The sequence below is a fragment of the Daktulosphaira vitifoliae genome, unplaced genomic scaffold, assembly GCF_025091365.1.
Source record: "Daktulosphaira vitifoliae isolate Bord-2020 unplaced genomic scaffold, ASM2509136v1 Scaffold_3, whole genome shotgun sequence".
NCBI lineage: Eukaryota > Metazoa > Arthropoda > Insecta > Hemiptera > Phylloxeridae > Daktulosphaira > Daktulosphaira vitifoliae.
Window position 1 is genome coordinate 14,901,872 of NW_026099574.1, and position 72,089 is coordinate 14,973,960.

The 72,089-nt window shown below is 29.5% G+C and overlaps 6 protein-coding genes across 12 annotated transcripts in view; 3 read left to right on the plus strand and 3 right to left on the minus strand.

Moving 5' to 3' along the window:
* Positions 1 to 12,146: 12,146 nt before the first annotated feature.
* On the minus strand, positions 12,147 to 15,967 carry LOC126903222 (uncharacterized). Its single transcript, XM_050681295.1, has 2 exons — positions 15,793 to 15,967; positions 12,147 to 13,810 (listed from the first exon to the last, which is right to left on the minus strand). The coding sequence occupies exons 1-2, from the start codon at positions 15,874 to 15,876 to the stop codon at positions 12,347 to 12,349; spliced, it is 1,548 nt and encodes a 515-aa protein (XP_050537252.1). The 5' UTR covers positions 15,877 to 15,967; the 3' UTR covers positions 12,147 to 12,346.
* A 13,770-nt stretch (positions 15,968 to 29,737) lies between these two features.
* Positions 29,738 to 37,671, plus strand: LOC126903221 (centromere/kinetochore protein zw10 homolog). Of its 2 annotated transcripts, none has more exons than XM_050681294.1 (10): positions 29,738 to 29,954; positions 34,627 to 34,829; positions 35,027 to 35,831; positions 35,897 to 36,042; positions 36,113 to 36,198; positions 36,282 to 36,457; positions 36,514 to 36,690; positions 36,761 to 36,898; positions 36,970 to 37,103; positions 37,175 to 37,671. In XM_050681294.1, exons 2-10 carry the CDS (start codon positions 34,638 to 34,640, stop codon positions 37,403 to 37,405), a joined length of 2,085 nt encoding a protein of 694 aa, XP_050537251.1. In that variant the 5' UTR covers positions 29,738 to 29,954; positions 34,627 to 34,637; the 3' UTR covers positions 37,406 to 37,671. The 2 variants fall into 2 exon arrangements, with proteins under 2 accessions (XP_050537251.1, XP_050537250.1); XM_050681293.1 differs by lacking the exon at positions 29,738 to 29,954 and adding an exon at positions 34,372 to 34,545 and having other exon boundaries at positions 37,175 to 37,669.
* An 832-nt stretch (positions 37,672 to 38,503) lies between these two features.
* Positions 38,504 to 41,547, plus strand: LOC126902934 (mitochondrial-processing peptidase subunit beta). The gene is made up of 8 exons (XM_050680721.1): positions 38,504 to 38,701; positions 38,782 to 38,997; positions 39,055 to 39,226; positions 39,382 to 39,538; positions 40,181 to 40,368; positions 40,443 to 40,726; positions 40,807 to 41,010; positions 41,136 to 41,547. The coding sequence occupies exons 1-8, from the start codon at positions 38,633 to 38,635 to the stop codon at positions 41,274 to 41,276; spliced, it is 1,431 nt and encodes a 476-aa protein (XP_050536678.1). The 5' UTR covers positions 38,504 to 38,632; the 3' UTR covers positions 41,277 to 41,547.
* A 749-nt stretch (positions 41,548 to 42,296) lies between these two features.
* LOC126902936 (probable ATP-dependent RNA helicase DDX47) lies at positions 42,297 to 45,797 on the minus strand. Its single transcript, XM_050680722.1, has 8 exons — positions 45,599 to 45,797; positions 44,994 to 45,252; positions 44,744 to 44,910; positions 43,630 to 43,866; positions 43,335 to 43,558; positions 43,133 to 43,265; positions 42,690 to 42,818; positions 42,297 to 42,543 (listed from the first exon to the last, which is right to left on the minus strand). The coding sequence occupies exons 1-8, from the start codon at positions 45,674 to 45,676 to the stop codon at positions 42,418 to 42,420; spliced, it is 1,353 nt and encodes a 450-aa protein (XP_050536679.1). The 5' UTR covers positions 45,677 to 45,797; the 3' UTR covers positions 42,297 to 42,417.
* Positions 45,798 to 45,946: 149 nt separating this feature from the next.
* LOC126902933 (PHD and RING finger domain-containing protein 1) lies at positions 45,947 to 53,862 on the plus strand. Of its 5 annotated transcripts, none has more exons than XM_050680717.1 (13): positions 45,947 to 46,175; positions 46,231 to 46,276; positions 46,695 to 46,772; positions 46,847 to 47,002; positions 47,085 to 47,234; positions 47,317 to 47,460; positions 48,014 to 48,187; positions 48,251 to 48,352; positions 48,812 to 48,999; positions 49,061 to 52,824; positions 52,912 to 52,991; positions 53,164 to 53,292; positions 53,352 to 53,862. In XM_050680717.1, the coding sequence occupies exons 3-13, from the start codon at positions 46,710 to 46,712 to the stop codon at positions 53,469 to 53,471; spliced, it is 5,070 nt and encodes a 1,689-aa protein (XP_050536674.1). In that variant the 5' UTR covers positions 45,947 to 46,175; positions 46,231 to 46,276; positions 46,695 to 46,709; the 3' UTR covers positions 53,472 to 53,862. The 5 variants fall into 5 exon arrangements, with proteins under 5 accessions (XP_050536674.1, XP_050536677.1, XP_050536673.1 ...); XM_050680720.1 differs by having other exon boundaries at positions 46,698 to 46,772; XM_050680716.1 differs by having other exon boundaries at positions 45,947 to 46,276.
* Positions 53,863 to 60,057: 6,195 nt separating this feature from the next.
* The window catches only part of LOC126900456 (mushroom body large-type Kenyon cell-specific protein 1), a 22,655-nt gene continuing 10,623 nt past the window's right edge, over positions 60,058 to 72,089 (minus strand). The window contains exons 2-4 of one of the 2 annotated variants that reach the window (XM_050676171.1): positions 65,377 to 65,564; positions 63,947 to 64,494; positions 60,058 to 63,784 (exon numbers count right to left, since the gene is read on the minus strand). In XM_050676171.1, the coding sequence (XP_050532128.1) occupies positions 61,597 to 63,784; positions 63,947 to 64,494; positions 65,377 to 65,564 (2,924 nt within the window). In that variant the 3' untranslated portion in view covers positions 60,058 to 61,596. The remainder of the gene's footprint in view (positions 63,785 to 63,946; positions 64,495 to 65,376; positions 65,565 to 72,089) is intronic. The other variant, XM_050676172.1, reaches the window with a different exon arrangement.

Consider the following 72,089-nt stretch of genomic DNA (forward strand, 5'->3'; position numbering starts at 1 on the left):
CAGAAGAAAGTGCCAAACGATTAGTGAAAACATCATACTTATAATGTTATTTAATTTAGAAAGTGATAGCGTATGAAAGTGAAATGATAAAAGTAAAAACATTGAGAATGTTATATTAAACAATACTAATCAAAATTCGAAACGCTTGTTTTTGCAGCCAAAAATGTCAAAATCGATTTTATGATTAAAGTAGAATTTCTTAATTTGGAATTTAGTAACATATGTGTTAAATTGACACATTTAAATTCTTTTTTGAAGATATCGATTCAAAATAATGTACACTCTAAGAAACAGGGAATAACTAAGGAGTAATTACGATATTTTTTTAAAAATGTTTAGTTACTACGATATTATAAAAAATTCTTTAATTTGATAAATACTTAAAATGAATCACTGAAGTTAATTGGCTTTGAATGCCTCAATTATACAAACTAGAGTATCTAACTTAATTAAAACAATTTTTATTAACTTATTTTAAATTATTTTGAATTACTAAAGATGTTATAAAAAAAATAGTTGAATTTACAAATTAACATTCATATTTGATCTAATGAAATTTTCGATCTGTGGTGTATAATGAAATGTGTATGTAAATATACAGTTCATAAGTAATTTTGTAACTTTTAGCGCACTTTTTACAATACATTAGGCTTGATTACGTAAAAAATATATATAACGTGTAAGAAGTTTAAGAATAAAAATAAAAATAATAAAAGTATAAAATTCAAAATATTTCTGATAAATTTAAAAATCAGTGCATGATTTATAATATATTATTTATTAAAAAAAAAACATTTATTATATAGGTAGTTTAATTTTAGAGCAAACAAGTTTCTAATAATTTAAAGTAGAAAATTGATGTCAATTTATTTTATATACAATTGTTTCCTTGAAATGTTAAAAGTACTTAAATACTATACAAGTCACGATGGTTTAAGTTAGTTTTCAAGTACGCACTAAATACATGTACTACTTTAGAAGATTATATTTTAAACGTCACGTGACAAATCTCCTCTATAAGCAAGTGTAGTTTGAATGGCTATATGTGTAAGTATGTTAACAATGTAAAAAATGTCTATGAACCTTGACACTGACCTTGAACGTGACCCAATCAAAGTTAAAAATTATGTCATTCCTGGTAATCAATGCAAGAAGGTCAAGTTTGGTGTACCAAGGGCCAATACTTTGTCTTCCTTTATATTTAGATTCAATTATATACAGTTGTTTTATACAATGTCTTACGTACACAAATACAAAACATTTAGATTGGAGAGGGAAGATAATGTAACCGTGATGTATATAGACAGATGAAAGTAAAAGCTCTTGTAATATATAATATCAGATTTTATCATACTTTCTCCTCATCTGAAATTCCCCCAGCAAAAGAAAGGTGTCCAAGGTGGACTCATTCATCTAGGGCGTTACTGTGTTTATTATATGTACCCAATGTCACTACAATTACATGGGGGGCACTTTTACTTCATTCTGAATAGGTGAAAGGAGTTGTAGGTCAAAATCACTTTCTTTTTACTTGCTTTTGTTTGTTTTCTTTTGACGCAGATTTTTACATTATGAAATTTTTGGCACGTTTTTGTACATTTTTTTTTTTAAATGTATTTTTTTTCGTTAAAAATTTATAAGACATTGTTGAATGTGTAAAGAAACGTAATCAAATTACACATTGAAGGTATGCTGAATAACAGCTTGCAAAATCTATTAAATACTAGTAAGTTTTAAATAAATTTAAAACTAAAATGACTAAAGAAAAGTTTGGTTTTCATTTTTTCTGAAAATTGGCATGAATTTTGAAATAACAATTTTTCTAATAGATTAATTTACAAATAACAATAAATTGGTAGAGATCCCTTTAATAATTGACTCATTAACGAAATCTACTTTCAACAATCACTTTGAAAATGTTCGCCTTTGTTAATAGCTATTACTAAATTTTCATAATAATCATTAATTTACTGGGTTATTTCAGTACGAACAATTGTGACGGGGTTATACGTAGAATTACTAAAAATATAAGTATATTAAAATTAAATTTTATTTATTTTTACTTTTCGCATATTTTCGTATTAGAAAAATGAAGATTGGTATACGTGATGATATTAAAGTACATTGGTAATTGACTTGTCAACAGTAAAATGAAGAATTTCAAAAATCAGGTTTAGACGTCAATTAGATCAAATTGAGTATTGTTGGTCATACATGAATGAATCATAATTCAAAAATATTTCAAAATTTTAGTGTACATATATATTTACACAATGTTATTGTTAATGATAACACCTGTTATAAGAGTTGGGATGTAATGTTTTGATGAAATATTTTTGGATATACATTTTTTAATTACTCATAAATTCCATTGAAATAGTTTACAAAAATATAAATTGATAAACTAATTGTAATTGATGAATTAATTATACCTTTGGGTTAAGAGCATTCAATTGTTTAGTCAGCGAGACCAACAGGTGACCCTCGAGGAACCACGTGAGGACATGAATGTGTCATTGTATGTTTTGATATTTTTCATATTGATTTTTATTATTTTATGTAGGAATAATAAAAAAATTATGAAGAATGGTAACAGAATTTCGTAAAAATTATTATTTGAAAAAATCTGAGATAAATAACATTAAATTTAACTATTATAAAATAATTATGGTATTGTGAATAAAATATACATTTTTTTTCACTAAATTAGTATGTTCAGTAAAATCTTGAATATTTGTTTGCTTTAAACAACTAAAATTTATTTTGATAATGTTTACTTTATAAATTAAGAGATAGTTATCGAAAACTTTGTAAATTATATATATATATATATATATAATAATTTTTGATCTTTTGAGATATAGTCTAGAAAAAAATGACGGTTTGCTAGTTATTATAATTGTGCATATATACTAAATAGTAGATAAGTGATTTAAGAAAATTAATTTAAATTAACACACGATATAGACTACAAACATCAATGAAATTTCCATGAGTTATAAAGGAGCAGAATTTGCTTGATAGACAAAATTTTTATGCTATGATTAAAATAGATTTTATGTTACCTTTCTAAAATATTAACTATTTAAAAAATAGTGCATTTCTTAAAGAAGTATTAATGAAGTTTGCAAAACTTAACCTGCGGGTGTATAAGACAGGTATATCCACTAGAAATCTGTTTAATATAAAATAAATTAATAATGAAAACAATCAATTATTTGTACCAGTAAGAACTTATTCATCTAAACCGGTAATGATCCATAAAAAATTCAGTAGTCTAAACATTAATTAGAAAGTCGACCCAAAAGATGTCACGATTATCATTTAAGTATCTCTCTAACTAGTTGGATTATAAAAGTAAAAGCATTGTACATTCGACACAGACAATCATTTATTTGTTTATTTATTTATCCTTTGCTTTTTTCACATATATTATTTGCATAAGGTAATAGAGCCGTGTAACAACTTTTCCACAATAAAATAACAAGAAGTGAAGACTTATTAACATGTATATAATTTCCATAATTAGCGTATACTCCTCGTATTCAAATCATTTGAATTCGTGAGATTTAAAGGTCATATTGTGAATTCGACAATCAAGTGAAATCAATTAAAAACAATAATAGTCAATCTTTATTCGAGTAGTGACAACACGAAGTAGTGATTATTTAAAAATACATTTTTTTTTCGTTCAGACGTGTAAGTTATAAAACAATTAAAGCGATATGAAATGACATGACTTAAATATTAACTTTTACTGTGAAATTCTGTAAAAATAATCAAGAAAAGTTCTTTTGAGTCGTAAAAAGAATGGCGTGTAAGGTAAACGCAAAGTATAAAACCGAGTTGATATTTAAATATTATTTTTGCATTGGGTAATACGTTATTTTTACATCGATATGAACCAACGAGAATTTAGAACAGAAGACAACTGCATGTGAGGTCATAATCATCTTCCTCACGTGCGGTTATATAGAAGATGCAATGTTTATGCAATGTTATGTTTTTGTAACAGACGATCACTACTTCTGTTTGATTATTTAATACGTGTTACGGAGAGAAAATAAATTTCAAAAAAAAAATGTATTGCATTGGCGTATGGATATCTAAAACAGTTATAACTGAGAACAATTATTTTAGAATAAGTATGACGCATTTTTCAATATTTTAATAGATACATTGTAATTATTATGTTACAAGTGACTGCGATCGATGTACATGTTAACGCATAACAGCGTCCAGCATTTTGAAAACGATGTTCGCAGTAGTCAAATACCGTTCACAGGCGGATTAACCCGACTACGGTCTTCCGCTACGTACCAAGGAAGAGATATTTCGGTAGTGGTCATAAAAAAAAACGGCGGCGGAGATGGAGCGCCGAGAATCGATAAATCGGTCGATATAAAAACGTGCTCGAAGGGTTCAAGGAAGAATATATAGTGCACACGGTCGGCAAATACAATGGGCACACAAAAACCACGGACGGAGGCCAGATGCACATAACTTATCCAAAGGTACGACGAGTGTAACGGTACATGGACAGGTCGGGCGGCCATTTGCCCGTGGGCTGACATGCTGCATCTTCCCTTCTATGTATCTATCTATGTGTTTTCAGTGCATACGTGTCGGTGTGTACATTGTTTTTTTTTTTTTTCGATGACGGTAAATATAAATACGGCAACCAGGAAGTTACATAAGACTGATATTTCGGTATGACATAAATATTCACCGGGGGTGGAAAAAAAAAACAATACTTGCGCATGCATGTACTGAAAAATGCGGCTTTGGCGGGGAAAAGATTATGGTGCGACACGAGAGAAAAAAATTGTATGCCGTCAATAATTTTTTGCCGTTTCTCGGTTCAGGCAAATGGTCGAAAACAAAAAAATGAAAACACTTAGACGCTCTAGGGTTTTGTCGAGCGGCTCACGGTGCTGCGGGATCATAACGTGTTCGACTCAATTGTAAATTATCGAGACAACTTGGCGTTGTTCCGGCGAATCTCGGATTTCCTCGGTCATCGTTTGTCACTCTATTACACACGCCGAGAAGTCATGTGTGCACGAATATTTTTTATTGTGGCCACGATTACGCGGACGCTAATGAGTAATAAAAGCATATGTTTACTTGAGATAATAGCGCAAACCGTCCGATGGGAAATAAGGAGACATATTCCCGTTGTAATTCGTTGACCCCTTCCCCACCCCGCAAACACCCGATACTAATTTGGATGTAATGTACCCGGTGTCCCAGTTGTGCGGCGGTATAGCGAATAGATACAAATATATATACGTATATATTACGTTAAAGAAGTCGAACCTCCGAACGGACTGGGAACTCGTCAGTGCGAATAATCGGATTGTGAATAATTCATCGGAAGAACATGAAATTTGGACCAAAGGTAGACGACCTAAACACACTACAGTGACCAAGTTCGAAGATAGGCCAAGTCCATTAGACGACGAGTTCAACAAACCCTAAGCCGACGATTACCGCACTTACTACTATTATTCATCACAATTTTTTTACTCGATTTTTCTTCTACATAATGGTGTACCTCCACAACTATTAAATCCGATCGTTTTTTTCGACAATTTTTTTCATGCGCGTTGAAAATACTGACGATCAAAAAATTTTGTTAGAGTTTTACAACATAAATTAATCGACTGTGTCAATCACGTATTTTTACCAAATTTATTCTTTTTATAGGAAAGCCTAAAGAATGCGGACAGCGGAATTTTAAGGTTTCGTTAATTTATCGCAAATACATTTTTGGCAAAAACATTTAGATTACACAAATATTTGTGCGATGAACGTACCAGTTCTGATACTTCCAGAATTTGTTGTTTTCAAGTTCATCGTTGTTATTTTTTATAATACATAATAATAGGTTCTTAAAAACACTAATGGATGTTATTTTATGATACGAATAAATAAAAAATTCCAATAATGTGCTTAATTTATTGTGCGTACGATACAGAGACTATATGATGTTATTTCGGCAATAGGTATTATAATTTGGTAAAAAAATAAGTCGACAATAAAAAACGGTTGTAAAATAAAGCAGTTTTACACATAAAAAAAAAAATTGAAACGGAAATTGGCAACAGAAAATAATAACAACATAATCATAGAGACAACGCACAATAGATGAATGTACATGTAGAAAAAGAGGTATAAGTCGATATTGAAATCATAACATATTATGCCAATTATCTTTCCTTAAGAGTTATTATTTTTCAACTTAAACTAATCTACTTATTTTTTTTTTTTAATTAGGATATTAAATAATGTATATTACTTCGAAACTTGAACGCTCGCTAATTCGGAGTTGTATAATTAGTATTTACATTTCGTGCAAAGCACGCGACCATGGCAATTGCCTTCATATTACCATTATAAATATACAAAAAAAACATACTGTTTTAAAATCGTTAACTATTCAATAACATTAAATTATAATTCAGACATACAATTTTGGTCAATGTTAAATATTTTAATCATTTATATTTTTTATTAGGTATTAAATGTCATTGACATCTCTAAAAATCTCAGGTATCGAAATTCAAAGACGGTTGTTTTTTGGACACATGTATTCTATTACAAATTAATTAATAATGAATAGTATGTTATAGTATGTTATAGTAATGAATAACGCCATATAATATAATTATTTCAATTAATTAATGATTTTAGTCCGTAATTACTTGAAAATTGTTCCAGAAACATTTGATAAAATTCTAGACTGGATAATTTTGGTTAAAAATTCTATCTTTAAGTAATATGACACAGCCGAATAATTATAATTAATTGGTGATTTTAATTACGTTTTATTGTGAATTTCAAGTTAATTTTTCGCGAAAAAATGTATACTGACATTTTTCATCTTTAATTGACATAGGTTTAATATTATTTTCTATTGCTATTTAACTAATTATATTTTAAATTGTTTCGATACACAATAATTGTTGACGTTTTGTGATATTATAAACTTATAATCATATTTCATCGCCATTTAAATACATTAAAAATATATTTTAGTTAATTAATTTTGGAAACTCCTGGAGTAGCTGTTGTACACTTAATTTATTGTCCGTAGTAGGTACGTACACGAGGTAAGACCGGACACTGATGTAATATGGTGTAACGAATGAGTAGATCTCTGACGAAAGGAATAAAAAAATCGAAAGGTGAACTACAACAATACAAAACACACACGTTTCGGCTTAGTTAACACTCGATAATATATATTATTTAATTGAAGTTACAGATAAATGTGATACAGATTGTTCATTGTGGAGGACCATGTGTTATAAAAAATGTTTAATACACCGGTCCGATCATTGTCGGTATTATTTTTCAATATGGCTCGGAAATGGTTCAGGACTACGCGATGTATTTATTTGTCTATTTCATAAAAATCGCTATTTTGCACATTTTAGAGTAAAATAATAACATTGCAACTCATCAATGAAAACAGTTTGTTCCAATCGCTCATTGTGTGTACTTTACATTGATGACCACACTCGGACAGGTAGGTAGTTTACACGATAACCGTCTGGACTTCGGGTCGCACCCTAAAGATTGGAAAATGTTTCACGGAAACTTCAATGAGACCGCCAATTCACACTTACAAAACTCCAAAAAAAAGCCAGGCAAAAAATGCGTCGTATGAGATAAAAACACACTTCTAAATTGAAAAAATAAAATAGGCGTTTCTTATAGAGATCATTGCTATTCAAGGCTGTTCATGTTTAGAGATGTTGTGGGCGAAAAATCATTTCGGAGTTCATTGTCCTCGTGTGTATTGTTTAAGAGACCAAATTTAAAACGAAATATATTTTACGGACCATCAAAGGTTAGATTTTGCATAATACAGCAAGATGAAATAACATATACCCACGACATAAGTCATTTATTTACAGCCAATACAATAATGAAGCAGACATATAAAAATCGCAGCAACATCACCAATAGCGACATTCTCAACGATAAAAACAAAATCTCTGCAATATTTATGTTAATACTTTTTTACAAAGTTACGATAAAAAAAGATATAGTAATTTATAAATGCAGATAATTATATTTTTGCGGATATTGAGCATTTAAATTTATTCTACTTCGTAAAAGAAAAGAGATGATCAAGAACAAGAAAACTGTTAGAATATAAAACTAGTCTTTTTATATGTACCTTTAATTTACATCAGATGTCCGGTAGGGCAATGGCTAATTTATCTTTTTATTTCACTTTAAACTTGAGTAGTTCTCATTTAATAATTTATTAAAGGAAAAAAATTATTTAACTTAAAATAAAATGGTTTTAAATTTACTGAGTAAAAGTAATTACACTACCGATATCGATTTCGATCTTCTTAGAAAGAAAAAAAATCATTTATAGCGCTGTGGTAGTCAAAACTTGAATTAATTTATCAAATTAAAATAACTGTTATAAACAAATTTTCAATAAATTTTACCACCATTCGTGTAGCAGTAAAAATACTTTTTTTGGAGTTAATGGCCTTCGAAATTGTCTATATTCTAGGGTTCAGTAATTTTTTTGATTATTCGTTTATTTTTTATCAAAGTTTAAAGTAAATACATTTTAACATCTATTAAGGAAGAATAAAATGATAATTTGAATATTTTATTAAGTTCAAAGAAACTCTCAGCAACTCCTCAAGTATAAAGTAGCTAAATTCATGCAGCTAAAACTTGATACATTTAAGAAAAGCAAAAAAAAGTTATTGAAAAAGAACTTAGCTATGTAATTTATTAGTAGCGCAGAACCTCCAAGTAAGGTTTGTAGTAGAATGCAAGTGTAGTAAATGGTTTTGAGTAATAACTGCATTTTAAATAAAAAAATCGTGGCGAAAGGCGTTCAACATTACTAAATGTAGTTTACACGAAAGTCAGTACAGTTAATGTGTACTTGATATAGTTATGAATTAGCACATTGTTTCGTAATTAGTCAGCATTCAAATTTTGACTCATATTTTAGCTATTTCCGTATTCCTATTGCTATACTCTATTGTAATATTTAAACAGTTTTTTTCCTCGTATAGGTTATATTGCAATCTGGTATCTGAATTTTATAATACATCATGTGTTCTAGTCATTTTTCTAATAAGGCTCTTGTATTAATTATATTTGTCAGTAAAAAATTGAGTCAATTCTTTAGAACAATCTATTCATAATCACATAAGCCATCCATCATTCGTATAACCAGAGGATTGCTCAGTTAATTAAGAACCTTTTTCGACCTCAAACATTTGTTTGCGAGGGAATAATGTTGCATTTTTTTTTTTACTTAGGCTGATAAATAATAAAATAAAAATATTTTTCATAACGATATTTGGTTGAGAGGGTTATTTGTATTTTTGGCATAATATTTATAGCTCAATGATTATATATTTTGTTATCTATAGAATTCGTGTGTCAAAAAAATATTTTAAGGTCAATATTTAGTTTTTATTACTAATACGTCATGAATTCCGCATAATTAGTGCTCATAGTTAACAGTGTGGGACAAAGACGCAAGACGAAGAGTGTGTGTGATTGAGAACATCATAATATTGTATAATAGTAAACGCAACTAAGACGTAAATGAGTACATTAGTGTGTTAAAGTTCAAAAAAAAAAAAAAAACTGATAAATAAATTTATAATATGTCATTTGTTATATAGTATTTTATTTATAAATCTATCAAGTAAGAAATCTTTTTATACACCAACAATGAACAAAGAAATGAAATATGAGAAAAATCAAATGCTCATCTATTATGTGATTATTTTTTCTTAATACCGTTTAAAATAAAACCATTGAATAGAATTGAGAATGGTCAAGGAATCTCACTAAGTGGTGTCGTAGTTTTACAAACACTTTATTACAAATCTATCTCAGTATTAATACCGGACCCCTATCGTGAAAAAACTACCCTCAGGTCGCTTCCCATAACAAACGCTCGATGTCACAGTCACACACTAATATCATTGATTATATACCGTTATGTGTCCGGAGGACGCGGTCATCGGTATGTCCTTCGGAGATCGGTTGCTATAAAAAAAAAAAATGTATGTATAAATAAAAATAACAAACCGACTAATATAGGTCATTTGGACTCTTCCCCTCTCTCTGGGAAACCGGTTGCGCCCGCCCAACTTGGAAAATATAAATACATCAGGTGCAGCTTGTGCTTGGACTTCGGTGACACACCGTACCGGTGATGGACGGGGGATATAATTGCCAAGTCCGTTAGTTACTGCGTTATGAATCGAAAGGAGGGAGGGCCTTAGTTATAAATAATAAGAGGGTAGGGGTAAATTTACCGTTACCCGGTCACTTGCTTTTCCGCTACATCGCTGCTAACAGTGTTTGTGATAATAATATTATAGAAAAAATAAAGTACATGTGGGCGTGTACCGTTAGTCGGTTACGTTAGTTCAGTATTATAGTCATGGTCGTTGAAAAAGAGTTTAGATGGCATAAGAATGAATGCAATAGGAAGAGAGAGAGAAAATATAACTTTTGGTAATAATAAGTTGTAATAGTAATGGTTGTTTAGTAACGAAATAACATCACTTGACTGGTTGTGCTCTACTTATTACTTATTTTAAACGGTATCTAATTTTAGGTGAGTTTTTTTAAAAATAATATGATACAAACCAGTCGAAAACGTTATGTCATAAACCATAATACGTTGCCATATAACATAAAGAGTTTAAGAGGCATGTGTGTAATATATTCGGGCAAGGTGAATAAACTATACATTGTTATATCGATCCGTCTCATTAAAAATACCCTGCAAAAAATTACCATGGTCGTTTTTGGTATTACGAGATTACCGAAGATGAGCATTGTTAAAAAGGATCGATAGACGAGAGTAGATGATGGTCATCAACGTTAAATAACTTTTCTGGATAATGTTACGCGCTGGAACCGGTTTTTGTATAATGATCGACCCAACCTGCAAGTGGTTTTGGATACAGCCCCGAAAAATCAGAGGTCAAGGTCCCGAAAAAGCCACTCTGATGACCATAAAACAAAAGCTATAAACCCTCCTTCCTCTTCGTCTTTATAGCTAACCACTGAGAGCTTAGGAAGAAGTATTTTTGGCTTCAACTGCATGCTTATTATACCGAATATCGAGGAAGGTTTTTAACTCCTTATACCATAAATAAATTAATACAGTTATAAAAACATTGGATCACATCAAGTAAAAAAAATATTAGTGAAATACAAAAACAAGTCTTAACTTTAATAACCACTTTCATTATTTTGAATTTTATATGAAAGGAGACGATGAAAAAGTAATTTTATTTATTTTATGTGCAATCCAAAAATAAAAACACGTTCAAATGACACTCGTTAGGCTAAAGTCTTAATATAATTTACATAGAGGTTTCATCTTTTTAGTAGCATAACTAAACATTATTTTTAAGTGATGCTCTCTGTTCTTTAAATGAAAAAATGACATCGTCGCTGTATAACTTTTTATCTAAGAAATATGTCATTTTCCCAACCTCATAGATATGCAATTGCATCTTTAGTGTATTTGTTAACTTTATTGGGTCTGTCATGATAAAATCAACTACAGTATCATATTACATAACAATATGCTAAAACACCAAAGTATAATATTTAAATTTTAACTGTATTAAATTTAAAAAATAGGTACCACGAAGTTGCGCATTTAAAAAAGTTCATTAGCAAATAAAGTTGAAGTTTCCAGTAATCTCAAAAAAATATAATAATTTTAAAAATATCAAAATCAAAGCATTTTAAAAATCTTTAACTCTTTTTAATTTTTTTTTAAAAATCATATCACTATATATATACATATCAGAGGCGTAATTGAAGGGATAAGGATAATATATTCTCTAATAAACTATTTTATTATTAAGCTGAAATTTTAAAGTTTAGGGGGGTATTGTAAAATATTCTTAATTATATGCCCTTTCAAAAATAAACATTAAATATGTCAGTGCTATTTTTGTTAACATGCTCTAAACAAAAAAAAACCAAATCCATTATTTCATGTGTAGTAGGTCATTTATTTTTTTCTTTAACCATTTCGTACACGATAAATCATTTTATATTTTTAAATATACTTCTATGTGTAGAATTTAATTTAAAAAAATTTGACTACAGTTGAATAAAACAAATTTTATATTACATATTTACAAATAATTTTCTTTATTTCTATAACCTTTACAAACGTTATTGGATTTTATCAAACAACTGAAAAATGTAGACTATAATGTTTTTATGCAATCAAATTATCTTTGAGTTTTGACAGCAAAATGCTAAAATTTTACCGACTTTAAATAATAAATTGTCCGCTGATAACCTAATTAAAGTTTATCCAGTATTTATTATTACTCATTTCAAATGCTTTAATTACATTAAAGTCTAAAGGTTCGACAAATTGTTTTATATAATGAAAATAATCTATTAGTAAATTTGAACATTTGTCAATATTCAAATCGTTAATTTTTTCATGTAAATGTTCTTTTAGATTTTTATTATTTTCGAATGCTTTATACGTGTTGAGTAATTTTTGAAGTTCTAATAACACTTGATCGTTAAATTTATTTATTACATTTTGTTCAACTTTAATTTTTCTATTGAAGAAACTGGTAAAGTTCGAATATAAATTTTCATAGTTAATGTTAAAAAATTTAATTATACTTTGAATTTCTTCTAAAGGACATTCTAAAACCCAATCGAAGTTAATTACATCAATTATTCGGGATTTCTTCGCTTTTTTAGTGGTTATTAGATACCACGAATATAATAGAACAATTTTCATGGCATCGCTTATAATTTTATAGTAATTCACAATTGAAAATGGAACATTATTCCACATAGTTTCAAAATTTTTGTTTATATAATCTAAATCCCTTCTTAAAAAATTCCAGTTAAAAGATTCGATACCAGGCAGAATATTTAAGGTATTTGCCTTTTTGGTCCAAAATGCATCATATATTCCTAACATATTTTCGTATTTAAATAATTGCAAAAAATTTTTTTTACTCTCCGATATCAACTTTAATTTCTTAAGTAGAGAAATCGATGAGATATCGTTTTTATTTTTATATTTTTCATCGATATCAAATACCTTAATATCGCTGAGCTTAAGGTTTTCTAAATAATTGTCCTTAGAACACTTGTCTATCATTTTGTCAGCATATCTAAAATAATTTTGGATTTTTTTCTGATTTATTTTATTTTTATCTATTGAATTGAGATAAAGATATATCATCCACATCCAATTAGACACTGTGCTTTGACTCATTATCATTACAGATATCATTCGACCTATAGCATCTACATACACTTTTAAATGTTCATGATTTAAATTTAAAAATGTATAGTCTTCTTCTGATTCTTTCATTGTATTTATTATGTATATTTGATTAGGGCTCATAAGTTCCGTTATTTCTTTAATATCGTTCGTAAACGTTCCTCTGCTTTCATCCGTTAAATCAAATTTTTCTTTTTTTAACACTTCGCTTATATCGATATCGTATTCTCCATTTAAAAATAGCAATTCAGATTTTTTGCTAAATTTAACTTGTTTTAATTTTTCCTGAGAACTTGTAACTACAGAATGCAGATCCCATAAAATGTGTTTTATCGCATAACCATAAATACATCTTAAGGAGATAAGTTTTTTTTTGTACTTATCACTTAGTAGGGCATTTGTATTGTACAACGATAATTGTTCTAGTTCATATTCTGAAAAATTGATTTTTTCTGACTCCCACGTCGGTATATCATTCAATAGTTTTATAAATATTTCATTGTCTTTCTACAAATAGTAAAAAGTGTATTAATAATTTATATTGCAAATCATACACGTGGTTCAATTAAATATATAAATTTCCAAGTATTATTTTTATGACATTTATTTAAAAAATTAACAAATTATTTGTCTAGGGTCTGATAATGGTTTCTATTGTAAATATATTTAAAAATCTGTTAATTTTGTCCTACAAATTTTACATTAAATTAATTTATAAACTCGTGTATAATTGTCAAAAAAATGAATTGTAATAACTATTTTAAATTTGTAATACTGAGTACCTAAAGGTAAAGATACTTAGGCGGCACCTTGTATGAAAAGGGATTGGTTTTTATTGATTTTTTGAAAAATACTTTTGATACATCGATTTATTGTTATTTTATTTCTGTTAGTCTTTATTGCGTATCAAATACGCTTTACAGAATTTGTCAACACTCCTTTTTTGAATATGTATGCAATCAAAAAAATAAACTTTATTCACGTGATTAATAAAACAGTATATTTCTTTAAATACAGACGTTACTACTGAAGCTAAATTTAGTAATTAATATATTTTTTAAATTAAATCATCTTGTTTTGTTGGCATTCAAATTGTTTTTCGATCATAAGTATTTAAACTACCATAATTAAAACAGTTTATGATAGATCATTAATCCAGATCCTAGTATAATACTCTTAGTAGTTAATTTGCTACTTTAATATCGTAATAACAATAATCAAATTCAGCATGTTATGCAACACTGGGAACAATAAACATAATAGTGTTACTTTTGTAATATTTATATACGTTTTTTAAAATTAAAAATTCTAGTCAATTTTTAAAATTTTATTTACTATAAAATACATTTTATGGACATTAAGAAGCTCTTTATATACATATAAAGTTTTTTTTTTAAATTTAAGAAGTGGTGTAAGGGAATATTTTTCTATGGATCTATATATAATATCTACAAAATTAGATTTCATATGACATGATTATCAAGCCGCCCTTTAAACTCAAAAAATTTAAATTTTTTAAAAAAAATATTTTTAAAGTATTAAAAATAATTAATTGGATTAATAATACAAAAAATACATTTGTTATAAAGTTATGTGACATAATTTTCTTTTACTGTAATAATAATATCAATGTGTGTAGTTATATTAATTTTCGTTTTAATTAATCTATTCAATTTACAAATTCATAGGTACTGTTAGGGACATGGGCATTTTGTCACTTAAAAGATATCTAAATCTATAATCATTGATTGTTTGAAACAATATAAAAAAGTAAGTCAAATTTTTTGGGTAAAATAAATTTCATAATAATACCTCTCGTAATGCTATTATTAAAACCGTCTATTAATTTTACAACTTTTTCGAAAGAATTGTTAACAAATTTTAGCTGTTTAATGATTAACTTTGCTTCTTAGTAAGCAATGGTGTTAACGCACCGAGAAAGATGAATGTGTGAAAAAAATTGGATTATAAGTCACTTATCAATAGTTATTTATCAGCTATAAATTTTGTTTTAGTAACATCCCTTAAAAACTTATAGAGTTGTCAACTTTATTTTTTTAAATAGCAATATATTACTAACTAATAAAATAGGAAATAATCTAATTGAAAAATGATTGGTCGATAACAACTATTGGATCAGTATTTCAAAAGTTAACAATTTAAATTATTGAATGGAGTCGAGTAGTGGGTACTGCTATTTTTATCCCTAGCCATTTCCAGGTCGTATTCTTTGTCCCATTTATTTATATAAAATAATAACAGTAATTATAAATTTATTATGATATAAATCAACAACATATTAGTGACACATTGAAGCTTCATATAAACCCAACCAAAATGTGTAATAAATTTTTAATTCAAACAAATGTATAATAATAAAAAAGAAATTGATTATTTTTTTAATACGTTTATTTTGGATATTTTATAAATCTAAACACATCATAATAAAAGTTAGCCTAATCCAATATCATAAATAAATAAACATATACCTGATTAAAATTGAGTTGTAAAGCTCTTACCAAACACATAAAAATTAAAAATAAGGCGAAAATTGGAAAATATTTGTTAGACATTTCAACTAGAAGTTTACAACACTTAATTAATTGATTATGAATTGACGAATAACGATTTTCTGCTTTTATTTACTGTCTGTATTACTAGTTATATTTAAATTAGAGGAATCATATATGATAAAACTCTTTTAGAGATTCTATTTATAAAACTTTTGTCGTTTTTAAGTTCATATATTAAGTACTATTTCAAACAAACTTTTTTTAAAAATGTATAATTAAATATAAAATTGATATTTCGTATAAATAATTTATCTCTGGGTAACTTTTCAAATACTTTTTACTACTTATAAAGTTAATTTACTGCATTTATTAGTGGTTAATGTCAGATATAATACCACGGAAATTAATTGATAATAGTACGAATCAAATTAAATATCAATATACAAACATTATATGTGATTTACATAAAAATGTAATATATAATTTATATCTTACTATTGTTCATTGTACACATAATTTTATTACTTTATACTAATTCTTTTCAATGTAGCTTAAATAAATAATTTCAAAACTTTAAATGTATTTTTTAAATTATAGTATTGTGGCTATTAATATATTTAAAAATAAATTTATAATAAATGTTGAAACATAGTAAAAATAGTATATAATACGAGTTCATAGTTTTAATTTTATGAAGATAAAAAAAAAATCTTGATGACACTAAAAGTTGTAAGATCAACTATCATGACTCCTACGAGGCAATTTATTTGTCTTTGATCGTTATAATTTTTATAATCTAATAATAATTTTGAATTATTTTATTTTATTCTGTTTAGTATTATTTAATTTTCGAGTAATCAACTGTTAAGTACTTTTACGGTTCATCCCTTATACCTTATAAGGGTGTCAACGTTATTTTTTTTAATGACAATATCGATATTTGAATAGATTAAATGTTCCAAAATTATCCAACTATGAAAATGACTAGTCCATAACAACTTTAAAACCGGTATTTCGGAAATTATTAATTTTTTTAAATGAAGAATGAAAGCGAGGTGCGGGTTATATTATTTTTTTCAATAAATATTTTTCAACCGCACTCCTCTTTCTGACAAAATATAGAAGTGCTAATCATTTCCAATATACTAGTCTAAAATTTACTACCGGCCAGTTATTTTTATTATTAGATCATTCTCTATTAAAAAAAACTTATCAATTATATATGATTCCGATTAAAATGTTAAGTTGGTACTCTTATTAAGGGGTAGATATAAAAATATTTAACTACTTATAAATAAAGATTAAGAATAAATATTACTTTAATGAACAAAAAAAAATTATTACTATTAATTTAGAAGAAATCAGTGATCAACGATAAATCAATCAGCCTGTGTAGTAAGTAACTAACCGATGAGAATATGACGGCGTTTATATAATTTTATAACAAGATCATTGTAAAAATACAAATTTAGTTACTTCAATTTGTCGACTATTTATTACTATTTATTAAGAAGAAATTGTTGATCATTGTTACTGAATGAACGGTCGCCTGTTTAGTAAATTGTTCGATATGGCAATAATATTCAGAGTTCGTAGCACTTACTATTAGTACATTATTATGTTGTGCATGACCTAAAACAACAAGACACGACGAAATAAATAATGCCTCATACCGATTGTCTTTACCAACAGCGGCTGCCGTCACTTCATATCCTAAGACGGGTTTTAGAGCGATTAATTTGAAGTGAAGTTTTATTATCAATAGAAGCACTGGCACGGCATCCTCATTGTTCGTTTTTTAATAAACACTCTCGGTGGGGCCACAGGCTTGCATATATTATTTATTTTTGTGTATAAACTCCTTAATAAGACGAGTTTAGACACATCGTTTCACATATTACTTGAAACCACACAGATATAATATGTAACGCTATAGGTATACAACCATTGGAGTTATTTAGGATTTCAGTGTTAACGGTTGTGTAGGTCATGTTATACAACATATACGTAGAAATATAAATCGTTATAAATTGATAATATAATATCTACTAGATAAATATGCTCACTAAACGTTAGATAATTTATCAGTAGGCACATAACAAATTTGTTCAAAGACTGACTCTTGGAACTTTTCACATAAATGTGTGTGGCTGTTAAATGTAAAAATAATAGGCGTACTAAACTTATAAAACACAGACCAACTCGATGGTAATAAAATCGTTTGTATTAACTGTATATATGTTATTACGTGCGATTTAATAACATATTGTTTTTTATCATTATTTTAGCACGGACAGAACTGAATTAAAAATATAGACAAAAACGAAAATAACGGGTTACCAGCACAACATCCGATTTTCTTTGCAAACTCGGCGGAAACGCGGAACCGTATAATTCTTCACGCCGTTTAATCATTACTTGGAAGTTTCTGCGGACTCTATTATTTTCTTAGAAATATTTTCATGATATATAAAAAATATTTTATTTCACGATGTTCTTTAATATACACGCCTGTCTTGTAAGCTACATAATCAACTCGGCAAAGGAAGCAAGTGATAAATGTTTCAATGTATACATTTTTTGTTATGGGAGACTTTAACTCCCAACACGGAACACTGAGAGCAAGGAGTACTTTTTAAAAATACATCCAAACAAAATAACATATTTTGGTATTATTCAATGCGAGTTTGTTCATCGATAACTGATTAAATGAATGAATTTGTACAAAATAACCAGTGTGTTGAATACTACTTGCGTTTAAATGTTCGATACACTGTTGAGTATACGGGCAATACAATTATATGACTGAAAACTCAACAGTTGGGAGTTTAAAGGATATTTTTGCTCCAAATCAAAACTAATTTTCAAGATCAAATAGTACTAATTTCATAACATACTCGACTAGTAATAAAAATAAATCGTAATTACTCATTTGTTATTTAAATGGTATTTAAAAATAATATCATTATAATCGTATGTCCAATCATTGACATTTACCGAATATAAATTCAGACATCAATTTCTACTTATTATGCAAGTACTCTCGTAATAGATGTGATTACTATGCGTGTAGTCTCGGTTAGTGAAGTAAGAAGGTCTACCGACCGATGACGCGGCTAGACCGGAAACTCCACGATCGGCGACCGATGACGACGTCACCGTCAAGGCCCGGTGAAAGGGTTGTCGCCGTGACGTCACGCGGGACACTGTGGTGACGGGATAATACATGCAATGGCACAGCGTAATGCTTGGGCTAGTCAAGCGTGTGCTATACCGCGTTATGTTACATATTTTATCATTGTACGGAGGCCATTATTCCAATTATGTGAGATGACTTCTCGCCGTCGCCACACGCCGAGCCGCGGAAGCGCCGTAAGAAATTATATTAACTCGTACACAATGCGGCAATCAAAACAAAGCGTTAGATAACACATTATTTTCACTGACGTAGCCTACATTGTGTTCTTGTTGTTTTTTTTTTCTTCACCAATAATCACAATCATTATAATAGTAGTAATAATCACAACAACAATAATAATAATAATAATAATAGCCGACAGAACGAAGCGTGCGTCTCACTCTATCTCCCAGTGTGGCGGCAGCGGCCACTATACGAGTTAAATACAATGCGTTTGTATGGAACACGGTGTGCGAGCGTCGAGGATCGGGAAGACGCGTTCGGGCGAGCCGGGTAGGTTGCGGTGGGTGAGAGGCCCGGACGAGGCGGTGAGTGGTCGGGGCACGGTCGGGGGGAACGAGGGGGGTTTACGGGGCACGGTCAATAGCCGCGTTCGACCTACTTCCTTCACAACGCCGCGTCGGGCCGTGGCCGTTTCAAGAACTCTTGGGATGGATTACGTCGCGGCGGCTGTAGAGACGACGGCGGCAGTGACCGGCCCCGAAAACAACAGGAGCCTGACAAAAACGGCGGTCGCGGGAGACGAGCGAACGTAAATTTTCGCATGTTTTCCTCCCGCGTTCGTTACGCTAAAATAATGTAATATATATTGTACACACACACGTAGCCAGTGAACTTCTTTTGGCAGCGACGACTCGACAACTAATACACGAGAGAGAAACGCATCACTTTTCCGAAACGCCTCCCCCTCGGTTGATGTTTTCAAAAGTCTATTGATGATATCATATTTATTAATTGCGATTATAATTGTTATTTATCGCGTGTCTAATAATTACAGCACTAGAAAGAAATCATTTTATTATTACTGGTTATTATCCAATTGTAATACCTTAAAATAATTATTTCTTTAATTACCTTAAAGCAATTAACAGTATATCTACTTACGATTAAACGCGACTAGTTTTCAATATACACGACGTGTGCTACAATTATGCAACGGTCATGCGTAGGCTATTTGTTTTGGCATCCACAGCCATCTGAAGAAGAAAAGTCACTTTTAAAATTATTCCAATAGTGTTAAATTTTAAAATTAAAAATAAAAATCTACGAATTTAAATAAACTCCAGTAAATTTATTCATTTTTTGGTTTATCCGGTTTGGCTTAACGCGCCTATAAAACATAATTGTCGAATAGAGATCAAAATGAGATAATACATAAATAAGCATTCATAATTTAGGTACGAAGAAGCGACAACGGCGCGGCACAGTAATTGTATTCGCTTTTTTTGCATTAATACGATACCTGATTTATCTCGTAAGTCTTAAAGAAAAAACTTTGTGACCCCTGAGCGCGTATTATTATCTACATTTTCTATTTTTGTGTGCAACAAACACACAATCTAACATAAACACCTATTGTGAAAAGTCAATAGTGTAAAAAGTGCGAGAAAACGTACGTCAAGTATTGCTCAACGTGTCATCCTTTGGACCGTTGACCCGACGGCGATCGTTGCGCGTCTACTGAGATCAAAGAAGTTTTTCGGAATTTATCAAGAGATACCTACAGTTTTTATCGATCAGGTACGCGTTTTGGCCATACATTGGTATCCGGAAATACACAACGGCTTTTATCAAAGGCCAGCAAACATCATGATTGACACCAACTCGCCTAAACTAAGGATATAAAAAAAATTCAATATTAAATGCGTTTGCTGCAACGCTTTCACATTTAAGGGATTCAAAATTCTGTGTACGTTTCGGTAAAGTCGTTTGAATTGATTTGATGTGCAAACAAACGTGCACTTGTAGAAGTGTTAGATTAAATGATGCTTTAAACAGATAAATTCTTCTTAATGACTTTAAGACGTGTCTTCACTTGGCATACGCACAATTCGGACCTTAATACAATAGCAAACAATCAATGTAGATGAACAGATAATTCCATCCACTAAGGGTATAGAAAAGCAGCAATGTACGTTTTTATGATTTTCCGAAAAATATTGTCAGATCTCATATATTAGAGCATTTTGAGTAGAATTGAAAACGTGAGTAGCTGACGCCGAATATTATTTCGATTGTTCAAACAATTGGATCTACTCTAGACTTTTATACAGATAATTTGACGGTTATAGAATAGCAAAAAACTTCTCCCGAGAGAAGTCGGAGTGAGCTATTCCGTTTTGAATGAGTATCGACAAACACATCGTCGTACGCAAAAGTATTACGTCCGTATTTTTTTTTACACGTACGGATCAGTGTTTTCATTCTGAATAAACAACATCATAATTCTACACGTGTATGTGGCAATAGCGAAATGATATTTCTTAAAAAGTCATCGTGTAAACTCTGTACTACACTATGACGACTTATTAACATTTTTATAAATAAACATCGGAAATGAAACGGCATATTAAATCGAACAACGCGTTTACACCGCCGGCCGTTGTATGTCAATGTTTTGTTACCAGACGTTGGCAAATCGTCAGAAACAGTGACGAACCGCAATGGACTTGCACGCGATTTCAAACGATATATTTCATTATTTTGCCGTAGAGTCATTAATGTCTTTGGGTTACTCTTTGGCGTAGAGAAGTATCGGACAGCGACTTGATCGAAACACCCGAAGTGCCGTTGAAAAGCATTTTACGCGGAAAGTCGACAACCGCTTGTTGTTGTAATCACGGCCGGCTTGGATCGTAGCCGTTGACTGAACGGACTCTGCTCGTACGCTGAGCGGTGTGCTCGCGCGTATTACTCGTGTGCTAATCATCCGAATACGAGCTGGAAAACCTCCGGAGATGCTTATCGCACGAAACGCTCAATACGTGTAATAACGTAACGACGTCGCAGATCAGCCGATACAACAAATTACAGTGCTCGTATGATTTTTATTGAAACACACGTGCGGCCGCCGTATGTCGATGTCCAACGATTCGATAGCCTAACGAATGTGCTCCGAGTATTAGGGCGGTGGTAGGGACGCGGCGCATGTCCAGATTGGTAATTATTATTGTCGGAAAAAGCCTTAAGCGGTAATGTTATGTCTTTTTGTTTTGGAAGCTAAAAAAAAAAAAATGAGTTCCGCGAGGTCACCCGCAAAACGTCAAAATATGCATTACACGACAGTCGGACGGCGTGGAGGGAGTCAAGGACCGGTTTCTATGTCAAATTCGATTCGAAACACACATCTTCAACAGGTCCGAGAATTTACGTGAATTCGGACCCTCTGGCTAGTGTACGCAGTACGCTGTCGACAAAAGTCAGCCGATCGGTTTCCAACGATTTTACACACTATTGTAGTACGAGGACAAGTTGTCACGCACAATGAAATGTCATCATTGTGTGCGTACCACGTAGTTATTGTACACGACGCATTATTGTCATTACGCGTAATATCGCAACAGAATGCGTAACGCTATTGTGGACCGTAAGTGAACTACCGAGAGAGCCTTAAACTTTGAAACGCTCTGCCGGCGATTTTAACGAGTCCAGATAACACAGCGACGTAGACTATGAACGCGCATCAAAGCTCAGTATCTCTATTGCCCACACGTGTGTGCGATAAAGCCGAGAACGCATTCGACTTTTTTCTACTGATAACACACACGTAATAGCTCTATTTGTTTGGAACGACAACTGCTGTAGTCGCGGTGTTCACGTGCACCAGTCACCACAATGATAATCTCGGATTAAAGTTCAATTACCTTAATAACCTTATTAACGCCAGTACGTTTTCTCCGGGCACATAACCGACGCTGTACTTTTCCGACTATCGAGTTGAACGCAGTTCGGAGAGGAGCTGAACACGACGACTTGTGTTGGATTATTCTTTTTGAGCATGTCGGTGGCAATCGCCAGGAAAATAAATACCTAGACGACCGAAGAATAGTGCTGATGCGTGTTCTGTGTTTAACAAACTGTTCAATGGAAATAGGAAAAATAATCCGTCGATTTTCATGACGTCAACGATCGTACGAGTGTGTTGGTCTTTAAATTATTACATAAACGATTCAAGTTTGCGTAGACATTGTGGCCAGCACTTGTAACGACTTTTAAACGGAGATGACGCTATCACGATTTTACATAGCCGTTTCCAGATTTCTGTGGCAAGCTGTAAGGTACACAGTGTTCTTTTTAAGGGAAAACACAGAATCCATTCACGGGGCATAATGCAAGACCAGTGTGTGGACGCACGTATTTGTTGTAATAATGGTTCAACCATTGGTCGGGGGGCAGAGGCCAGTTATGGTCAGCCTGAAAGGCAAAGGGTTAACGAACTCCGAAAAATAAGTTGGAACCACTTATTAGTAAGGACGTGTTGCCGGCCATCTGGGAAGGAGACTGTCCGGGAAGAGGGGGTAACGGGTGGATGGATGGAGGGCAGATTTGTAGTGACTGTAGGGAGGAAAGGTAAATGGTACAGTCTGCGGGCTATGAGGTGGTAGTAGGTGGAAGGGGTTCGAACAGGAAGGGGAGCTGTATATAGAGAAGACGACCGACAGACTCGACGGTGCCCCACCAACAATTATACACATGCGATGCAAACAAAAGACACGCCTTCGGAAATACATAATGCTTTTCGACCTTATGCCAATGAAGTTCAAGCACAGACCGTCGGACCTAAATCATCGTTGTGACACTCCGTCATCTGGAATTTTACAAATGGTCTGTCTAAATCATGCGCGAGAACGGAGAACATTTTATGGCTTGTGCGGTCACCGAGTTACTACAGTTTTTTTTTATTTTTCCCTCTCGAACATCACGTCGTTCTGCCGGCCGGGTCCAATAAAAATTAACGTGGACAAATATTACTTACACTATTTTTGTGTGTTGTATGCTAATCACCAGAAACGCATTAGTATCCCAGGGAAAATAAAAATATTTCATCTCTATTGCGTTGCATTATCAGCGAACTTCTCAACCCGTGCCCGTCATCGAAACGATAACGAAAATAATTATATTAATCATTATCTTGACCTCGTTCAACTCGTCTTGGCAGAGGCGTCCTCGAAATTTTTTAATGAAGAATGACTCATTATTCAATTGCTAACACGCATCAAATTTATGTCAATGGGAGGGGTATCTTTCATTTGACCTTTTCTCGTCCAACGAATTATCTACTAACATAACTAATTGGTAGTGTCAACAAATTTTTTTACTACAAGTAGTACACTATCGACGAACGATAAAAAAAAAACGTAACTGATTAGAACCTCATAATGATTTTAAGTCAAACTATTCGAATTGACTCGATTAATTTTAACCATTTTACAAATGACTAGGTTTAAAATAGATTTATAAAAAATTGTGAAAAAAATTCATTGTTATTTATCGTAAGAAGAAAATTGTAATTGAAAAAAAAATAAGTGAATGATTTAGTCTGAGGTGGATAATAAAACACGTTCTTAATATTTATTAACGTCTCTTTACGCTGGAACCATAAGATAAAAAAAAAAAAAAAAAAAAAAAAAATAGAATGTAACGCTCGTTTACAGTGTAGGTATAGCACTCGGTGATTGACCGACCTACAAGAGAATGTCTTCCGTCTTTCTGTCTCTCATACCTGTGTACACATACACGTGAGCTGGCGCAAATACAATCGCAAATTAAGATTGCTCAACGCGATCCGCATAAGTTTTCTTTTAATTTGAATTTTTTGACGCCTGTCGATCGTCAAATTCTGTCTAGTTTAATATTTTAATAGGTTCACTTATGCTACTTAAATAACAACGAAATATGTTTTTTGCATTTTTAAAACGAATACAAAAATAAACAAAAATTATAAGTCAGTAGTAACCGGCTTTGAAAAGGTATTTGAAAAGTCATTAGCATTTTAAGGTGTAGTACCCATACACGTATCACGGCTATTGCTTGAAGATGAATATGATCGGATGTATGAAATGATTTTGCGTTTAAAAATTGTTTCTAAAATTAATTTAAAAAAGAACAATTTTTATAAAAAAAACTAATTTAAAAGCTTGTGACTTTAATGAAAATCTGTCAGCAGATATCAAATGTTTTTCCCTCGAATGAAAAATACAATTTGAGAATGTCATAAATTGTACATTATTTTTCATAAAAAAATTTAACCTCAAATCAAAAGTATTTTCCTTAATAAATACATAAAAATAAAAATGAAATAATAACTACAAATCTGTTTTGTAATTATTGAAATGCGTCATATAAAAAAAAACACATCATAGTAAAATTAAAATAAATAAAATATAACTATATGACTACGCGGTGAAATAAACCTCATTAGAAAATGTAAACTGTTCATTTAGAATGATGTACTGTCTTTAATAGAATAATAATGAAAAGAATTAGCTGTTATAATTAATATTTAATGATTTCATAATAATAGTTTCGGATATATTGACCTGTAGTTGATTTATTAATGGAAGTTCTACACGTGGATCATTTATCGTTAATTTTCAGAAATCAATAATTATCTTTTTCTAAAAGGGATTTTGAACTTTTTCCACCTCCTAGTAAAATAAAAGAACGTGGTCATGATAAGTAATGATGTAGCTGTTTTTTGAGCACCAAACGTGCAACATATGAGGTTTAACAATTCATTTTGGCACTAATAGTAAAAAATATGTTATCACGAGCGAATAATACGTACACGTGGATGACCCGGCAAGATACGTACCGCGGCCTTTCGCAATCCGTACAATTTTGCATCTGACATAATGTGATCGTTCGCTGTCAGTGCCAATGTAGTATCAGTCATATGAATGCGCATTAATAGAATGTACAAAGCCATGAGGCATAGTATGTAACGTTTTTTATGTAGATAATATGCGCATGCACCACAATCGGCAAATTTTTCTCAGTTCCACTGAGAAGAAGGAACGGTAGGAAGCACACTGCAATTGTGTTGCCTGCCCATTATGCATTCTCTATAATATAATGAATAAATACCGTCTAAACTCTGAAACGAATCGAAATGAGTCTGTATTTTATTAAACACGTATTATCAATATATCAAACACGAAAACACACACGAAGTCGAGACTTACATTTAATAAACGAATGAAAAAATATCTACATCCGCCCTGGTGCGCTATCCTTGCCCGGTGAAAAAAATCCACTGTTTTCCAGGTAAAAGTAACGGATTCGAACCCAAAGAGATGTGGAAAAAACACGACGTGGTACATCGGATTTTGAATCAACCACAAATTAGGCTGACTACGGGATCACTATAAATCAACCGAGTAGTGGCGCAAATCAAATATTTATACAAACAAAATTCATTTCCAAGACCTTTTAGAAAGGACGGCCGGATAAAAAATCACATATAAACACAATGGCTAGATTTATCGCATACGTAACGTCCCATTTTATCCTGTAAAGAATAAGATTAATTCCATTGTATCGATTTTTGATATCCTTTTAGAGAAATTTGACCCTGCGTCACAATATCCAAGTCCTTTCTATTACTTGTTCTTTGATATGATTTTTTTTAATACCAACACAGCTATCCGTATCATTCCTGTGAGAAAACACGTCTAAAGGAGTCAAGTATCACTCGATGGGACTTTGGTCATCCGCTGCCCATAGAGATCAAAGGCGATTTTCGGATGTTGTTGGCGAATATGCGTACCTAAATTTCTTCGTATGGGCTCACCGTGTGATCAGGTACTCATCAACCGTACCATTGCAATATTAAGAATATATTTGGCGGTATAATTCAAAGACTAGGTGAATAATTTGATGTGACAGTCTTGTACCTACACCACGAGAAAAGCAAAACCAAATAGGTAAACAAGAGTATCTCTATTTCTTTTAATTCTATCAAGTCTTTGTGAAAAAAAAAATAAACCATTAAATTTGAAACTGTTGAATGTACTTTCATTGAAAAATGAATGTATTACATGTTAAACCGGGAAAAAAGTTTGTTTAATGTAAAATTATCATTAAATTTCAAATTTCAAGTATAAATTTTGGTTGGCAAAAAACGATCTCGCCAGAGTTCTAAAAAAATTTAACCACTGTGTTGTTTCGACATAAAGTTAATTTTTTAAATTGTTACAGTTTCCCGCTTGCACATGACCTATAGTAAGCAAAAATGCCGTGTATAATATTTGGGAATTGAACACTTCTGGGCCGTAGAATTTCATATTCTAGTCCAAAGTTTAAAGAACTCTTCTCATTAGAGTCCCAGTTGCATTTATTAAAAGTGACATCATTAATCTTTTTTATTTGTTGGCAATTTTTCAAATCGACAATTAGCAAACAAATGATAACCTGCTTTTTTTTGGTGAATAGGTTGGTGCACTACACTCGTTTTGTTTAGACGGTAGCGAAAATGTCTATTGTGAATCGTAGTGGGTACCTGCCCGACTAATTGGCACAACATATTATAATATTCAGTAGAAGAATATAAACATGATTGTTCGTGTATTCTATGTTAACAATACGTCTTAGTTAAGTCGAAGAACAATATGCCGGGTAATCACTGTCTAAAGCTGAAAAATATATTTTCAAGTCTGTGTACCCGCCGCAAAAATAAATTCACCTGACATTTTAAGAAAATGCACGACTCGTACCAAACAACGTCGTAAATCAAACAATACGAATTTGCAGTACACAGAAACCGACTAATTTTTATTTTTTTTAAGTAAATCGATTGAATTTTAGCAATGCATAAATCACCGAGCTTAGTATATTCATACACACAACAACTATGTTGCGTGTAATAATTATTTGTGTACCTATGCACGCCGTAAACGAGTTGACAGATGTGCGTACGCGGTATTTATTTATACACACCCGTTAAATAAAAAATCTATAAGAAATTACATATATTTATATTATGTAAATATATTGCACACGTCATTAAATAAATTGCCGCGTGCATGAATCGATTCGATAAATATTTATGCGTTTTACTATTATCTTTTGTAGAACAATTTTTTAACTTGTGATTTTGGTCAGATGGCTAATGAACCGGTCCAACTTTTGTCCGTAAATATATAAAATGTGATAAATAATGATAAAAATAAAAAATAGAAAAAGTGCAATTCATAAAACCGTTTGATTATTGTAATAGTGGTCAGAGCCACAGGCGGTTGCCTGTTTACTATTATCAAATTGCTAGATAGACATGTAATAAATATTGAAACCCACTAAAAAACCAATCTTTCGAAGTGTTTGTGATGTAAACTTTGAAATTATACCATACACAGAGTTCGGAGGTTCAACGTTTTCCCACATTTAAAAAAATCGCTAGCTAATTTTATCTGCAATAAGGTCTAATTGGTAGGTCTTATACTATTTCTCGGCCGCTCACCGCCCATGTTGTCGACTGCATCTGTATTATCTTTAAGTTTTATAATCACATGTAACTGCATTTATTTGTGTTGTTCTCTCGTTGTGGATATTTTCAATTCCGAGGCATCTATCCGGCGCAAGAAAACAATTTGGATAATATGAAGTTTGGTTAATGATTTTTCATTCATTTATATATCCAACGAACATTGTGAATAATAATTGCGTGTGGTAATTACTATTGCAGTTTTTCTATGGTCAACGGATATCACTTGTCTGGTTGACGTTCTAAATTTCAAATTGATGACAAAAGAAACGAGTACTCAAACAGTTTTACATATTTCAGTAAAATGTTCTCACAATGTTTGGCTGGCCCGAACAACGCTAATGTTAAAGGCAATAATTATAAAAGACCAGAATTTTACTGTGAATAGCCTGGGGTATTTCTATCGGTCAACGCTTAAATATTACCGTGTGAAATGAATGATCAATGAAATACAAGCAATTAAAGGTAATAAGTATGTAAGCCATTACCGGTAACTATAAACTAACAATTAGTCGATTGGTTTATACTAATATATCAGTAATATACACGAACGCAGAGCTATACGAACAAATTCAATTAGTAAGATGTCGTTAGTAAAACGTTAATAGAAGAAAATTAATAGTTCACTACTTATGGGTACGGACTTTACGATGTATCATTTTCTCTTCTTGGGTTAAGTGTAATAATCGCAAATTAAAAACGGCCGAAGAAAAAAAATTTGCAGTATTTTAATAAATGAAACTTTCCATTAAAAATTTACCAGAGTATCGTAGGAGGGTTATTACTTCATTCTTGAAATGGAATAGATTTTGCATAAAATACGGTCGAATGAGTTTGAATATCAAATGTATTGTTGAATCATATTAAAATAAAAAATATATTGTTTTTATATTAAAAACAATATATTTGACGAAAAGTTACAAAATATTGTGCTCTCTATTTGACATCATAATTTTTCTTAGAATTCAAATTATTAGAACTAATTTGCAAATAATTGTGTAGAATTATTTATGAAAGTTTAATTTTCGGTCACGTATATTATAGTTAAACGTTTTATAATGGCAATAATAATTGTATGCGATTAAAAAAACGTAACTTATGTATACGATAGGTATTACATTTGTCAGTGGAATAAATTCAAGTTAAACCAAACTCGAGATTATTTTGCAAGTGTATCTGGTGGTGGGGTTAATGTACAACGCAATGCCCCAATTTACGGTTTTGGCGATGACGATATCTTTAAGTAAAAATCCGACAGTCAGTATGGTGCGTCGTAAACAATTTTGAATAGCGTACAATGATTTTGTATTGATTGAAAGAGAAAAATAAAAAACACATTACACAAGTAACCCAATTTTTAACATATTACTCACACAGGAATTTCCAAACAGATGCACGTAGAGATCCGGCTCTTACACAACGCGCTTATTGATACGCTGTTGGGGTAAGACAAAAAAGGTAATTAATACGAATATATTTATAGTTAAAATAGGGGGGGGGGCGAAAGTATTGGGCAGTACGAGCAGCTATCGATCGAGTTTAATATATGAACTGACCATTCATTACATTGCGGGGGTGACGGAACGAGCACGCGTCGTACACATAGTCCAGAGGCGTTGTGGATGATGGATGTGGTGGCGGCGGTGAGAGGGGAAGATCTGTACGCGAGACAGCGGAAGGGGTCAGTTGCAGTGTTCCGCGTTGACGTAGGTTAACGACTCTGCTGACGAACAGCTGATTCGATTATGTTCCCCCTTAGTTCCCACCTTTCCTCCTAGAACGACAGTTCATTGCTGGTCGTAATGTGCTCCTGGCTATATAGGGTGTACCGTAAAAAGTTACATCGTAATATTACCTCTCCAGACATGATTTTACTATAGTATTTTAATCACATTGTTTTTATATTACATTTACAAGTTTCTTCCGAGTTGTTTAAGCACCGAATCATTCACTTGGTATTTTCCCTATATTAGTGCAGTTAGGTTTTGCATAGTAAAATGACTATAACTCTATTAGTACCAGTAATTAATGGAAATGAATGATGAATAATTTCAATAATTTGAAAAACTTAGTGTTTGGTTAAAAATCAATTTTAACGAGTTTATTAATTCAAGTAACCAATTTTTGTGGCGTTTTAATTATTCATTGTTCTGAAAAATTTGAAATACCTCATTTCTATAATATTAAAATTTAATAGTTAATGTATTAAGAAATTTTAATTGGTCGTTTTAAACTATTATTCGATTTGTTCAACCATAGGAGAGCAAATATCAGTTAAGTTTTAATTGTAAAAAAAAAAAAAAAATTATTTAATATTTTGAGTAAGAAATCGTACCATTCATTAAAAAGACGTAATTTACGAGACGTTTGGTTAACGATTCAAAAGAACGGAACACCCTGTATCTGCCGGACAAGGTGATGACGGGCGGGTCGAGGAAACACTGGCCACTGCGCATGCGCCACAATAAAAGCCCTGTGGGAGCGCCGCCGCCGCCGCTCGTTACTCCGTAATAGCCGACAGACACATACACCTTTTCAAATCGCCGCAGACGTACCGACGAAAAGCACACGGCCACAAGTCATCGGTCGCGTTCGGTTATATATATATATACAATTATATACATACATATAATATATATTTAATTCCCTGACCGTCCGTTCAGTGTCGTCCCTGCTAGTGTCGTTGTGTGTATGTGTATCATTTCCCGGGCTTTTACCTGGCTATTATAAATACGGGGTGCATGCGACCAACAGCACTCAGTCTACTACCGGCTTTTCACCGATCGACACCATCAACTGAGTTAAATAAATTTTTAAATCGTTGCCGAAGTGTGTTCACGTTTAAAAAAAAAAATTAACGACTTAACCGAATCCGAATTAATTTTTTTATTTTAACGTTTCATTGCAATCATCAACTATGGGTCTGGATCCGACTGGCTTGTACTGACCTGTACGCATCGTGAACGTGCCGAGATCAAATCAATAAATATTTCTAAACAATATTAAAATTTTATTTCGAATTATTTTAAATTACTCAATCGACATCGTCATCATGTGCGGAGGAGGACCAAAATTGGACCCAACCGGACTTTACTAATGCCGCAGTGGAAGACCGACGAAGTAAACTCATCGCAAAAAATGTTCAGTTCAGGTAAGCCATAAAATATATTTCATTTTTAATATTGAAGTGTTTGTTGAAATTATTTTCTGAACTCTGGCTGGTCCGCTAATTGCAAATGACTTGTGCGCGATTATATTTTTTTATCTCGTTTTGAACCTGAAATTTCAATTAAATAAATACATGATACTTTTAATAATTACATTATTCGTGTAAATTGAGTTATAAACCGGCGTACGCGTGTCGCAACAGCAGGGATCGGCAGGTCGACACCGGAGGTCGCGTGCCAGGATCGATGACTTCTTCTGTAGGTCAATATTCTAGGACCGGAAGACACTGTGTTGTTTCGACAGCCGTTTGTATTTTTAAACGTCGCAAGTACTCGCGGCTGACGTGTAAGAGAGTATCTCCCGAAATCTCATTTGATATTATCTGGTATCGTTCAATGTATATGTAAATAATACAAATATTTACATTGCATTATACGTAGTAATAATTTTTCATCATTTATGCGCGGTCCAAACTATGTACGATTAAGATAAGGTGAAGGAGGTGCGTTTCGATATATTCGCAGGAAGTTCGTGGGATGGGCTTGATGATAATCGTTCAACGTAGGCGACCGAAACTAGAAGAAAAAAAAAAAATTACACTCGAGTAAAAATTATCCGGCCCGCAAAAGTGTACACACGAATGCGCGATTACTGGCAATTATTTAAAGTCGACGGATGGGATCAAAATTATAGGCAATTATATTTACTACACATTTTGTTGTATTTATCCAATGTTTTAAGGCAACTGATTAAATATATGCGCTCTTATTATTGCAGGTTTACAAAGAAACATGTATCTTGAGATCACAGTGCCAAAAGCAGCCAGTACCTTTCATCATAGCACTCTCAGGCATCCGTATTGGCCTCAAACAACTGTTCGTTGGAGACAACAACAACTTATCATTATTAATTAAAATACAAAACACACTCACTATATTGTTCAGATTTCTCTCTGGTTCAAGGGGACAATCGTAGCAGAGTTTTTTTTAACTATTTAAAACTTCATAAAAAAATAGTTATATTGTTAAATTTTTGTTTTTATTAAGATTTACATTTCCTCCTCAATTATTATATTATTATTATTATTATTAATTATGATTTTCATCAACCGTGAGATCAAATGTAGTTTCATCGGGAATATGGACATCTGTAATGATTAGCTGATCATAGTCCCCGTGGAATAGGGTTTGTGTTAGTTTATATTAGTAAATTTGAAAATTTTTTTTTTTTTTACTAAAAATTCATTAATTTAAGTCTATAATAAACTCTGCATTAAATATCTCGCAAACTACAGATTAAATTTATAATAATAATTTATGTATTGTTAACTATTTAGACATTAATTTAACTTGAATCTAATGTTATTAGTTTTTTCTTATGATAAACATTTTTGTCATTATTATTATTATTGTAATTGAATTTGTATTTATCCAATAAGAAATGAAAACAATGAAAGTAGAACACTTTTAAAAGCGCGTATAATAATAGACGTAGGCTAAAAAGACTGACTTATCTAGACTACAATTTAATCAAGTGCTTGTTCTTCAACAATAATATTGTATGGTCTCAGGAAAATGTTTTTTATTTTTGTAATTTTCTTCTCCGTATATTTATTTATTTTTGTATATACATAATGAAATAAACATTTAAAAATAATTTTTACTTGTATTTTATTTGAATTACTCCTACAATATGTAATAAAACATATTTTTATGTAATTGTAGTTGCCTAATACACTCCGCATTTTTGCGTAAGAACTGGTTGATTTGTATTCGAATTTTCATTATTTTATTGTTAAACACCAATTTCTGTTTCAACATTTCAAAAATAATTTAATGGGTAAAATACATACATATTTATATATATTAAAAAATAATTTAATGGGTAAATTACATATTTATATATATATTCAACAAACCATTTAAAAATAATTTTCATTTTAATGCTTTGAGATTTAATATCAAGTCGTCTCATTAATGATTCAATCTTTACCAGCATTAATGTGAAAAAATATTTTAAATACATTTTATTTTATGAAAAATTGAGTTTTTCGATTTAAAAGTTAATAATAGTATTTCTCAATTTTCTAAAAAAAAAAAAATAAATAAATAAAAATCTAGAAATTAATGATGTAGTAAAAACCGAGTTGTAATTTTAATATGATGAAATAATTATGCAATTGAAAAAATGATACTACACTTCCTAAGTAATAGTTTTATTAAATTTTATTTTATTTTTAAATAGAAATGTTTTACAAGAACAAAATTAGAAATTCAAGCTATTTAATTATATTTTTAGTTAATTGTGTTCTGTAATGGTAAATCTATTTTAAAATGCACAAAAATAAGAATACCATTAAATAGCAGGTGATCGCTAATGATCACATAAGAACGATGAAAATTAATAAATAATGAAATAAACATTTAAAATAATTTTTACCTCGTACATTATGTGAATTACTCCTACAATATATAGAATAACAAATTCTTGTAAATTTTTTAGTGAATAATATGGTTCATTTTTATCTTTAAAAATAGTTCACAATTACTGCAAAAACGATTTATTAATCAGGATGAGATTTTGTTTAGGTATAAAATAGCTTCAGCTATGCTATCAGTTATTACACTATTAATTATTCCATAAAGTATACAACTTCATATTAGTATATACAACCGATAAATTTAAAAACGTGTATAAAATCTTATCAATTATCTTGAAGTAGAATGACAAACTGTATACTTTACGCGGTATAAAATGTAATTTTCGCTTTATGACAAATAAAAATTGACAATTAACTTTTTTATTTCATAAATATATTCTTTTAATATTTGGGAAATTCCAAAAGTTATGAGTTTTCTAGCCGCTGTATTAGCCTCTGCGGGTATGTTGTTTTTTTGCTATACTAAGAAATTAATTATTTTATGTAGTTGTTGTTTTATTATTTTCATATTTTTTTTAAAAGGCGAAGTCGAAATGACTGACTTGGATAAAAATGTATCTGAACTTAAACATAAAATCACAAATTTAGAATATGATATAAAGGATGCTATGGAGCAACGTTACATGAAATTTAATGTCGTATCCCGTGATGCTGCTTCATTATTAGACACTGCCCAGACATATTCCAACCAAATTAATAATTTAATTTCACGAATTGAAAACCAAGTAAGTTAACTATGTAGTTTGGATGATTTACAATCTTTGTACAGAGGTTACTTCGAAAAGATAATAAATAGATATTTTGGGTTTGTAAAACTATTAGTAATAATACGAGTATTTATTAAAATATTGAATCTATTTAAGGTATATTCAGAATAATTATGCTTGGCAATTAAAATTTAAAGTTGTATTTTTAATTATAGACCAAGCGAGAAGTTGTTGATGCTGTAGGTGATTTGAAGATGTTTAAATGTTCATTAGAAGAAAGCAAGTTTAGCTTAAGTATTATTGAACAAGTTCTTCTTGTATGCATGAATCTCACAAACGATAGTCAGACCAAATTATTATTAATTGATAAAATAAAAAATTTACAAACTGCTAAAGAAATTTTGACCAATAATGAAAATCTGTCTAAATTAAATTGTTATAAGCATTTAATGCGTGAACATATGAGACTTACAGATGTTTTACATTCCCATTGTATATCAACATGGAGAAATCAAATTGAATGGATAGAAAATAATGATGATGCACCAGATTCTTGTAAAATTACATTAAAGATTACAGGCAATGAAGAAGAATTTCAAGATACTATTTATGCCTTGCGATATTTTGATGCTTTAAATGCTGAAATAAAATCATTTGGCAATAAGCTTCTTGAACTAGTAATTAAACCTATTATTGTTCATAATTATGAGATTTCTATTACACGAACCATTCATTATTCTTCATTAAGTTTGAAAGTTTCTCAGCAAGATGATGGATTTCTATTTACAATTATAAAGAAACTTAAAAAAGTATTCGAGTTTTTAAAGACAATGCTTCCATCTGATATTGATAAAATTAAACTTATGCCTTATTTAGGATCTTATATAAATCAACCATTTTGTAATGTTTTCAACAATGTTGCATTATTTAATGCTATACCTACCAAATATAATCTACTTGAAGATTTCCAAGAAGAATTGAAGGAAGTCTATGAGTTTAATAATTATCTAAATAAATTAGGTATGTATTTCAGTTAAAATTTTTATAGATTGTATGTTTTTAAAAAATATGTAAAATCATTCTAGGATTATTTGAAGAAATAAATAATGACTTGATAAAGAATTTAGAAAATATGGATAATATTTTTTTCAATAAAATTAGTCAAATGTATTATGATAAAGCTCGATACATTATTAAAAAAGATTTGCATGACCTTATTGAAGTTAACAATGTAAGTACTTTATTTTTAAAAATGATATTGATTTCTTTTATGTATTAAAATTATTTTTGAACATTTTTAGGAAAGTCGCTGGGAATCTTCCAAAGATAGCAGAGATGATAATGGATTTTGTCAAAAAATGTTTGCCTATCCTCAAAGCAAAGTGAGGTAAGTTAACTTTAATTTTATGATTTTACTATACTTGCTGTTTTCTATAAAATAAGTGTTTTAATAGTAAAATTTATTTTTAGTAAATCTTTACTAGAATTTCTAAGCCTTATAGAGACTATTACATCTGAAATGTCAAGTATATCAGAAAGCAGTGCTTGGCGTTTTCATGATATTCTTAATAATATTACAATTATGTATTGTGACATGATACCCCTTCTACATTGTAAAACATTAGAACTGCACCCTCAACAATCAGGTATGCGCACCTTTAAAGTTATTGTTATTAGTCATTAATTGTATACCTTTTTGTAGCTATTCTTTACAATAACATTATGTATTTTACACGTAAGCTAGCAGAAATGAGTCCAATTTATAAAAATCTTCTAATTGTTCATTTACTTGAGAAGTTGAAAAATTTAGCTAGTGAAATATTGCACACTCAATGTAAGCATCATATAAGTTTGATGGAAAAAACTGTTGGTAAATCAGGTGTGTATCTTAGGATTCAATATTTTTTTAATTAAAAAGTTTTTAAAACATACATTTTGTTTTGTTGTAGATCTTCTTTTAATGGCAGTTAATACAAATTTAAGTTATTCCGTGGAAAAAAGTGTTGGTGATTGTTACAATATTCTTTTACTTTTAAGTAGTTTATGGAAAAATATTTTGCCATCAACTGTATATTGTAAATTTATGGGTAAATGATTTTTAATGTAATAACTGTGTTATTTTAGTATTTTTTACATGAAATTTGTAAAAAAATTTTAGGATACTCCTGTAATGGTCTGTTTGAATGTATAATCAATGAAATGTTTACTTTACTAGATATCTCGGCTACATCAGCTGAACAATATTCATCAATATTTACTAAAATAATAAAAGATATACCAAATTTATTTCCAGTAATATATTTGCGAAAACAATAAATTAATTGTTTTTACTATTATTTTTTTACAACTTATTTTTAATCTAGGAACCAAAAGAAGTACACAGGTATGTACCTAAGTGGTGGCAGCTGAATGAATTAGTTTTTGTTTTAAGTTCAAGTATGAAAGATATTGAAAACCGCTGGGCAGATGGAAAAGGTCCTTTAGCAATTGAATTGAGTGCTGAACAAATTAAAATCTTACTAAAAGCATTATTTCAAAATACCGATAGAAGAGCGGCATTATTAAAACATATTATGGCAACGACAAAATCCTAAAATATTAGTTTTTGTTTTAAACTTTTAAATAAGTTGCTATTATTAAGTTATGTTTTTGCATTTATAGCTTTAACTATATTTGAGATAAATAAATAATTTATACTTGGATTTTTATTAAAATATTAAAAAATTTTAATATTCCATAGAATTATTAAATATTTTTACTGCATTTTATTGTAAATTATATTTTTATTATTAAAATATTTCAATTAATTAATTTTTTAATTGTATTCAAAATGTTTTATATTTCAGTTGGTTTTGATTTCAACTTTTGTAATCGTGTTGATATTTAAAGAGCAATTTTGTATTACAAAAATTACATTTACAATTAAAATTTGTTTGTTTATATATAAAAAAAAAAAATGCATCAGGATTTTTTTTTTGTCAGAAATAACACTAGCTCTAAATGTATTATAAGCATATTCACAATCTTAGCTATTAACTATTTTTGTCCTGAGGTGATCAATATCCTACCTTGTATTTCTTTCTGCTAATATGTAATTTTGTCAGGGATTTACATAAATTGTACAAATTACATGAATTTTATTATAGAAATGATTTTTAGGATGAAGTTCTTTTAATGTACAGAAATTTACAAAACAGAATCTTCATTTGCGGTATGCTGTGTTTACAGTCATGTACCTAAAACTTATGCTATCATTTTTGGTTTCAAACACTGGTCAAGCCCCTCACTATCTTACCTTTTACTCACAAATATTTTTTTCAAAATCTATTTATGAAATGGGGAAATCTTCAGTGAATGTTTTGGGACATTAGCCACTTAGAAATTTCAATCAAACACCTCAAATTTAGATTATTTTCAAACAATTCGACAAAATTTTAATTAGTATAATCGAATCATAATAATCATAGATTGTAATATTTATTTAAAAAAACATTATAAATTTTGACTGTAAGTAATGTTTCAATAAATAAAGCATTACGTTATGATACTAAATTAAGTTGAGAAATATTGTAGACTTAATATGTTATCAAAATCGTTTTTAGTTAAAATATTTAGCACAAATGTATAGATATTGTTATTACTGGCTACACTGAATGACTGTATGAAATATAATTTGATAATCATATGTTTTATATTGTTAACATCCTCACAGTCTAAATTTTCAATATCTGTCTTTTACAGTCCTTGAACGTGTTCTTAGTCTTCAAATTGCCGAATATCCTTTAAAAATTATAAGTACCAATAGTTTTATCCTTTTCAAGATGGCTTCTCGTTTATTAAAATTACAAATACCCTTAAAAACTTTTAACTTTAGATCAGGTGCTATTCAGGTAAATTTTCGATTCATTCATACAATTAAATATTACTCTCAAAATATATTATTTTATTTGTAATTGATATTTTTTTTTAGGCAACTAGTCGTTGGCGTTCAACGGCTGCACCAAGTTCTGTTCAAGTCAATGTTCCTGAAACTAAAGTAACCACACTTGATAATGGCATGCGAGTAGCTACTGAAGATAATGGATCAGAAACTGCTACTGTAGGTTTGTGGATAGATGCAGGCTCAAGATGGGAAACATCACAAAATAATGGTGTAGCACATTTTGTCGAACACATGATATTTAAGGTATATTTGTTAAAAGCTAATAAAAAATTCAAATGTAGTTTTATTTTGAATTTTTAGGGAACACCATCAAGGTCACAAACTCAACTCGAGTTAGAAATTGAAAATATTGGTGCTCATTTAAATGCTTATACTTCACGAGAACAAACTGTGTTTTATGCTAAAGCACTTAAAGGTGATGTACCTAAAGCAATTGAAATTTTAGCAGACATTATTCAAAATTCAAAACTTAGTAAGTAAATTTTACTGTTTAATACAATTATGAATAATGTTTTTTTTAAAATATAGTTTAAATAAGCCAAAGACAAAAATTAAATACTTTGGTCCATAAACTTAACTTATAATAATTAGATAGCCTGTATTATGTATTATATTTTCTCCTTTTAGCTGAAGATGATATCAATAGAGAGCGTGGAGTAATTTTAAGAGAAATGCAGGAAGTTGAAACTAATTTACAAGAAGTTGTATTTGATTACTTACATGCTACTGCTTATCAAGGAACTCCTTTAGGACAAACAATATTAGGACCAACTGAAAATATTAAGTAATCTATTTAATTTATAGATTTTTTAACATTAATTTTATCATATTGTACATCTAAATGACTAGAATTTTAAGAATTTGAAGATATTCAATAATAGTGTTATTCTAAATCTAGAAAAACGCGAAGAAAAGTGTAAAACATTTATTTATCAATTAAATATTTTTTTTAACACTTAGTACTGAATGAAATCATCCCACCCTCTTATTAAGTGAGCTCTATCCTCCACATCTCCATTAAACATGTTAATAATTGGACTTAATGCATTTTACATAATTTGAGGAATAGCAGGGCTGCTAAATGATCTAAGTACCTAAAGATGATTTTTATAAATTTTAACTTAAATAACTATTTATAAATTGTAAAATAGAGTACCCAAAAAGTTGACAAAGGCTCTTTATGGGAAATTGGAATGGTTTATTGTAAGATTTTTGAATAAATAATAAAAAGAATGGATTTTAAAATTGTTATAATTTATAAAAAAGTTTTTTATGAAAATTAATTTTTGTTAAAAAAATTATATACTTATTTTAGTTTATTCATCAAAACATGATTCTTAGATAATTGTTACTTGTTATATTTAATGATATAAATTTTTTGCTATTCATAAAAAACAAATTTAACTTTTCTTTATTAATACTCTAGCTCTTTAAAACAAAAAGACCTTAGAGAGTATGTAGATGTATTCTACAGACCTAGCCGTTTAGTATTGGCTGGTGCTGGTGGTGTGAATCACGAAGACTTAGTTGAGATGGCAAAAAAATTATTCAAAAACCCAAGCAACATGAATTTTGAAGCTAACATTCCACATTATGAACCTTGTAGATTTACAGGTGCAGTCCCTATTTTTGTTTGTAAATAATTGTTATTTATTTATTTTATTATTTTATGTTTTAATTCTACTTAGGTTCGGAGATTAAAGCAAGAGATGATTCATTACCTTTAGCTCATATCGCCATTGCTGTTGAAAGCTGTGGCTGGTCTGATGCTGATAATATACCATTAATGGTCGCTAACACTTTAATTGGATCATGGGATAGATCTCAAGGTGGAGGGAACAATAATGCTAATCGGTTAGCTCGTGTTGCTGATTCAGAAAATCTAGTTCATTCTTTCCAATCATTTAATACATGTTACAAAGATACTGGTCTGTGGGGTGCCTATTTTGTATGTGACAAACTGCAAATAGCGGTGTGTTAGATTTTTTAATTTTGTATTTTTTGTTATATTTTATATTTTGACCATTTTGATTTTATTTATTATTATTACAGGATTTCACTTTTCATTTACAAGAAGAATGGATGAGGCTTTGTGCTTCAGTAACTGAAGCTGAAGTAGAACGCGCAAAGAATGTATTAAAAACAAATATGCTTTTGCAGCTAGATACAACAACTCAAGTGTGTGAAGATATAGGCAGACAAATTTTATGTTACAATAGACGTATTCCTCCACATGAATTGGAAGCTCGCATAAATGTATGATAAAATATAATTAAAATTATCTCGGGAAATATTGTATATTTTTTTTTTACATTTAGAAATTAGTTTTTTTCAAATTATAATCAATATTTAAATTTTGTGAATTTGTATTTTTTTTCCAGGACGTAACAGCTAAAAAAGTACATGGTATTGCTATGAAGTATTTGTTTGACAGATGCCCTGCTGTTGCTGCTGTTGGCCCAGTTGAACAATTATTAGACTACAATAGATTGCGAGCTGCTATGCGTTGGGTAGTCTTGTAAATTTAAAATAATAATGTATGTATTATTTTGTTATTTTTAATCCTGTATTTATAAGTTAAATAGTTTTTTGCAATTTGTCTTATAAATTTTATCTTATATAATACTATTTAAAAAATTATAGATTGTCATATCTGATAAGTCTATGCAAAGTAACTTTTTTTCTATTAAAAAAAATGTATAGTATTTCAAAACGTGGTTAATTAACATCTAATTATTATTTGTAAGTATTTTGTTCTACAAATATAAAAATTTAAAACATGATATCTATAAATGTTGGTTCACAAAATTTATTATGTTATATTTAATATGTTCTGTTACAATTTGATATCCTCATTAAAGCTTTATGCATATTTATTTAATTACTCAAAGCAAAATTTCAATGGATATTTGAAATTATTTTATAATATTAAATGAATTGATTAACAATATAAAAATGTTTTTAATTTTTCAACTTCACTTTTTCATTTTTTCATTTGTTTAACTGAAATATTCTCTAACTCTGTTTATGTAGTAAATAAACTTATTTTTTTATATTACTGCAAATAAAAGTGATGTTTCATTAAAATTAAATCAAAAGTAAAAATAATTTAAATCAATTTTGTATACTGTATTGTAAAATAATTGCCTCTATCTGTTTCATAATTCAGTAGTTATTTTTTTAATCAAATTAATATCAATGGAATTTTAATAAGCCATGATTCAAGTATCGTAATGAGAATATGTTCTATTTTTATATAACCTCTATATTTTCCACATATCAATTGATGTACAATAATTTGCCTAAAGGTGGAGTTTCCTCCATACTTATGATGGTAATGGACCATTTTATACTATGAATAAAGTGTGCAAACATTAAAAAAAAAACTTAACTGATAGCCAATCAAAGCACATCATTTACTTACCAGGGAATGAAAACATTGTAACTTTAATTATTTGGATATACACTAATGGCTGTTCTTAAGTTGTATAAAATGTAAATTTTAATTCAAAATGGTTATTAGTAATTTATTATTATATATATTGAAATTTTATGAAAAGTTTAACTTTATTCATTAAAAATATAAAGGTTTATATTCATTAAAAATATAAAGGTTTATGATAAAGTTAATACTTAAAAATACATTTTAAACTTAAGTAGAGTTTATTTCCTCTTTTTAAATTTTTTTGCCTTGTGTTTGCCTATAACTTTCTTCCTCACTCCCATAGCACCTTCTTCATCATCATCTAGTATTCTTTTTCCTTTTTTATCACCCATATCTTTCATATTCTATAGGTAAAAAACTAGAATTAGCTTTCTACTTTATATTTATAAAACTTAAAATAGTTAATACATTGCATAGAATATTTGAATTTTAGAATTGGTAAAACTAAAAAAAAATTAAGATTTATATTTTGAAGCCTAAACGCACTTACCATTTTAGCGATTCTTTGAGCCTCGGATACCCGTTCTTGTAAACACATTACTTCATCATCTTCTACTTGATAAAGTGGTAATTTTTTTCCAATAAGCTGTTCTATTCTTTGATATAATTCTATATCATACTGAAATATATATATATATTTATATATTAGTAAGCACATTCAAATTAGTACATCATCTGGATTTCAAAATGTTTTCATAAATTAACATAAAAAATTGCTTGAATTAAATGAGGTACTCTATATTGAGTTGCGTTTGTGTTAAAATTAAAACATTGTTTTAATTTAGATAAGTGAACATATAATAACATAATATATAACTTTATATACCTTTTTTAAAAATGTTGTTATTATTTGTGAGCTTATAATGTTATTAATTTATATTAATTACAGAAATAGTTTTTATTTAATAGATTATTTTATCTAAAATGTATTACTTGAGTAACTAAAGTTATAGCCTTTCCTGATCTTCCCGCTCTAGCTGTTCTGCCTACTCTATGAATATAATCTTTACTATGAGTTGGCATATCAAAATTTATAACTACATCTACATGTGGAATATCTAAACCTCTTTAACGTAAAGTTAAATATTAATAATTCTTTATTTAATGAGTAATAAATGTTTTATATAATACTTACCGACTAGAAACATCAGTAGATATAAGAATTGATCTAGATTTTGATTTAAACTTATTGAGAGCAGCTAACCGTTTATTTTGAGTCATCTGGCCGTGCAATGGTATAGCATCCAATCCTAAGTTTCTAAGAAGTAATGCAACTCTTATTGTTCCATTACAAGTAGCCATAAATACCATGAATGAATTTCCAGCCATCTCATTTAAAATATGAACTAAGTATACATCCTTATAAATAACTTAATATTAGCCAGCAAGTAATAAATTAATATATTAAATAGATGAAGTAATAAAATTACTTTATATTTAACTGGAATAAACAAATAATATTGATGTAATTGTTCTACAGTTTGAAATTTGGTAGATACTTCCACTCTTACAGGATCTACTAAAGAAGCCCGGTGTAATTTTTGAACTTTTTTTGTCATAGTAGCAGAAAATAGAAATGTACGTCTTTCTCTTGGTATTACTTTTAGAATTTTATCTACTTCTTCTTCAAAGTCCATATTCAAAATTCGATCAGCTTCATCCATAACCTAAAAATAAATACATTTATTTATAACTAAAATATATTTTGAAGATTGCATAATATAATTAGTCTAATGTCTAAGAATACTTTTTCAATAGAAAAATAGACAATATATTTACAATGCAAATATATTAATATTACATTAAGAGATGACCTGAAAATTAATTGCCATAAGTGGTTAAAAACGGATGCTTCCGTTTTTAAATAAATTTATATAAATCGAGTTTATTGTTCCCACTGAACAATAAACTCGATTTATATTTATTATCCTTTCTAAACAACTCTGTTTTTAATTTACATGTACCAGCTAATACCAAATTTATTATCTATAAATAAATAACCTTTTAAAATCATCCCTTATAAATTATAGAGGTGTCAATTTTTTTCATATGGCAAAATATACAGTATAGTATAATTTACTTGCTTAATTTATAAATGAACTTCATCATTTATAAAATATGCTATTAAATTGTATATGTTGTCTTATGAAAAAAAAATGACATCACTATAAGTTAAAAGGGATGATTGTAAAATTTAATTTATAGCTAATAAATTAAGAATTATACATAACTAAAAAAACCAAAAAATTTTTTCCCATAATTGTATTTATTAAACTACTTAATTTTAATATTTAAATTAAATTTTTTTCTAAATATAGACATTGTGTGAAATACATTGATATGTTTACCTAGAAATTGAAATGATACTTTATTTTTACCTTCATTCCCAATTAAACAATAGTATACTGTATACTATTGTTATCATTTTATTGCGTCATCACATTTTAGCAAACATCAAAAGGTTACAGTAGACAAGCCTTTAGTTCTTTTACTATATCTATATTTTTGAAAAATGTAAGATTATAAAAAGGAGTTTTAATTTACCAATATTTTCAAATTTCGAAGACTAAATCCTTTAGTATTTTCTAGATGATCAACTAAACGACCAGGGGTAGCAATTATTATATGTGGTTTTTTAGCTAACATTAGTGCTTGAGCCATCATATCCATTCCCCCAACAATGACTCCACATTTCACACCAATACTTGATCCTATAAAGAAATAACTTTGAAGATTAAATAGCTAATTATCTCAATAAGAACTATATTGGAAGTTGAATAAATTCACATATCACCTAATGCTTCTATTTGTTCAGATATCTGAAAAGCTAGCTCTCTTGTAGGAGTTAATATAAGGGCAAAATAGCGTTGAGGATTTTCAAGTAATGCTTGTAAAATAGGAATGGAAAAAGCTCCAGTTTTTCCTGAACCTGTTTCTGCTAGACCGATGATATCTTTCCCTTGTAATGCTACAGGAATTGCTTCTTTTTGTATTTTTGTTGGTTCATTCCATTTTAAAGATTTACATGTTTCACATAATACATCTGTGACACCCTGGAAATAAAAGATTTATGTTAAAAATAACATAATTTTAATAATCAATAAACAAAAAATTGTTGACTATACAATTATTTTGTTGTATATATATTCATTTTTCTCAAAATAGACTTTGTAAAATCTTATTTTGATATCACACATAAATTTTAATTATAAAATTTCAGATGAATGAAAAAAGTAATAACTAAAAAATATAAGCTACTTAACTTTATTTTTTATATATTCCGAAACAATTTAAATATTTTAAGAAGGTATTTAAATTAAACTTTTTTAAAAACTAATTAAATTTAAGTTTTTTTTATAAAACTGTCAAGTTTAACTAAAAATGAATAAATATACATACCAAGTCTTTAAAAGTAACCGGAGTTTCTTCAGAGTAGGACGTTAATGGAGTCACTTCTGAACTTTGTTTATCAGTCATAATAATATATTAAAAATTAATTTTCTATAATATTCTTGTTGAAAAAAAAATGAAAATTTAGTAACGTTAAAATTTGTTTTAAAATAAATAATATTAAATCTCACGTGTTAAAAAAATAACATTTCTTATCATTTGATAATTTTATCATCATTTAGTGATAAAAGTTTTGGTAGCACTGATTATTGGCGTCCTTGAATTCAACAAATCATGTTGGCTTCTCTGACATATTGTCCATCAGACATCAGTGATTTGTTGTAAATTTTGATTATTTTGTATACCTACTTATTTCATATAAATTAATGAAAAAGAATATCAGAATTTAGTATTTTACTTCGTTTTGTGTTATATTGTCTGTAAATAATTAATCAGTAACAATTTAGTTATTTGATGGTGAATCATTTATTAAATGAACATTTAAAAAAAAAAATTATTAGGAAGAATAACGTCTGATATGTTGTCCTTAGGAAAATACTTATACCATAGCATTTCACCCAAATAAGTAAGGAATGATTATAAATACAGCATAAATATATACTCAAGAAAATATTTTTCAGTAAAAATATTGCTGTGGTTAATGGTAATGTTTTCGCCTTAATTTAGGTATGATTATTTATTTTATTTTAACTCTTAGCTAAATATTCATAGGTGTGTATAATATTTTTTTTGTTGATACAATAAAATGTATGTCTTCAAATAATAAAAGATGAATAGATTTTTAAATTAAATTAATTACAGGAATTAAAGAGTGTTTAAAACAAAACTTAAAAATCAATGTAATCACTATTATTTTAATAGGTATTGTGAGTTTTAACATGGGTGCTACTAAAAGTTAAACCAAAAACATTAATGTTTATTTGTTATGAAATAATAAATGTGTAGTATTTAATTATTTCATCATAATAATTAGTAAAATTACAAAATACAATAAAATACAAAAGTACAAATAGTAAAAATACAAAAGAGTTCATTTTTATTCATTAATGTTATTGTCTTAACAGATACTTCATTTTTTTTTCAGAAGCAAACAACAAAAATGGGAGAATCTGGAGATAGTGATAGTGATATAAATTCTGGAATTAAACACCAAAAAATTAATGTTAGTCTTATATGATACTATAAACTTGGAAACTTAATTAGTTGATTTTTTTATATATGCTATATTATTTTTAGCCTATTGAAAGTGATGATGAAAGCACATCTAGTAGTTCTGATGGAGAATCAGACAAATGTCCAATTTGTCTTACACGTTTAGGTCAAGATGAAATAGCATCACCAAACTCCTGTCTCCACTCATTTTGTATAAACTGTATTACTGAATGGGCTAAGGTAATAATATTGAAAGTTATATTTCATTTATTTCAAAACTTTATTACTCAATGAAAAAATGAATTTTAATAAATATTTTTAGAATGCCAAAACATGTCCTATTGACCGCTTAGAATTCAAGTTTATTATTGTACGATCTGTTGATGGTGGTGTGATTAAAGAGATAAATGTAAATTTGAAAAATGAACAAGAACCACAATCTGTAAATATTGATGATTTAACATATTGTGAAGTAAGTTTTAAATAGTGCAATATTTAATTGTAACAGTTTTATTTTATTTATTTTATAATATACAAACATTTGTGTTTTTTAGGTTTGTCATCTAAGTAATCGAGAAGATGAAATGCTTTTATGTGATATTTGTGATTGTGGGTATCACATGGATTGCCTTAATCCCCCTCTTTCTAGAGTTCCATTAGAAGAATGGTATTGTCCACAATGTGAATTAAGAGAAGAGGTTAGTTTTAATGTTGAATTTGTAGATTATAATTTTATAAATAAGAAAATAATTAATACAAAATACAAACTATAACCCACTTTATCTTATTTTCCTAGTTATAGTTGTAAATTTTAGTATAAAGATATTACTGCTGTACAAATCAAATAAATTGTAGTGGTTACTAGTCTTTTAAAATTCAACCTAAGGCTTTTTAAATTATTGTTTTAAGTATAGTTCATTTGTTATTTAGAAATATAATTCTCAACAATTTGTTTTATACATAAATACAGCAAAAAGGAATTTACCTTTAGTTTTAACTCTATGATTAATTATTAAACATATTTTTTTGTTGTATCTCAATGTAAATTGGTTTCTATTGATCATCTTCTATCAAAGAAGTAAATCTTAAAAAAAATGTTGTTGCAGGCCCTTCAATTTCTTTATTGTATTTTAAGTAGTACTGAATTTGAATATTTTACATTTACTAAACCTCTGTTATTTAGAAGTGATTTAAAGTACAACTCTTAGAAATATTTTCTTATAAATGATTAATTTTTATATTTCCCCTTAGCAAAGTGATAATGATATTGATCAGGAAGAAGTTACTGAGCTACTAAATGATCTAAATGAAGATGAGCAACCTCCATCTAGAAGAATAAGAGTATCACGAGAACGTTTAGTGCCAAGAACTAGAGCAAGTGAAAGAGTACGAATGAATACTCATCGAATACAACTTCGAGCTTTGGTATTCTTTCAAAATTTTCAAACAATAGTCTACAATAACTTTCATTTAATTAATTTTTTCTAGAATAATGAAGAAGGTATACAATGCAGTAATGCACAAAGAAAAGTAAGGCGAAGGATTAAGAAATATTCTAGAAGGAAAAATAGGACAAGAAAATGTCGAAAAGTAAATTTTTATAGTTGAATTTTTTTAATTAAAAAAAAAAAAAAATTTGTTTAGAATTGTAAAATTTAAGTAGTACTTATATATTTAATAAAAAATTTCATTATTACTATTATTTTTTAATAAAATATCTATTATCAAAATCCAACAAGTATGAATGTGTTTAAATTTTCATGGTTTGTTTTATGATTTAGAATATTTACAGATAAATCCTTATCTTCAATTTTGTTATGACTATAACTTCTAAACTGTAACTATTGCTATGAAAATGAACTTTGCATCAAATTTAAATTATCAGTACAAAACTGGAGTCATATATCTGTAAATATTCTAAATAATATAACAAGTATTTCAAAAGAAGTATTTTACTAATGGTATTAAATTTTCACATAAACAAATAAAAAGTGTTGTTTTTATTATTAAATTAAGTTATGTGATATTTTTATATTATTTTTTATATAGGTTAAAAAACAATCAATTAGTAAAAAAAGATTACGGCTAGCTGATCAATTAGGGATGTGTTCTACTAAATTGAATAAATCTTCATTTGGTGACAATAGTAATGGAATAGGAACATTCAGTAATTTTGTTGATCATAGATCATTGAGTATACTTGGAAGTTCACATGAATTAGATTATGCTCCATTAGAGTAATTTTTTCAAAAATATTTATACAAAAATTCATTTGTTACAATTTTTATTTATTTGTAGATCTGATAATGAAAATGATATTGGTGGTGATGGACCTTTATTTATGTCAACAATTCCTCGAATACGTTTTTCCACAGCAGATCTGATGTCAAGAAAAGAAATCAGTGAAATCTTACGAAGACCAGCTCGAAAAAATATTAACATATCTCACAATATAGATTCAATTAATATTTTGGATACTATTTTAAATGTTCAAGAAAAGCAATTTAAAAAAAAATCATTGGAAAATGAAATGAAAAATATTGACAAACATGTTACTCAAACACCAATGTATTCTGATCATCGTTCTGATAGAAACACTAATAATGCCAATAACTGTTCTTCTAATCACAACAATAGTAGGAATTATTCTAGAAACAGTAGCCAAACATATCCTAAAGAAGGAAATTCTAGTTCATTAAATGAATCTCAATTACCTGTTAATCAAAGTTTTAATGAAAATGAACCTGTTAATCCATTTCCTTTTAGAAACTCTGGTCCAATAAAATTTAGAATGAATGTAACCAAAATTGGCGAAAAGAAACAAGTACAACCTCCTACTAAGTCTACTACAACGGAATATAATGTTGAAGAAGATGGTGGATCTACTTCAAATTCTGAGTCGTTCAAAGCTCTTGAACCACCTCCAGAACCACCAGCCCTATTAATGGGTATTAATCTAGATGATGATGAAACGGATAATTTAGTAATTGATGATAATGAGTATTATGATCCTGAAAACCCTAATGAAATTGATGATCAAGTAGAAGAGATCAATTCAGCTGAACCTACATACATGCAATCTCCTACTTATGGTGGTTATATGGAACGAGTAGAAAATAATTCTATACCATTCATTTCTAATTCAAGCAATAATGTATTACAACAAGATGAAGCAATGTCTTCTGACGATGATGACAAAGAAACTAATGATGATTGTCCAAACTTAGCCTTATATTCTACAACTAGCCAAAAATTATCTAGTTCACCCAAAAATAATGATACTTCATTGGAAGATGATCTTGAAATTGAAAAACTACCTCCAGAAGAAGAATTAGAGTATATTCCTATGCCTCCCATTGGCAGCGTATATGAAAATCTAGATATTAAACAACAAAGTACAGAAAATGAACAGTTATCAACTAGGAATAAATTAGATGTTATTGAAAAACCATCAATTAATGGTGATGCATGTGTAAATAATTCTGATATAGATGAAGTAGATAAACCAATTAAAACTGATGAATTAAATGATAATAGTGATATTATTTCTAATAAAGTAGAATCAATTAAAGAAAATGATAAATTATCGAGTCCTGAAGATAACAATAATTCAGACTTGATTGAAGAATCTACAGATATATCCATAACTTTAACAAATGAAAATGAAGTTATTGTTGATGACTTGACTGTTGGAGAAGATTTGAAAAATGACCCTTTGACTAAACAAAATAATTTAAATTTAGACCCTATTTCAGATTCAGAAGAAGATAAGAAGAAAAATAAGGACCAAAATACTTCTAATAAAAATCTGAATAAAGATAAGTTATCTAATGGAAAGAAAGAAGAGAATAAAGATTCAAATGTTAAGATTAAGGGAAAAGAATCTGATGTAGAGAGTGTACCTTGGAAAAAGTTATCCAAAAGCTCTAAGGATCGAAATTACCGATATGGAAAATGTAAAGAAAAAATTAATGAAGATAGCATCAAAAAAGAAAAAAAGCAAAAAAGAAAAGAAATAGAATTGTATGATATACGAAAAGTTCTAGAAGAAAGACCTAGGCGAAAAAAAGATAAATTTGGTCGTGATTTGTCTAAGTCTAGTTGTAGTGATTCTGAATCAAGAGATCGGAATAAACGTAAGAAACATAAGAGAAGTCGTTCTAGACAACACAGGCGTTCCATATCACCTTTAAGACAAAGAAATCATAAAAAATCGAGAAGCCGTCATCGAAGTGAATCAAAGAGTAGAAATAGGTCTAAGAGTAAGCATCGGTCTAAAAGTAGACATCGTTCTAGAAGTTTAAAGCATTCAAGTAAACATGATAGAATTCAAGGAGTTGTAAAAGATAGATGTCGATCTCCTGCACTTTATGATGATCGTGAATTGTCACCTTTGTCTTCTAAACGCAGTTCAAAAAAATCAAAAGAAAAGAATATTTATTCAAAAATAGAAAAAGATCATGATAAAAAGTTGGTAAAATTAAATAAAAATGTTAAAAAGAAAACTAAAAAAAAGTTAAAAGATTATCAACAATTGTCTCCTTCTCGATCAATATCACCAGGTATTCATATGTGGCCATCACCTAGAGATGGTCATTGGTCACAAACAGATGTTTCTCGAACCCCATCACCAGTATATGGTCGCCGGGGAACAGATATAGATATTGGTTTTCCTGGAAGAGATCAAGATTATTCTGAATATAATGATAACATGGCACTTGGTAATTTAACAGTTATTGTAAAAAATGATAATTCTAAAAAAACTAAGCAATCTAAAAGACACGCTACACGTCAAGTTGCTGTCCCTCCTAGTAAAGAAGTTTTTGCTTCTGGTGATAACATATTAGTGAGTGTCAACTTTAAGGACTCTATAAGTGATCAAACTTCACAAGAACCTATAAAGCGTAAACGTCAAGAAACAACTCCAGTTTTATCAAATAAAAAAGTAAAAAACAATGTTAGTAATAATACCAATCTTAAAGCTCTTAAAAAGGGAACAAATCGTAAAAAAATATCAAGAACTATTGAAATGGGTAATGCTAAACCAGTTGCAATTATAGACTTAAATACATCTCCTTTCAGAGAAATACCAATGTCTCCAAAAAATATTATTGTACTAACTGATAGTGATGAAGACAAACAAACAAAACTAGAAACTAAAAAAGATAGCAGTCCAGAAAAACAAAAAGAGCATATTACTGTTGAACCAAAGGTTGTAGAAAAAAATGAAAATAGTACTCAAACTATCCCAACAATTACCATTGGAGGTCCTAAAACACCCCCAGAACCAACAAATTTGCTATCTAAACCAGATACAAAAGGCAGCTGTGATTTTACCAAACAAAATGAAAATTGTACACAAACTTTGGATGTCCGTAGTCGAGGTCCAAATACTCCTCCTGAACCACCAAGATCCATTGATACAACAGCTAGTGAAACGGCTTATGATCCTTTTGAACCTACTAAATCAAACTCGCCTAGTCCACCACCTCGAATTGATATGTTTGAAGATGATCCTATCGATGTACCAACACAGTCTGTTGAAGATAATAAAGTCATTGAAAAACAACCTTCAATATCACCTAAAATTATTGCAAAAACAATAACTCCTCCATTTTTAGAAACTCCTAACAATTTACAAAATGAAAAAAAATCTCCAGAAAAATTAGTCACTTCAACTGCTAATTCATTACTATACACTAGTCCTACAGTAAACAAAGCTCCTAGTCCTATACAACTACCTACTTCAAATGTGCAACCTGATGAGGTAATAAATTTGGACAATGATGATAGTCAGACTACTGCCTTTGAAAATGAAGCTGATTCTCCATACTCACCTGGTGAAGGATTTATTGATGAATTGAGGGGATCATCACCTGATAGTCCACCTCCACCAGCTCCTAAGATATTACCTGTTCCTCAATCTTTAAATAAAAATGATTCATCCAGAAGTAAACTTGATACTTTACTTAGTATACTGCCACGATCAAAACCTACTAATGTATTTGATAATCTTTTAATGAAAAATTTGAAGCCATCAAAATTTCCCTTAAAGTCAAAACGTAAGTATTTATGTATTTAATTTTTGTACACCTCATAAATTTTGCTATGCATTTATTAATTAACTATTTTCTTTATTTCATAATAAGATTCTAAACACAATATGTCAAATGATGAAATTATTGATGATTTACCTGGCTCAGCAGTAGAATTAGAGTCAAAAAACAAGGTAATCCATTAATTTAAAGACAAAATTATTTTTATAATATAGTAAAATTAATATATAAACATAAATATATTTTATTATATATGTTATATCAATTTTTTTAAATTTATCTATTTACTATAATTTTATGTTGATGCTGTAGAACTCATTAATTTTAAGCTATATTTATTTATAGTTTTTGGAAAAACTTAATCGACAAGAACGAGTAATAGATGAAGTTAAACTTGTGTTGAAACCACATTACAATAAAAAACACATTACAAAAGAACAATACAAAGATATTATGAGAAAAGCAGTACCTAAAGTATGTAATATATAATTGAAACTAAAAAATCATACTAATTAGAACAATCTTCATTTTAGATTTGCCATAATAAAAGTGGTGAAATTAACCCACAAAAAATACAGAGTCTGATTGAAGCATATGTAATAAAATACAGACATGCACACAGAAAACAAGTTCAACGGATCCCAGTTAAGTAATCTTCATGTTTGTTGAATTTTTGGTGATGCTCAATGTAATCAGTTGGAGTTAAATTTTACTTAAATGTAATTTTTGTAGTCTTTACCGTTGTGTATTAATGAACTTTTATTGGCTGTAGCCTGAAACCAGTATTTCTTTTTAAATCTGGTTTCTCAAATGTTTGTTTATATGATTATTATTTTAATCTGTAAAAAGTCTTATGTACATTATTATATTACTGTATTATGTACTGTATCAAGTAACTTTTGTATGACAATTTTTTTTAGATATATCTTTGTACATTTAATTGTACGTATTTAACATAGTAGTTAAAATGATTTAGTCATAATGATAGTAACAATTTATATTATTGATAGAAAACGTTTTAAATAAAAAATTATTTAATCTTTATTGATAGAAGTTTTTACTTTTAAATTAATAGTTTTTAAATTCAATATTGTTATGTTTTGAGCCAAATTTACTAAAACAATTTCATACTTAATTTATTGATCAATCTGTTTTGTTATTGTCATTGTTTTTCTCTTTATGCTAATGGCAAACTATTCGATATTCAATGATATTTGAAGTTAAAAAAAATTCAATATAATTTCTTTTTGAATTTAAGTAGTAAAATTTACTTAATAATAACTATTTTGGAACCACATTTAATTGTTTTTGTTTCGTTTATGTATATAAAAATATTTTAGTATTGGTAAAATATTATTAGAATAGCAACTCAATATATTAAAATATTTTTGATTCTAATCATAATGAAGTGTAGTGGTGAAGTAGGTTTAAAACAAGAATGCACATTAATTCTAATAACATAAAAGTTTGATACTATGTATCATTCTTTAATTATAATAAACTAAAATTAAGCTAAATTCACTAGAACCAAAATTTTTTCTTAAAATTTATTTATTAAAATTTTTTTTTTTTAACAGTTGATTAAATGGCTTTTCAACTGGTATATATTTTTAAAAACCAAACATTTATTTGCCCGAATTTTTTTGGGGTCACAAATAAGGACTATTTTGTGTGTTGGTAATTCTGGTCCCGATTATATTACGCGAGTAGTAAGTTTTCCGTTGGCTAAAAGGAAATTAGTAAAAATACGATAGTCAACCACCTACGGGTCTTACTATTTGTCTAATTACGTCTATGTGAGAACAAAACCAGTTTTTTCAATACATCATTTTGAGGATAGTAGTGTAGGTTCAAAAATTATTTTTACAGTTTAATTCTGGGAAAACGTTTGAATTATCCAATAAATAATCGTTTAAATTAGTAATTTCAAATCATACTTGTATATGTATTTAAATTGCCTATGTCGAATGCCGTTTTATCACAAAAAATAATTCACACTCTTTTTAAACTACATAGTCAAATAAGTATAAAAAAATTAATTTAATAAAACACGTAGAAACAATGTTAAATTAAATGTAAGATCAAAAAAAAACTTCATTCATTTTTAATTTTTTTGTCTTACTTTTGTGAATAATTGATAGTACGTTTTGCTCTTTTAAATTAAAAATTATTTTGTCTTTGATAAAATGTATCTAATTATTTAAAATTGATATTAACTGTGACGATAATAATTACTAAGACATTTTAACAATTATAATATTTATATATTTTTTAATGTTTTTCTAGAATTTACTAAAAAGTAAAGGAATAATCATCAAACAAATAATTATGTATCTCTTTCTTATTTCTTAAAAAATATTTGTAATTTTTTTGCTTGACAATTATTTTAATGATTATGAATAAAATAACTAAGATTTAATAGGTTAACAATAGTTGTAACTTTACGAATATTTCGGTTTTGATTAAGAAAAAATGTAACAACCTTTAGTTTCAACAAGTTTCAACTACCCAGTGATGTATTCAGGATACTAAAAGGGTTATACCCTTCCTATAGTCTGAGTTAAACATACATTTTAGTTAAAATATTTCTTGATAACAGCCATCTATTTGAGAATCTTAGGCACGCCACAAAAAATTTTCAAAATGTCAGTATAACAATATGTTATCTGATATCAATAAAAATATAATACATAAAGTGGAATTGGTGTTATAAGATGTAATCTCAAAGGAATCGTTATATTCTAATACATCAAATATCTTCAAGGAAAACTCCTTTTTTTTAGTTTAATGATCATTTTTTTTTTTTATTTAATTTAAACAAAATGATGTTTGTATTGTAAGTTAATGAAATAGTCCATCAATTAATAATATAAGTTATTTAAAAAAGGCATATTTTTATTTATATGCACGATGTCGAAGGTAAGATAATTTTTACATTATGTTTATAAAATATCGAAAGTAAAAGTATGTTGACGAAGGTCACGGCAATCGTTTGTTGATTTTTTACGTACCTTGATTGCCTAACCAAAGTGCTGCGATCAAAAAACGGATAATAACTATGATTACAAAATAGTAAAAAATACGATTTTTTTATGTTTTCTTCTTTTTTCCCGTCTTTATTCCAACTACATGGTGTCGGCCACCCTTATCCCAAACTTCCACTTGATACACACCATCTTGGCATACATCAGCCATCCTTAAATATCGCATTTAATAACATCCCTTCATCACTTTTTTTGTCTTCTTCTACCTCTTCTTTTTTCAACATTCATTACATTACTATTCTCACAGCGTCCAATTCCTTTCTCCAAATAACATGATAAAACCCTCTAAGCCTATTTTTTCTCATCTTATCCACGATCAATGCTATTCTTTTGCTTTCTCTTTCCTTATCCTATCTTCTTTTATCACGCCATTCATCCATTTAAGCAATCTCACCTCTGCTACACTCATTCTCTGCTCTATTTTCTTGTCAACCATACAACAGTCTAAACCATAAAACATAATTGATCTCACCACAGTCTTATCAAACTTACTTTCAGTGATTTTTTATTCGCACAAAACACCAGACGCTTCTCTCCAACTAATCCACCTCAAATAATCTCATACAGCATAACCTCGTTAATGTCTCTGTTTTTACTACTTTTATATAAATTATTACTTAGTAATATGATAATTGTAGTATTAATAAAAAGTAAAATAATCAATTATAAAAAAAATTTAACTTGAAATTTTACAAGATAAAAAAACATTGTTTTAAACATGTTGCAACCCAGGCAGTTTGTTAATAATGACCTACCTCAACATAATATTTGTTGAGCACAGCCAAAAATATTATCCAATTCGATTATTTTTTCTTGGCTGATGCAGACATGTTTTTAATCGTTATAAAATGTGTCATTGTAAGTCGACTTTAAAACGAAATTCGTTACGCATAACAGTATTTTTCTATCCAACAATTATGAATGTACATTATTATTTTTGTGCTTTGGCAGTACATTTTTTACACAAGTCAACAAGTTGAGAGAAACAAGTATTTGAAAAAGTTAATGTTGTACGTGTGAGTTCGTGTTATGCGCGTGGTGAAGAAGAGAGACAATTTTCTACAGTAATACCATTTAGTTGATTAAACGATGGCGTGAAATTGGCGACCCATTGGTTTTGCACGATTAATTTTTAGGCTTTATAATTTCGGTAGAAAATTGCTTCCGTTCACGACAGTGTAAACGTACTCTCGTTTGACCTATGAAAATAATTATTGTGGGCGTGTAGACGATCGAGGCAAGGCGGCGTCTCTGCATCGTTCGATAGACGCACGACAGTTTCTGTGAGCTGAACGAAAAAAAATATTACACTTCCGCCAGTGCACGGATATGAAGTTTTAAATCGAAGCTTAAAACCAATTATTTGATGTTTTAACTCGTCAACCAGGGTCAGGTTAACATCGCTTGGTCCCAATGTAGGCCAAAGGGTTAACACGACCAAGACGCATATCCTATCTTGTCACGACCAATATTTTATTTTCCCATGTGATTGTTCTCGTGTGCTCCACATATTTAACAAAATGTTTTTCTACAATCCACTGATCGAAACGCATCCGACAATATCCCATAAAGCAAAGAGGTGAGATTGTCATACTGTCCTGTGTCTACCGTTTGGATAAGATTGGATCCTTTTATACTTTTTAAATAGCAGATACATCAATAACATTAGCTAAAAGTATATTTACAGGCAAGTAATACCCACTATGAATCTCCCAAAAATATTCGAATATAATTACCGGACGTTACAAAAATGTTAAAATAAATAACACGGCGTTGATCGAGAGCAGATGTTGATCCACGTCATTAATTATAATTGACAAAATTTATAATGGTCAAACATTCAAGTCAATTAGACTTTTTAACAAAAAATAGCAACCAACGGCATATGTTCTTTGTTATGTACCAATTGAATTTCAGGGTCATGGAACACGAAATACCCTTCTATCTAAATTTAACTATAGACTTGATTAAAAGTATAGCTGGAATGGTTTAAAATAAATATTTTAATTTCGCACAAAAAATTATGCTAATTTAGATTCATTGTGAAACTGCAACACTAAGCCTTAATCGTTTTCAATTCATATCGATATATCTTGTTTGGGATTTCTTCATGAGATATTTAAATACCTTCCGACTAGAGTCTCCTAAAATGTTTATCTCCATTGTGAGGTTTCGTTAGAGTATATAAATGTAAAACAAATTAAAACTATAAAAATGCTAGATGCTAGATCTTGTATATCTTGTATATCATAACTATCACGATTCTCCCCTTGCACAGTTTTTGTAGATCATTTAAGCCCGTAGCGTGATTTCTTTTTTATTTTAAGTTTTATACATATAATATCAAAAGGTAAAAATAAAATCTTAATTACATTAAATTTCATTTGCGTTAAAAACGCATATAATTTAAGAATCCAAAGAAATACAAAATATTCAATAATCTATAAAAATGCAAACATTTTAAAAATCCATAGAAATGCAAGTATTTAAGAAGCCACAAAAGTACAAAAAATATAAGAAGCCATAGAAATGCAAGTATTTAAGAAGCCATAGAAATGAAAGCGTTTTAGAAGCCATAAAAATGCAAGTATTTAAGAAGCCATAGAAATGAAAGCATTTTAGAAGCCATAGAAATGCAAGTATTTAAGAAGCCACAAAAGTACAAAAAATATAAGAAGCCATAGAAATACAAGTATTTAAGAAGCCATAGAAATGAAAGCGTTTTAGAAGCCATAAAAATACAAGTATTTAAGAAGCCATAGAAATGAAAGCATTTTAGAAGCCATAGAAATGCAAGTATTTAAGAAGCCACAAAAGTGCAAAAATATAAGAAGCCATAGAAAAGCAAACATTTTAGAAGCCATAGAAATGCAAAAGCAAGAACATAGGTTTTTGTTTATGCATTTCATACTAATATGAAGCCATATGTATTATATATTTATAATAACAGAATAGAAAATGATAATATGTTGAGTTATCACGTGTTTAAAAATCTGAGGTTTTACCAAAGACATTAAAGGCATTACCGTGTAATATTTAATGTAGTGTTCAAACTTAGTTGTCGTGTTCTACGTGTAAATATTATCAGAATGCTCTTAATTATTATAATGATCATGTCTGTACTAGTTATACTAACAAAAAGACACAACTTCCGAAAAGTTAAAATATTTATGAAATACTGGTGCCATAACTTTATGAAACAGACACTGTATCTAATATTACGGAATAACCGACAAATATTTCACTTTCAATTATATAAATGTGTTGAGGGATAAATAAATAATAATTCTAAAAAAATATTAGCACGAATATTTACCAAATTTTAAATGCAAAGTTGCACGAACAATTCCCGCTTATGGTTTTGAAACATTAGTTCAATCAATAAATTAGTTAAATTTGAGAAATCACAAATTTTTTTATTATAATTTTTCAAATTATATTTTAATATTTGCAATAACAGAAGAACAGCAAAAAATAAAATAAAAATATTATTGAATGTGATAATAACACCAATCTAAGTTTTATTCATGCAATAAAATATTCTCCTATACGTTCAGTATAATCTGCACAAGGCACGTTACCCAGCCATTGGTATCAGTAGGCACGGTAATGTGGTGTTATTATTCCTAGTTTAGTTATAATTATAGTATAATCTAATATTACTAAAAGAGGTGACTAGTAAGGTCAAATCTATTTCGTTATCTCATCAATATAATAGGCGTACTGTATTGGTAATATTGGCTTAAAAGTGACTATGTGAAACTAGACTAAAAATAATAAACTCACAGTTTTTAAATTAATAGAATTATATTAAGAAAACACAGTTATAAACACATAAAATTGACCTTCATTATGTATGAAATTTTTTTAAAATTTTACTCAAATTATATGTTTAAGTTATAAAGTTGTATTTTTGTGTCGTCTTTTATCAGCTACTTATGCTCATTAATTGACCTCATAAAATTGTTGTTTCACTTATATTAATATAAAAATATTCTTTCTTGTTAAAAAAGTCACATTTGAAATATAAATAATAATTATAATAAGAAAGCGATATTATTAGTACAAAAGTTGACCTCAATGAAGTTTTTATTATATCATTAAAAAATAATATTTTTGTACAGAGTAAAAATTATAGACAATTTGACAGCAATAATAATATTAATAATAATAAATATTATTATTATTACAAAAAAAAAAAATACATCTAAAAAACATAAGTGTATAATATAATAGTAAAAATATATTGTTTAATCGCAAAAATTACGATTTTACTTTAGGACTATATGATGTCGAAGTCTTAAAAATTAAATTAAAAAAGAAAAGAAAAACATGGTATATAACAATAAAAAGACTGTACACAAATGTAATAGTGGATCATATTTCAAAAATATGTTTTATTTCAATGAACACAAATTATTTGATTAATATTATATCTAAAAAAATTTACATGTAAATAAAAAATTAAGTCCTGTAAAGCTCTTCTTACCCCCCTCACCTTCTACCAAAGGAAAATTGTTACAACATATTCATTGCTAATTGTGTAAGTATGATTTATATTATTAATTGTTTGGAATGCATAAAACTGTCTTTTGGGTATTTAAGAGTATATCGAAACTAGTTAAAAAAAAAAAAAGAAAAAAGGCCTTACAAAATAAAGTTCAAAGTCCAAAATTTCTTTTGGAATGTAAACCGATTGATGATGAAATCATTCTTCGTGCTCGAGCAGACAGTTATTAGGATCATCCATCAAATATAATCTCATTATTTATCGTTAAAACGCTGTACACAATTGATTCATACATTATAATATAGATATATATTTATATAAAAACAAACTATCCACTATATTTAATTGTAATGATATGATTAGAGTTTCTCTCGTAAAAGAATAAAAATAATACAGACTTTTGAGTGATATTATATTAATTTTTCGAAACAAAAAGAATTTAAATAAAAATTATTTTACTTGTTTTAAAGTAAATACAAATGTTAACGGGTATTTTTTTTTCGAGAAGCTTATAAAAGGAACAATAATATAAGTCTAGTCTTAGTGATTATTCAATTAGGTTTATGTACAATTTACATGTGACCAAAAAAACAATGTCCCTAATTATATATTTATAAATATGCATTTATAATTAAATAAATTAAACTTTTTGTTCGAAAACGATAAAAATCTTAGAACAAACACTTAACAATCAACTCTCGATTACTATGTCCTCTGAATATTTTTTATTATACGCATATATTACACATTCTTAAGTGACCGTGTAGAAATAAAAAGAGTAATATAAAACTAATAGACTATGAATATAATATGTACACAATATAAGTGTATACATCTACAAAAATTTAAACACGACAATGCATAAAAATAAAAACAAATACAATTTTTGAAATATATATAAAAAAAAAAACGTAACATTTAAATAAAAATTCATTTACTTTTTTTATCACAAAAAACGTAGATACAAACAACAATATTCGATTTTTATATTTTCAAATCACACTATCAACAGTCGTTAAATAATGTTCTATAAAAAAATTGCACTTAGTGATCACGAACTATCGCCAATCCAAAAGAACATTACCAAAAATGTGTTGTACACGCATTTACTCAAAAAAACATTTTAATAAACTCAACGCGATCGTTTACCATGTAAGGGATACTTTTTGTGTTTACTCTTTCGGACCGTTCCCTAACCATGTTCACTCGTGTTAGCCCGTTTAATTAGTTCTGTTCCTCGTTTTCGGGTTTGACGTTTCTCTCTACAGGCGAGCGACTTCTCCTACGTTCAGGGTCCGAATGCCGTTGTTCGTCCACCGATCGTTCAATTTGGCGTGGTGATCCATGTTTTTCGTCGTCAATGTCTGAACCGGCTGAGTCACCAGACGCACCATGCTCGTTTGCGGTTGTACCGTTACCACCGTCCGAGTGTTCCATTGGTTCGGGACTACGATTGACATTTTGCGTAGCCACTAAAGCAGCCGCTGACTTGAGTCCTGTTTCTAAACTGGACCGTATTATACCATCCAAAAAACTTCCATTGTCCGAGCCATCATACAAGTTCTCGGCCACTTCGCGTGCATTTTTACCCAGACTTGCAATGGACGCCGCTTGTTGTTGATGTAGTCTGCTTTCGGCTTGCATGCGCTGCATCATCGACATCGACGTAAATGCTACCGGGTTACGCTGGAAATCCATTGGCAAGTGGAACGGACTAGGCGCCCAAAATGGAAAGGTAGGCTGTCCGTATGGGCCGACAGGCGTTGTGTCAAATATTTTGAGTCCGTTGGGTGAAGTCATAGACGGAGGCTGCTGAGGCGGGAACACGTGCGAGGGTAATTTTATCGGTGGTGTATTTTCTCTCGGTCTAGCCAAATCCTTTTTGCGGTCTTGATCCGACACGGCAGCCATCGACATGGATGCTGCTGGTGGTGAATTTTTGGGCTGTCTTTTTTTAATTCTCATCTTATGTCTTTCTTTAACTTTGTATTCTAAAGTTGAATGCGGGACTCCGTAGTACGAGCCTGCCCTGTGAACACTCATTTCTCCCCTTTGAACCGCCCGCACAGCTTCCACTAAACTATCGCGGTCATAATTGCGATATTTTCCTCTTTTTGGTCTTGTACCTTTACCACCGCTGCTCGCTGAGTTGGATGATGTGCTCTGTTGGAATCCGGAAGGAGCTGCCGATGAAGACGCAGATGATTTATTGCTGGACATCGATACTCGTTTTCTGTCTTCCAACAAATTGTTGTTATTGTGATTTCTTGCGATAGGGGCAAACAGTGGTATACCCTGTTGATAATGCTGATACGCCCGAGCAAACGATTCAACCTGTAACGAATCAGGTGCTTGGAATTTCTGACTAATGCTTTTAGCAATAGCGTCTCTCAAGTTAGCCGACGTTGTACCGGGTGTTGGCGGTGAAGATGTGTCACTTCTAGTCGCGCTATTCATCCTTGGTGGTGACATTATACCACTGTGGCGTTGACCTACCGAATGATCCTTATCAGATTCAATGGTCTCTGCTTTGTTATTAGACCCAATAGGCTTGAAGTTTGGTATTCTCAATATTACATTGGATGCATTGGAATCATCGTCGTTGGCTACTCTAGAGGTATCCATGGGCTCAGTCAAGCATCCGTTGGATGATTGTCCTCGGTGTTCTGATTTACTGTAATGCTCATCACTCAACATCTTTCGCATCATTTCTGTAACTGAATATTTTGCTAAAAAGTCAGGCAGTGGTGGCGCTGGAGGGCTCTCGTGAGCCACATGTGACGAAGTCTGTCCGGTCGATGAAGATGCTGACATCATCCTTGAAAGGTACGCCCCTAATTGTTGTGGATCGAGAGCTGCTGCAGCAGCCATTGCCGCGGGCCAAAGTTCTGGTGGCATTGTTGGTAACAACCTAGCGGAAGGCGATGGTGACTTTCGGTCTATGTCTTGATGTCGTTCCGTCGGTGTTTTTTGTATTAGTTTACTGTTAACGCATTGCTGAAAAAATAACCGTAGAGCTTCAGCTGTAGGTGGTGGCACTGTACTCGTACCCGCACAATCAAGTTGTAATCCGATCATTTCTGGGTTCACTCTTTCGGGTTTTACGTTATTATCTTCTTCGCCGGCTGATATTGTGTCTCGATCGTCGTCATCGTCGTCTTCAGTCAGTATAGGAAGTAATTCAGCCATGCTGACTTTAGGATCTTCACCATCTGAAGATTCCCTCATCCTATTCGCCCGTTCCAGAGCCATCTTGTATACCTTATTTCGTAAAGTGGATCTCGGAATACCATATATGACTGCTGCTCTTCTAGTGCCAAGTTTTCCACTTTGGATATCTCTGAGAGCCGCTTGTAAAGATTCTTCCGTATATGTTTTACGACCAGCAATCGTACTGTGCTTTGATTTTGGCCTATATAAACAATTATAATATTTATTAAAAATTAGAATTACAATTTTTTGATAAAAATATAATTGATTTATTGAATTTTTAATGGCAAGGCTTTTTTTTAAAGGATTATTATTATGCATACTACAATATTCGAGGAAAACCATGTAATGTAAATAAACTCACTTGAACACATGCCGGTTGGAATTTAAAATGGGAGCCTTGAGCGGTTGGTGTGGTAGGAACGTTGACTCAGGTGGTAAAAGTTTGTGCAAAGAATTGACCATGTCTGAGGTGGCAATGAGATCTGGTGTGAATGGGCTTTGAACTGCCTTGAGCTCTGAAGGGGAGCTTTGGCAGGGTGTAGACGATGCAGACGACGATGCGTTTCCACCTGAAGTTATGTTGCTTTTGGCGCTTAGATCAAGTGGTTGATCTAAAGGCAATTGTTGTTCTTCTCGGTTGCTGCTCGGTAGAAAATGACCTCCTCTAGTCGTCTCCTTCAGCCTTAAGGTTGCGGCTGCTAACAACCATTGTGGCAGACTAGCGGTGGATGCTGCTGTATCCAGCGGACTTGCTGATGTCGTCATCGATGCGACCGCGGCCATCGTTGGCGGCGATCGATCATCGGCGCGACAAAGCTCTGTTGGAGAAGAACGTCTGCTAGTCACAGGTTCTGGACTCTCTGCGTTGCGACTGCCGCCGCTCAAGCTACCAGTTTCATACGATGGCTCCTGAAAATAAACAGATTTTCAAAATAACAAAAAAACCGTAGTCGGATTACAGAAATAATAAGTATAATGACAATGCAGGTCAATGAATAAATATTAACACATACATAAGAATTTTTATGTTAGAATTGAGTTTCCACTCCAGATAATATGGTCTGTAATTTTAAATTGTTTTTATTAAGTCAATATACTTTTGAATACATTAATTAAAAAGCATTACAATCATATGATTGTTATAGAATGCTACAAACTCTTTATGTATATACATAAATTTGATGATATGAAATATAAAAAAAAAAATGAAAATGGAGGGAGCAATACATAGCATACATTGATATTGTGCAGTTTGGTTATTTATGACGACTTAAAATTATATTATTTCAACTACTATTTTTTAAATTTATTTTATTTACTGGCTGTCGTTAAAACACATATCAAAGGGCAAATTTATACTTAAATGAGTAAAGACATAGATTTCGATATTAATAATAAGTATAAAAAACATATTAGGCAATTTTAGGTTTGTATATAAGTCATAGAAAAAAAATTATAAATGCGATAACGTGTCAACTTTTGTTTTGATCGCGTTTATACGAGTTCAGTACAGTTGCACTACCGGTCACAAAAATCATCCACATATAATGATACATATCAAATAGGATCACATAACCTAAATAAATAACATGGGTTGAAAAAAACATCATGAATTAGGTTTTTTGCAAAATTCTATCAAATTTAAAAAAACAATTCAATTAATGTGCAGGTTTTAGATAAAAGTAAATTTTGTTCCCCATATAATAAAAAAAAAAAATTATCACTGAATTCCGATTAGACTGATTCTGATGGTTTTTAATTTAACGTAATAAATGTTTAAAATTATCTTACCAGTTCTGCAGGTGAGTGTTCAGTTGCGCTCAGGTTCGTGTTCACATTACATGAATTACACGGTTTAATGGGAACCCATTCTCTTTGGTCCATCAATTCTTCTTCCAGTATATAATTTTTCGCCAAAATATCCTGATACTGGTGCCATTTTCTTCTTCCCATTAACTCTTCAGCGATCCTTTCCAATCCTTTACAGATATAAATAATATTTATAAAATACATATTATTATTATCTAGTCATTATGAAATGAAATAAAAAACAAAACAGACAAGTGTATTACAGTGTACTATATTAGTTTGTGAATTAAAGCTGTTCGAATATTGTATTTGTTCCGGCGTGGAGACCATAGTATTATTAATTATAATTATCATAGTATTGACTATAGATTATAATGTTTTGATTTTATTAAATGTTTTAGTTCGGAATTTGACGCTGGCTGTATTAATTTCTCACTACAAACTCAATTGTAGAACTTCAGTAAATGAACGGAAACATGAAAAATATTCAAATGCGAATAAAAATATGATTGTATATTCAATTAAACTATGCAATACAAAATATTGTTGTTGTTATTGAAAATAGTGTTATCTATTGAATAATCATCGTTTAAGTTAATATTTCATTTTTCAGATAAATTCTATGAAAATGATAAAAAAAAATTAATTCTTCATAGATCAGAAATACTTGCTTACTTAAAAACGTTATAAAATAACGCACTGATAAACCTAACAAAGTTGTTAGTTTAATGCTAACTACTTCTTAAATAACATCAGTCAACATAACGACTTAAGTTGAGTCGTTATATTAACTGACGCTTGTACTGTACGGTTGTGATGAGACATTTTTTGTATTATTAATGATTTTTCAATTTAATCTATAAAAAAACTGTTATCGTAGGAAAACTAATAAAATGTGTGACTACCTAAATTACTTCATAAGTAATAAGAATTTAAAAATATATTCTTTAATCATTATTTAAATACAAAAATATTTAAATTTAATTAAAAAAAATATATACAAATTATGCATAGAATTAAATATTTCTTGAAAATATACTACTTTTTAATACGGTTTTAAATTTTACTCAAAAAAAATGTCTAGTCATTTTTACCAAACATTAGAAACAAGGACAAGATAAAAAAAAAAAAAATGAAAATTAGGACAATCAGATTATTGTAATTATCTTAGATCAAAAAATGCATAGTTTTTAAGGTATAAGAACAATGTAATTCCCAGACCTCACACGTTTATATGATACGATTATAATTTTGTCGACATTATCTGCTTATTACACATAAGACTAACTAAAGCGCTTATATATCAAAGGTGTACGCCGCGTCGGCGACCACCAAAACATTTTTTCAAACTGTACAGTGAAAGAAGATAATATTGTAATATAATTATATCTTTAAATTTACTTTTATACGCTGCAAAAAATTGTAAACATTATAATATCTTAAAATAAGAAAATACATTATTTTGAAAATGTCTCAATGATATTAAGTCTTTTTGATCCAATAAAAGATTACAATTGCTAACCATTGTCCATTAATTTTTATACGCTAACGAAAAATGTAATGCCTACAAAACAACTTTCTTCTTAAGACGAATAAACTTACAGCATAATAATAATAGCTTATTAACGTTCTAATATTTGATATGTATAATTTATGTTTTGTGATTGTTTAGTTAAGTGAAAACTTATGTTTCAAACTACATTGAAAACAAGAATGTTACTTGTCAACAATATTTAATTGATTTTTATTTAGTTTGAAAAAGCACAAGTTTCATACTTTATACTTTATATTTACTCATTTCAATGTAATTTTATGAACTTCTGGAATTGCAATAATGCATCAGAAATGATTAAACTATCAATTTACACACAATAACAAATAAATGAATGAATAAAATAATAAATAATAGTTTAGTACATGAAACCAGATAATAAAGAATAAAATAAATAATGACTGTGTTTCATCACGATAAAGGAATTGCCCTTGTATTTGTCCTCATAAAAATATGTACCTTCAACTAAAAAATCATACTGAATGTATTCAATACACATCCTAGATTTTATAATTTATAATTATACTAGTGTTGAGGACATGGATTTTTTTTTTTTTCATTAATAGCCTCATTGTAGGCAATTTAATATAGATAAATTATACAAGGTGTCCAGTAAGTAAGGAAACATGTCAATTGTTGCAAACAATGAGAACAATAAAAACCCGTTTCCTTACTTACTGGCCAGCCTATACAATAGATCATAGCAGCTTCCATTTTGCACGTAACTGGGTTGGTTGAAAGTAGTCGAGTAAACAGAGTACAAATATTAATAATAAAAACAGCGTTGATTAATTATGACGGACGTTTTCTCAACAAAACATGCTGACGTCTATTGTTTTTAGAGTTACCACTAACGTGTACGCGGTCAACGTTTGTTCAAATCGCTGGCTGTTGCATTGGTCAATGGATAGGTACCGGCATGCGTACTAATTAATAGTCGATGTTGTTGAAACACAATTCTTTCGCCGAAGTATTGTCTTTCGGGCCGCTCCAGTTAACCATTCGTACACGGCACCGGAATTCAGTGCGGCGGGGGAATCATTAAAACACGCCGTGAAATATTATATAGGCGTGTCGCATTACACCGTCGTCCACCAGCAAACTGCCCCTTCTAGCCAACGATTACCGCATTTGTTGGATGTAAAAAAGACAGCAAAAAAATAGATGTACGTTTCATGGTTCATGTTCGATTATGACTATTTCAATAGAAAACGAAAAAGGTAAACTGCGGCTCGGACGACGTCTGTGGGTACGGCGGTGACGGCGGCGGTGGATGTGACACGGTGGAAGGCCTACAACACAAGAAAACCAGGACCATGACGACGTCGACCATTTTGAAAATAAGGCGGTGCGTTTGCAGTTCGACACTAGTCGGTTGCCCATTGATTGGTCAAATACCATCTGTGCCTAAACAGTTGTACCCGTAGGCAAGGAAAACACCACCACCGCGCGAAAAGTCAACGAGAAACGGCCTAAATGATAAAAACAACGTGTTAAGAGTAGTGGTCGAAGCACAGGCTGAAACGCGGTAGGCGTGGGCCAAGGGTACAGAAGAGAGTGGTATTCGATGCAAAATTAAATGAAAACAGGTTTTGTTTGTCAAGGATCAATAATTACTTGTGCGAAATAGGCACAGAGTTGTGTTTGCAGTGAATGCCAACTTGTCTCTGCGGCAAATTAAAAATTCAAATGCACGATGTATTACTTCTTATCCCGTCGATAGATCTTTTTAAAATTCATTTAAAAAATATAAAAATCATTTTAAGTTTCCTCGTACGATTTCAAGGTTTCTACTAGCTTTTACAAAACTAGACTTGGATCTAATTAAAACTTAAGTATATTCACCGCTGATATTGAACTATCAAAGCTAAGACGTGTTTTATGTCTTTCGTGTAGTAAATTTATCACTAATGGGCTCGTAAATCATAAATCTTAGAGTCACAAAATGGACAAAAAGAAAAACGAGAGATTTTAAATGTTTTTATAGCATTTTAGATAAGTAATTAGTATTTGAAATGAAATAGTTTGTTACAGGAGTAACTCAAGTTAAAAGAATCTGGACATGCCTAAATGAATAGGGTCATTTTCGGGTCAATAACTTTTTGAGTTCAAAGTAATCAAATAATTTATATTTAACGTGCACACACATTGGAATAGTTACTAGAAACATAATATAAACTGTTCTAAAGCAGCCAAAGTATTGCTGCGTATAAACCTGCTGTAGTCATGACAAATAAAGTACAATAAAGATATAAAAATATGAAAATTATGTGAAAACTTTCTCAAAATTAACTTCATTGTTACCATGTTTACACAGCATAAGTATGTAAAGTTAAATAAATAACTGTTTATCGAACTTCTCAAAGGAATTTATATTTTATAAACGAAACATTTAAAAACATTTAGTTTTGTAATTTTATAGTTTATAAAACAAGGTTTTTTTGAAAATCAACCGTACTATAATAGCTAAAATATTGCTACTCGCAAATAAAATAATAAATATGCAAATAAGTAATGACATCTGCTTTCACCAATTTTACTTAAACTCAAACATTCTTTAATGTTTGTTATTTTCACTATCGTTTCCCAAACATTTCAAATATGATTAAATCGCATAAACACGCTAGTTCGATTTGACGAAGCCAATTGGGTCTATTTTAATAATTCGTTGCTTTGGCGTGTTTAGTATTATAGAATATTATTATAGTTTTCAATAGAAAAAATCTATGCCTTATAAAACACCAATTAACGATTCGCATTAAGCTTGCAATCAGTAAAAATAATTATATTATTTGTGTTTTGGTTCAAGTTTGATGGAATAAACAACACGATTTGAGAACAATTATAAACGGATAAGAGATATTTCAGTTTTAACCATATCAGAAAAACAATTAAATTTTACAGTGAACTATATATGAACCTATGTTTAGTAATAATAATGTTAAAGATTTAAAAATCTATTTAGACGCGTATACCGGTCCAATAGACAAAATACTATTGAACCTATGCAAAAAAATACCTTGTTTTTATGACTGATAAAGTTGTAACGTCAAAAACCTATTACATTTTTAAGTGTGGTAGTTTTTCCAGTTTTATAATGAATTTTGTGAAACGTTATTAACCTCAACAACAATTTTATTACCTCTCTAATTTTAGGCTATAATTGAAATTAGTAGTTCGCTATTTGAGAACAAACTGGAATAAATTTAGGAATTTTTTTAATTTTCTATAGACTATTCGGATTTAAGCATAACATTGTACATTAAAAGTATGCAGCGTACAAATGTGTTCAGAAAAAAGGAGTTGTTTTATATCACAATAATATTTTTTATTATAGTTTTTGGAAACTTTTTCTTCGTCGTGGCTATAAAATAACTTCCGCATTTTTCTGTAAGCAATCTGTGAAAAATATAATAAGCGCATAATGTTTTTCTCCGAAAAAATGTTCTTTTATTGGATCTGTAGCCGTGGAACTAGTCATTCCATGTAATTACAAAGAGAAGAATTTAAACATTTGTTCACTAAAAGTTTAATAATATTTATTTTAATGTTACTTGTTATATATATATATGGTAATATTTGTTTAATGAAAATATACAATGTTTTATTTACACTGTGTAATGTACATTTTTGCAGACTTGTTTATGTAAACATTTACTGGACTGAGGTACCACCGACTCGGCGATGATTATTCGAGTGATATAATTTTACTAGAAAAAGTTATTATGTGCATTAAAAAATAATTTTGAAATTATTGAAGTGTGAACTATCAACAGTTCATTTTAAATGAAAATTTCATCCTTTATATTTGTTAGAATATTAAGAGTATCATCATCATCTCCTTTGCTTTTATATCAACTATTTGGGATCGGCTGTACCTTACAATAGTTCGACAAGATTTTTCACCGGCTTTCTACGTGACCTAACTTCTTTTATAGCTGAGGGAGCTAATATGGGACAGGATGCGTATCATTGTTTAAGATCCCGTTGGGTCTCCCATCTAGGAATCAACAGTAAATAACGCAGCTGAACATTAATGCTAAGGTGGCCACTAAATGATCCACTGCGCTACGCCACAACAAAACTTGTTATAATACAAAGTATTAAGAAGTTTTAATACAAAGAAAACTAATCTGAAATAATGGTTCAACTCTTGATTCTTTTCTCTATCTATTTTTATTATTTATTATCTATATTTCTTATTTTTCTAATCAAGAGTTGAGCCATTATTATAGATTAGTATTGATTGAAATCACTACCAATTAATACGAAACAAATTAAAAATAGAGCGGTTTAAAAAAATCTATCTTATTTATCAAAAATTACATAATTATCAACTTTAAGGGGCGATTATTCATAGAAGACGAGTCGAAACGTCCATTTATCGATGATTGGATATTCAAAATAAGTAATTCCTCGGTAAAACAAAAATCTCAGCTATTATCAATATAAAATTTTGCATTAATTCAAAAATGTTGTTTTAATATAAACTGAAAACTAAAAGTATTAACATTTGCTAATTTTTAACAACAATACATTTTTAGTACCTTTATTGGGTTTAAGGAGAAATTTTCAAAATTATGGCACTGATAACTTTAACTAGATACATTTTGTGATTTTTTACATAGCATTTAGCCAAATTGGATTAATTGTGTATAGTGACACAAAATAAAAAAACATAGCAGAGTAAAACCAATAGCTTCTCAGCTACGCATCAAAGCTAAAAGGTCATCAAATTGATTTGAAATTATATACCTCCTAAAAATTGTACGGTTGCGTCACTGGTATTTTAAACGGTTCATTTTTTTTTTAGTTTTGTGGAAAGAGGATTTGACCCAGGATTACTCCCATTAATTTACCACTGGTTATGTTCAGATATGTACTTAAGTGAAATAAATTTGATTTATTATTAGTATAATTGGTTCAAATTTGTAACACTGCTCATTAAATAATCACGCGTTTGTATTTAAAATTATTTTACCAATTAAATCATTTGTTTAAAACAGTACCAGCAAAAAGAGTGTGCAGGACACGTGTTACAATTATTTTGTTAAAAATTGTAAACAATAATAATAATTTTATTAGTATTATTTTAATAAAATTCTAAGTAACCGACACTTTAATCAATTTTACAGTTTTTTAT

Bases quoted from the DNA above. Each gene is read 5' to 3' on its own strand.
- LOC126903222 (XM_050681295.1), bottom strand. From the start codon at position 15,876: ATGTCTAACAAATATTTTCCAATTTTCGCCTTATTTTTAATTTTTATG. The intron at 13,811-15,792 runs GTATATGTTTAT...TACTATTTGTAG, and splicing joins TACAACTCAATTTTAATCAG to AAAGACAATGAAATATTTAT.
- LOC126903221 (XM_050681293.1), top strand. From the start codon at position 34,512: ATGAGTTTTCTAGCCGCTGTATTAGCCTCTGCGG. The intron at 34,546-34,626 runs GTATGTTGTTTT...TTTTTTTAAAAG, and splicing joins CGCTGTATTAGCCTCTGCGG to GCGAAGTCGAAATGACTGAC. The intron at 36,199-36,281 runs GTAAGTTAACTT...ATTTATTTTTAG, and splicing joins TATCCTCAAAGCAAAGTGAG to TAAATCTTTACTAGAATTTC.
- LOC126902934 (XM_050680721.1), top strand. From the start codon at position 38,633: ATGGCTTCTCGTTTATTAAAATTACAAATACCCTTAAAAACTTTTAAC. The intron at 38,998-39,054 runs GTATATTTGTTA...TTGAATTTTTAG, and splicing joins TCGAACACATGATATTTAAG to GGAACACCATCAAGGTCACA. The intron at 41,011-41,135 runs GTATGATAAAAT...TTTTTTTTCCAG, and splicing joins AATTGGAAGCTCGCATAAAT to GACGTAACAGCTAAAAAAGT.
- LOC126902936 (XM_050680722.1), bottom strand. From the start codon at position 45,676: ATGACTGATAAACAAAGTTCAGAAGTGACTCCATTAACGTCCTACTCT. The intron at 45,253-45,598 runs GTATGTATATTT...TTTTATTTCCAG, and splicing joins CGGTTACTTTTAAAGACTTG to GGTGTCACAGATGTATTATG. The intron at 43,266-43,334 runs GTAAGTATTATA...TTTACGTTAAAG, and splicing joins TCTACTGATGTTTCTAGTCG to AGGTTTAGATATTCCACATG.
- LOC126902933 (XM_050680716.1), top strand. From the start codon at position 46,710: ATGGGAGAATCTGGAGATAGTGATAGTGATATAAATTCTGGAATTAAA. The intron at 47,235-47,316 runs GTAAGTTTTAAA...TGTGTTTTTTAG, and splicing joins ATGATTTAACATATTGTGAA to GTTTGTCATCTAAGTAATCG. The intron at 53,293-53,351 runs GTATGTAATATA...TCTTCATTTTAG, and splicing joins TGAGAAAAGCAGTACCTAAA to ATTTGCCATAATAAAAGTGG.